Here is a 72,089-nt window from a genome sequence, read left to right as displayed (position 1 = left end):
GGGAGGAGCAGCTGGGAGGCAGGGCCAGCCAGTGGGCAGTCGGGGGCGGGGCCGCAGCGGCGGGGGCGGTGATGGACACTGAAGGGAACAGAAGGCAAAAGGGCACAAAAAACGAGGAAAAACAAGTGTCACAGAAGGCATGAGGGCACAGAAATACAGGGGAAAAAAAGTGGCACAGAAGGCAAAAAGGGCACAAGAATATAGGGGCAGCTGAGAAACAGAAGGCAAAAACGGGCAGAGAGGTACGGGGGCAGTGAGGGGAACAGAAGGGAAAACCGGGCTGAGAGACACGGGGGCAGCGAGGCGTACAGAAGGAAAAACCGGGCAGAGACACTGGGGCAGCAGAGGGTACAGAAGGAAAACCGGGCTGAGAGACACGGGGACAGCGAGGGGAACAGAGGGAGGAAAACGGGCACGGACCACGAACAGGCAGCGGGGGAAGACAGAACAACAGCAGTCACAGACACAACAATGAAATACAGGCAATACAATAAAATAATAAAGTGGAAGATGAACAAACCTACGGCCTATCACTGGCCAAAAGGGATGAGGCGCAGGTGGTAGCCTGCTGGTGGTGAAGAGCCTCGAACTTCCTCAGCAGCGGCAGTGGCAGCTGGGGCAGGGACACACAGGCGGTGCTGTGCGAAGGGGGAGCGATCTACCTGGTGGGGTCAAGGGTCGCTCTCCTCACCGTGCAGCGGCTGGCCTATATGGGGAGGTAAGAGGGAGGAGCAGCTGGGAGGCGGGAGGCAGGGGCAGCAAATGGGCTGTGGGCAGTCAGGGGGGCGGGCCGCAGAGGACGCAGCGGTGGGGGCTGTGAGGGACGATGAAAGGGGCAGGAGGCAAAAGGGCACAAAAAATGAGGAAAGCGAGTGGCACAGAGGCAGAAAGGGCACAAGATCAAGGGAAAAGGAGTGTCACAGAAGGCAAGGGGGCACAGAAATACAGGGAAAAAACGAGTGGCACAGAAGGCAAAATGGGCACAGAAATACAGGAAAAACGAGTGTCACAGAAGGCAAGAAGGGCACAGAAATACAGGAAAAACGAGTGTCACAGAAGGCAAAAAGGGCACAGAAATACAGGAAAAACAAGTGTCACAGAAGGCAAGACGGCACAGAAATACAGAGAAAAAACGAGTGGCACAGAAGGCAAAAAGGGCACAGAAATACAGGAAAAACTGTGTCACAGAAGGCAAGAGGGCACAGAAATACAGGGAAAAAACGAGTGTCACAGAAGGCAAGAAGGGCACAGAAATACAGGAAAAACGAGTGTCACAGAATGCAAGAGGGTACAGAAATACAGGGAAAAAACGAGTGGCATAGAAGGAAAAAAGGGAACAAGAACACAGGGGTGTAGTGTAGCTCCTATTTTCCCAATAGGCTCTGCGCATTGGAATAGTACCTACAGCAGTAAAGGCCTAGGCCAGACGTTAACTAGGTCTACTACTGTCGAAACTAGACTTAATTTTTGGGTTTGCCAGCTAAGCTCAGAGTTCGCTAGAAACTTTCTCGAATGTTCAAGGAAGGATTAACTCCCCTGATTAGACAAGAAGGGATTTAGTTTCTGACAACCATAGAACATGACAACTTTGCTCTCCCCTAATCAAGAGTCAATCTCAAGAGTCGTGTGAGCACAAGGCAATTATTTTACTCAGTCAGTACGTGCATTCTTAGTCTCACCAGAATGTAGAGAAAAGGAAGAGACGGGCGTGTTCAATAAAAGATGTTATTTATTGATCAGTCTCTTTTCTCGTACAAGAGAAATGGATCGATATTATTAAAAATACTTATAGTTAAGTAAAGTGCATACATTAAAAGCAATAGTATAAAATAATACTGTAAAAACATTGATATGGTTTCTGAGCCATATGATGTTTAAAATGATTAAAATATATTTACATACACATATACATTTGACTAAACGTACTCAACTGGTGTTTCTAAATACGCCTACCCCGTGTACCTGACCTAAGTCTAATGCGTGGGCGGGAATAGAAAGTTACAGTTTAAGTTAAGTTTGTTTTTGCCAAGTGAATAACTAAGGAATTCTCTAGGAGGGGTTATTCAGTTCTGTACCTGGAATTTAGGATGAATGCGGAATGGTATCTCTTTCTCTGCTCTCGATATTCCAGGCTGCCTGCGAGGGCTGCCCAGAAGCGCCGGTGCTGGGTCTCTCGGCTTGAGATAGCAGCGCGTCTCTCAGCGCGTCAGGAAGGCGGGGCTGCTGCCTGCGGGGTCTGCTTCTGCTCTCGGCTTCGGCAAGTATGGCTGCTCCGTCTTGTCACCACGCGTGTGTTTGCATAGGGCAAGGTCGGTAATATTTATACCTTAAAGGTGCCGAGATTGACGTAAGGATGGACATAGGTACGTCAATAAAGATGTCATACGACTTGCTCGTTAGCACATTCTTTTGCAAAAGTTCTCTGTGAAATCAAAACAATGGCCGCACGGATTTTCCAGGTTGTCATAGGTTTGATTTGTTATGAGAACGTCGTATGCCTTATCAGGGGCTGGAGGAATGTCGCTTGTCTAATTAGATCTCAAGCGTTATGACCTAATCAGATAACACGTTCCTGTGCCGTAGTGTGACTGCGTCAGATAACGGTATCTGCATCATGGGGGATTTCTTGCCTCATGGGCTGACTGTTAGTTAACTAGCTAGGTAGTTTAACCAGAATAGGGTCAGGAATAGGGGGATCGATTCAGAACCTATAGAAATACACGACACCCACTCCACGCTAACTATGGTCATATCTACTAATCTATGCATAGTATAACATAGTACAACATACTATAGAGTATAGTGTATACCTTACCACCCCAAAATACATAAATGCATTTCGAAATTTTCAAATATACTGAAAAATTGCAGTCATATATATTGTATGCACTTTAAGCCATGAATTAAATGCAAAAGTAAACACGCATTGTAATGCATTATTGCTTTTTGGTATATGAGAAATACACATGAAATGGCTCTTAATATAGCTATACAGAAAGGAAGGTCGAGACCATTTCATCACATAATAAAATATTTGTGAACATACCAGCGGGCAGCTAAAGTCTCTATAAAGTATCTAAAATAGAAATCTTAGTTCTCTAGGAATAGTTTCTTACTTTAAGCAGAAGATCAGTGTCCCGGGGAAAAAATATATAGAAAAATATTTTAAGGGCTTGCTGAAAAAAGTTGCTGTCCGTGAACTGGATTGTAATTGTTCATGTGACTTTTATTTTAAAGGTTGAAGGCCGAATTCAGGGAACGCCGTGTGCGAGTTTACTCAAAAGTCTCTATTTCTGTTCCGGAGAGAACATCATATCATTCAGGCTTTCGAAAAAACTGTCAACAGCTTCATGGGAAAGTTCCACTAAGTCGGAAATAGGGGTAACCATGCATTCGTGCGCATGATTGTCTCCATTGACATTCTGATTTGCATTGCTGACAGAAGGTCGTACCTGTTCGATGCTGCTTTCATCTTGAACTTCACTACTCTTCAATCGTAATGGTGAAGATTCCAGGAATGCCGTCATCAGAATTGGCAGCCTTTGAGGGCAGCACAGTGCGTGAACCTTGGTAGGAACCAACAGTGTATCTGCATCCACCGGCGCATCCGATTGTAGCGTCAGACAGGTGTCTAACACGCATTCTTCTCCGCATAGCAGACACCTTAGTACAGGTAAAACACACCTTTGCCACATTGGTCGAAATGATAGAAACCAAGTCATATTTAGGTCTCTAAGCCGGGAGAGTCCCAGGATTTTTGATATCCGGTCCCGGTATCCAATGGCTAGGATCGTATCTTCCATTGTCGCGAGAGTTTGATCTGTGACATGGGTTGCCATAACGAAAAATAAGGACTAGGAATAGGATTCCTGCAATTAGTCCCAGGATCAGGGGAAGTCCGCCAAAAATCGAATGGACGAAATCTGGAAAAATACCCAGTATGGCTTTGAATGGTGTTAATGCCATCGAAAATACTGTCTTAAATACCTTTGAGACCCCAGTGGTATCAGAAATATTTAAGATTTCGCTCAGGATTTCTGCGAAATGTACGGGGGAATTAGTTGATAATAATGTATGTATCTCTGCAGTCGTCCTTGCGACTTGTAGATCATACGTTTCTTTAGATGACGTGAGCCTTGTAGGCGTCTGAAGAAGCACTGTTTTCATTCTGCTTAAAGTGTCTATTCGAATAGAAGTAATTTTCAAACCGGGCCATGCCCTTGCCTCCCTGTCTGGTAAGGAGCTGGGGAACAAAGAACGTCCACAGCACTTGACCTTCGCCGTCGTGGTGACGAGATAAGGAGTCCCGGGCATAAGACTACAACATCTGCGGTCTACAATAAGAATGTAACTCCCATTATAGAGTCTTTGAAAGAATGGTTCTATTTCAGTTGCAGGTGCGCCTTGCTGGTGACATGAAAGGTTGTATGAATTCCCTTCACAGGCTCCGTGCAAACTAATACCGTTACACAGAAGCGTGCCGCTTAGTGACATAGCACAATTGTTGCCACTAAGAAACACTTTCTGTCCTTTGTTACTGACACATGCATGTGAATAGGGCAGGTTCCAAGTTGTTTTAAGGTACCCCTTTCCCAATTTCTCGTACATGCCAGCCTGTATATATTTTTGGCAGTATTGAAACCTGAAGGTTGAGATTGGAATATTTATGATTCCGTGGATTATCCATTCACTGACAGGTCGTTCTGACATTGTCATTGGTAATCTTTCTAGTTTTTCAATGCTCAAGATTGTATAATCAGCACCCTTCTGCGCCATACCGATTTTTCTATCAGTAAGGTTAAAGATTTGGAATAGTGACGTTGTGTTGATTAAACGCCAAGGCACATAGCCTGAACGCAGATTTTGTAACGTCCAGCCAAGCTGTACAATAGAACGCAATTGCGACTGACCATGTTGTAATAACAGTAAGTCTTGCGATAATATGTCGATTGCTGAAGACACAATGCTGTCCAATGAAAATATTCTGGAGGACAGAGTCATTAACCCATTGTCCACTACAGAAAGTGATTTTTCCAAATTAATACGATCAATTTCACGTATTCTCTCTGCTGTTTCAATTTGAGTAACCTTCCAGGCCTCATTGTATGCTGCATATACAGAGGCTGCTATGAAACGCTTTTGACGCTGTTTGCGTGGTCCCAGTATGAAATCACGCAAGTCAGCACCATCAGTAAGTAAAGTTAGGTGTTGCTTAATTTCAGGCAGTGTGGAAGTTTGTAGCCATTGAAGGCATAATTTGCCCACACTGTAGGTTGTTATTATCCCTGGGTGATGTCTTTGAGGATATCTAGGGTCTGGCCTGGTCATTTTGAAACCCTGTGTTTTATTCAGGAATCTATCTTGACAGTTATTTGTATCTGTGGGCCAGATCAACCATTGTTTCCAATCAGGATGTGTTCTGTTTTGGTTAAGTATATGGCTTATGTCTATTTCTTCATCTGTATCAGAGTTATTGCTGAACATTGTTGGCTTTGGAATAGACAGGTTATTTAAATCTTTGATTTTGGCTAAGCCAAGACAGGTGGTTTGTTGAACAGTGTCATTTAAAAATATCATTTGTTCTGGGATCATGCAGGCTCTAAACAAAGCTTCTATACCCTGTACTTGCCATTCTTTTGTACCCCAAACACTTTTCAAATCAACATTTTTGTCCCAATAATCAAATCCAAAAGTATTCATTTTTTCAAAGAATGAATCTGAATATATCAATTTCGTGTTGGTTATCATGGTTTTCATCCCTGTCTTGTTTGACAATTTGTAATAAAATGTTTCAGCATTAGTTATGTTAAAACCTGAAAAATATGAATATTTGTCATAAACGGTTCTAGAGCTCCCTTTTGGAGGTGTAGCACAATGTTCCCATTGATTATAATTTAAAACATTTCTAGGTTGTGCAGATTTATGCAAGAAATGGTTACCATAATGGTTATAGCAATACATACTATCATAATTTGTAGAACCTTGCAAATAATCATGTTTTGTAAATTTAGCAGACATTACTAAGTCAGACATCATATTGTTTATACTTTCAAAGTCCCAATCATCAGCAAATGAGTTTGGTTTTGCAAAGTCACTCAAGGAGATCTTGATTTGGTGTGGATATTTCAGGATCTCGACCGGACCATAAATTTCATAGTCAGTGTTGTCCCAGGCTACCCCACCAGGTATTGGAATTGCTGTGAAGTTGGCTGAAGAAAGTTCTGAAGAGAGTTCTCGTTTCTCGACGTGTGAAGATGTGTGTGGTTTGAGGACCAAGTTGATGTTCTGACTTGCTGTGTCCATTTTAGCATATTTTCCCTCAATGAAGCGTCCCAAGGTAAATACCATGATGAGCCAAAGTATGAGGATAAATGCACCAAAACCCACCCAAAATTCAATCCATGGAGTAACCAGATATGTTTCTTTCAGTTGTTTCAAAAGTTCCTTAGCTTTGTCTTTAAAGGATTTTGATGATGGCTGTGTCTTTTGTTCGCTGAAACCTTCAGAGGAATCATCGAAGTTGATGAAGTAACCAGATGCAGTTCTGTCAATTGTTCCAATTGGTTCAGGATTTTTGTTTCTTGCATTTTCACTTGGAACTTCATTGTAGATTGGTGTGTCTCTGCTAAATGTCTTTATTTGGGTTTTCAGAGGTCTGAGTTCTATTGCATTGTTGCATAGTCCTTGTTGTTCTTCTTTAGGCGTTTCAAATGTGATGAGCCTCTTTGTTAGGACCTCTGTACTGGTAGCAAACCTTGGTGTTCTGCTACTTATTGGGAGTCCACTTGGCCTACTGTTTGTTATAGGCCACATGTTGTGGTTTTACCAGGTCGATGGATACAACTCGGTTCTCCTTTTTACCAGCAAGTGGCGGTAGTACAACTGATCTTGTCCCGTTGACAGACAAGACAGGAACTGCTTTTCTGTAAGAAGGCCCAAATTCCTTCTTTACCGCGATCTTTTCCCTGACTAGATCCCCGACTTTTGGAATCCAGACAGGTCTTGCTGGGACAGGTGGTGATTCTTCAGTGGTTGTTGGCTGTTGTTTCAACTGTATGTTGCTCAGGTCTTTTCTTGTTTTGTTTAAGTCCTGCAAAATAGCCAAACGGTCTTTGACATCAAAGGTTTTTTCTATTACCACTGAAGTCTGACTATCAAGGTCAGAGATCAACATCCTAGTTCCGAATAATAATTCGTACGGACTGAATCCCTTCAGAGAATTTCTTGGCAAGTTATTTAGACTACGTTGGACACTTATTAGATGTTTGACCCACCCAGCTCCCGAACCTAATGTCCTTTCCATTATAGATTGCTTTCTGCCTTGGTTTTTTCTTTACACCATCCCATACCCTCAGGAAGGAAGTGAGAAGATTCCCGCTGGGCTGTGCTCATTTGGCCATTCTTTCCCCCCCCAGGCTGGTTTGTCTGAGTGAAAAAAAAATGGTCGAACGTAGCATGCTCTTAGCGTATATGCCATTTAGACTCGCAAATCTTGTATAACAGTCCGGACGTCAGCCGAGTGCTGTGGATCTACATTATAAGTGGAACTAGCCTGTGTATGTTAATCGCAAGCCATTCTTTTTGTTGGTAATATTATCTGCCTTGATACGACGAGGTATTAAACTGCTTCTCTCCCCACTGCGATCTCTGTTGCAGTTTGGGCAGTTTTTTACAAACATGGTGTAGTGCAGGCTCATGCCTGGCCACCAGTACCGTGATTGTAATTCTTCCAGAGAATCTTTTAATTTAAGGTGTCTGAGACCCTCGCCCATGTGTGCGTCTGCGATTAACAAGTTTCTCCTGTCCATGTTTGGAATCACTCTATCCCCCACTCCAGGGATTCGAGCAAAAGGGACGGAGTTTGCATCGATTATGTATGTATAATTGAGTGGATAATTGATCGGTAACGCTGAGCAGTCGCCTTTTGATGACGTTTTCACCGCCAGCAATGTTTCGCCGTCAATGTATTTTAATGTACGCTTTTTTCGATCTACGGGAGCCGGTTTACTGGCTGCCGCTGCGGCTGTTTCAGCCAATGAATTCCCTACAACGTGAACGCCATCACGCTGGTGACTCAGTGAGTGTGTCACGTGAGTCTTTGGTAGTTCTTTTTTCAAAAGAGCTACTTGTTCCCAGAGCAGTCTCTGCTTTATTGGTGCATCTGTGTCATCTTTGTAACCGTTCTGAATCCATGTCTGCAAATCCTTGTTATATGCTTTGACGCAGAAATATGAATCTGACACTATAAGTGTCGGGAATTCGCGATCCGCATTATCTAGCGCCATTTTCAAAGCTATTATTTCAGTTTGTAGTTCTGAATTAGTTTCTACTGAGTGTGATTTTGTTAATAGAGTTCTTAGTTTACCTCCGCGCCACACTTCTTTTGTAATCTCACATGTGGGATTGTATGCATGTTCTCCCCAAACGGATGGTTGAGCATGTCCGTCTGTATAGATTACACAGGCGTAATGTCGTAGAGGCAGAATGTCGATTGGCAGAGGATACGTCTTTTCGTATTTTAGATTTTTTAATTCTTCTAGTTCTGGATCAAAGTAGTAGTATACTTTGTCCGTTGTGATTGAATTCACCCATTGTATCCATTCTGGATCCAATGTTGTTGATGGTAAATTACACGGTGTTGTTAATGCCTCAAAGGCTGATTCAGCTGTTCTGACTGTGATATGTCTACCGTCAGCTATGTCTTTTTCTCTAGCTATTGCGGTTTGAACTGCTTGAACAATTTTTCCTTTGTTGCTGAATCTCTGTTCAGCTTTTGTGTACAAGTGTGATTTGAATGCAATTGGTACCTTTTCTCCCTCATTAGAGGTCAGGTATGTGAATCCGCATCTCCCTGGGATGACTTGGATCACAAGATTGCGTGTGTTATCACGTGTTTCTAATTTTGTTTTAATTAGCATGTCTGTTTGTAAGGATCTCAAAATTTCTGTGTGTGTTTGAGTCCAACTGGATCTTTTAAAGTCTGGTTTAATTAGATCGTAAAGGGGTTTCACCCTTTCTGCGTAATTTGCAATGTATGTTCTTCCGGAATTTAGGAAACCTAAAATTGACTGTAGGTTTTTTAGTGTTTTAGGAGCTTGGATAACGGCACATTTCTCTAGGAAATTGTCTGCCAGTCTTTTACCTTCACTTGATAGCTCATATCCTAAGAATAGGACTGTCAGATGGGCAATTCTGGACTTTTTGAAGTTGAATTTGTAACCCTCTGCAGCGAAACCAAGTATTATGGTGTTCACTCTTTTCAAGTGAGTCTCCAAGTCATCATCTGTTAAGTAAATGTCATCGACATAAGATAATGCTTCATCATCATATAGTTGTAGTAATTTTGTTACTCTCGCTGAGAATACCCCCGGGCTGTTCTTGTACCCCTGGGCTAACCGACAGAATTGTTTTTGAGTGCCATTTACTGAGAAAGCTGTTAAATATCTGCTCTCTGGTGCTATGTTTTGACAAAAGAATCCGTTGGAGATGTCCAAGGTTGTTTTGTATTTTTTGCGCACTATGTTATTCATTAGTGCAGCACTGTGTGAGTTTTGCACTGCAAAAGTTTTGCAACATGTGTTAAGGTGTCGGTAATCCAAAACTAGGCGATATGAATTGTCTGGTTTGGAGACCGGAAACAAAGGATTGTTCATTTGTGAGGTGCAAGTTTCAATCACCCCCTGGTATTCTAGCTGATCTAGTATTTCATTTACTTGTTTTTTAGCTTCTTGCTTAATTGGGTACTGCCTTTGTGCAGTTGGTTGTGATTTTAACTGGATTTTGTGAGGAGGAGAATCCTCATCCCATCCTACATGATTTTTATATAAAGCAGGTGCTAAGGCCACTGCCCACTTTCTAGCAAGTGTATATTTTTTATGAATCGGGATTTGATTCGAGAAGGCAGGCATAATTACTTCTTCGCCATGAGGGCACTCCCTGACAAACTCTGGTGGCCAGTCTTTTTCAGCTAGATGTCATAACCCTTGGAGAGGTTATCCCAAAATAGTCCCCTTATTTTCCTATTCTTATCTCCCTCTATACGTAATGTTATCTCGTATATCTTGTGGGGCTTGCTAATTCTCGTATCTGCAGTTTCCACTTGAAGGTATTCATTCGTGTCCACTGTCTCCAGATGATTCATAAGGACTTTGCGAGCTATGCTCACCTCTGCTGCGCTGTCTAGCATTGTCTGAGCCCACTCTCCGTTTTTCAGTTGTGTCCTCAGTATTCTCGGCATTGTTAACTACCTTGATACTGGCTACCTTCTTTTTTGGAAATTGTAATTTCTTTTTCAGTTGAGCAGGTTCCTTGTCTTTGGACTTGGCGTGCTCTTCTGATCGTCCTCTTCTTTCCGATTTCTGCGAGGAATTCTGAAAAGATTGAGAGGGACGTGTATCAATGTCTTGATATCTATCAGGTTTTTTAATATTATCCCTATTTCTAAGGTTATATCTATTCCCAGAGGGGTCACCCTGGGGTGACCTTTGTCTCGGGTTTGGAGATTTCTCTCTTCGCCTAGGAGACCTTCCTCTGGACTGGAATTTCTTTTCTTTGGGATTGGATTGTTTGTTTCCATCCCAGTTCTTTTTCGGTGAATTATTATTATTAAAAAATATTTTTTCTGGACTTGTAGTCAGTTGCGGTTTTACTGGTATTCCACCTAGACTATCTCTGCCTAGTTCTTCATAGGATTTTTCTATGATTCTGGCAATTTCAGCTGGTTGGTCTGCTATATCTGTCTCTTTTAACCTCTGGCGGATCGCCACGTTTGCTGCTTCACCTTTTATGTTGGCTAATAATATAGCCGAGACCTGCTTGAAGTCTTTCAGTAATTTCATACCAAGAGTTAAAGCAGGTTCTGGACCGTATTCATCTTGAATTTGTTTTAGCACATCTGGTATTACCGAAATGGATGGAACACCGTGCGTTTTTGTGTAGATGGAAGCAAAGACTGTACCCCAAGTGTCACAGTCCTCAATGTGTGGTGCGATTCCCATTGGGAGACATATAGTCAGAATCCTGTGTTTTTCTAATGGGGTGGTGTCAGGAAACACCGCCTCTATTTGGGTAATTTTCTGTGCCAACCAGAATGGTATTTGTTCCCGTTTAGCTAGAACTTTACCTAGGCAGGATTGGATGTTCTGTGGTGTAATTTTATTTGTGTTCCCCTGGTGAGGGGTCAGCTGTGGAAGTTTAATCGCTGGCTGAATTGTTGAAGTCCGCATTACATACTGAACTAATTGTCTGTGAATTTTTAGTAGTTGTTTTAGCTGTATTAACAGCTCTGCTGCAGGCATTCTTTCGATGTCTGGATGTGGTGTGTATCCGGCTAGGACCGGCCTCGTTGCTCCTGGTCTTCCTAAAGGACCGAGCCTTGTAATGTGATTGTTATGTTTTAGGGCGCCATCAAATAAGAGCAAATGCTCTTGGAATTTGAGTGGTACTTCCACCTCCTCGAAAGGAGTGTACTCATTAGGAGGTTCCTCTACTTTGTAATAGTGGAAGTACTTTGTTACAGCATTTGCTGCTGGAAAATGTATCCATGAATAGTATACCTCTGTCTGCCGATATTCGTGTGCCTCAATTACGAATATGACTGTGCCACCTCTAGGTGTCAGTCCATTTTCTATAAGTTTTAAGGTTATAGATCTCCTTTTGGCGACCTGGATGAGTATTATATCCGGGTCTGCTGTTTGCATGGTAGCATCAGCATCTGCTATTTCAGTAGCTAATCTAATTGCCTCTCTTTCATCATCACTCTCTGCCATTTTACAGACAGGATGGTATTATGTTTGTTTGCAGATCAGGTTTCTTATGGAAACAGAGATTAGATGCACAATATTCTGGAACAGTTTTATCCTTCAACGTTGACTAGACCAAGAACCATACATAGGAGTTCCCTCCTGCGAGGTTTTGGAGGATATAATAACCTTTCACCCACTCCAGACGTCTTTGGAGTATTTGGGAAAAGGGGTCTGAGTGAGAAAGCACGACTGAGTTACTCTAAATGTCTTACGTTAGTTTTATCGCCCTTTCCAAACGTGTTGGGCGCCATGTAGTGTAGCTCCTATTTTCCCAATAGGCTCTGCGCATTGGAATAGTACCTACAGCAGTAAAGGCCTAGGCCAGACGTTAACTAGGTCTACTACTGTCGAAACTAGACTTAATTTTTGGGTTTGCCAGCTAAGCTCAGAGTTCGCTAGAAACTTTCTCGAATGTTCAAGGAAGGATTAACTCCCCTGATTAGACAAGAAGGGATTTAGTTTCTGACAACCATAGAACATGACAACTTTGCTCTCCCCTAATCAAGAGTCAATCTCAAGAGTCGTGTGAGCACAAGGCAATTATTTTACTCAGTCAGTACGTGCATTCTTAGTCTCACCAGAATGTAGAGAAAAGGAAGAGACGGGCGTGTTCAATAAAAGATGTTATTTATTGATGAGTCTCTTTTCTCGTACAAGAGAAATGGATCGATATTATTGCAATACTTATAGTTAAGTAAAGTGCATACATTAAAAGCAATAGTATAAAATAATACTGTAAAAACATTGATATGGTTTCTGAGCCATATGATGTTTAAAATGATTAAAATATATTTACATACACATGTACATTTGACTAAACGTACTCAACTGGTGTTTCTAAATACGCCTACCCCGTGTACCTGACCTAAGTCTAATGCGTGGGCGGGAATAGAAAGTTACAGTTTAAGTTAAGTTTGTTTTTGCCAAGTGAATAACTAAGGAATTCTCTAGGAGGGGTTATTCAGTTCTGTACCTGGAATTTAGGATGAATGAGGAATGGTATCTCTTTCTCTGCTCTCGATATTCCAGGCTGCCTGCGAGGGCTGCCCAGAAGCGCCGGTGCTGGGTCTCTCGGCTTGAGATAGCAGCGCGTCTCTCAGCGCGTCAGGAAGGCGGGGCTGCTGCCTGCGGGGTCTGCTTCTGCTCTCGGCTTCGGCAAGTATGGCTGCTCCGTCTTGTCACCACGCGTGTGTTTGCATAGGGCAAGGTCGGTAATATTTATACCTTAAAGGTGCCGAGATTGACGTAAGGATGGACATAGGTACGTCAATAAAGATGTCATACGACTTGCTCGTTAGCACATTCTTTTGCAAAAGTTCTCTGTGAAATCAAAACAATGGCCGCACGGATTTTCCAGGTTGTCATAGGTTTGATTTGTTATGAGAACGTCGTATGCCTTATCAGGGGCTGGAGGAATGTCGCTTGTCTAATTAGATCTCAAGCGTTATGACCTAATCAGATAACACGTTCCTGTGCCGTAGTGTGACTGCGTCAGATAACGGTATCTGCATCATGGGGGATTTCTTGCCTCATGGGCTGACTGTTAGTTAACTAGCTAGGTAGTTTAACCAGAATAGGGTCAGGAATAGGGGGATCGATTCAGAACCTATAGAAATACACGACAGGGGCAGCTGAGAAACAGAAGGCAAAAACGGGCAGAAAGGCACGGGGCAGTGGGGGGAACAGAAGGGAAAACCGGGCTGAGAGACACGGGGCAGCGAGGGGTACAGAAGGAAAAACCAGGCAGAGACACGGGGGCAGCAAGGGGTACAGAAGTTAAAACCGGGCTGAGAGACACGGGGACAGCGAGGGGAACAGAGGGAGGAAAACGGGCACGGACCACAAACAGGCAGCGGGGGAAGACAGAACAACAGCAGTCACAGACACAACAATGAAATACAGGCAATACAATAAAACAATAAAGTGGAAGATGAACAAACCTACCGCCTACCACTGGCCACCGTGGATGAGGCGCAGGTGGTAGCCTGCAGGTGGTGGAGGGCCTCGAACTTCCTCAGCAGCGGCAACTGGGGCAGGGACACACAGGCGGTGCTGTGCGGAGGGGGAGCGACCTACCTGGTGGGATCAAGTGCGAGTTCCATTCCATTGTTGGTAACTCTGTCACTTCATAGAGTAGAATCTTCAAACGTTATTAGTCTTTGTCTGAACTTCCTGTATGGTAGCGAGACCTAACGCAGTATAAGCCACATAGTGTGATTTAATCAGATCAATGGAGAGGAATCTTTTTTCTTGCTTTCCGGCAAAGGGCTGGAAGAAGTTCTGTTCTTGTTCCTACCACAGCCAAGGACGGGTACAGGCGCTATGTAAGATGGCCCACATTTTTTTTTGTCAACAATCTTTTCTCTGACCAGGTCCTCAATCTTTGGGACCCAGGCAGGTCTTGCCGTAATAGCTTTCGCTTCCCCAGTGGCAGTACATTGTACTTGGCCGTTGCGTTGTAATGCCCCGAATTCATTGAGTTCCTGTAAAACAGCCAAATGATCATTGATGTCAAATGCTTTTTTATCCACCATTGTGCTGCCACAATCGATGTTGGGTACCCACATTCTCGTCCCAAACTTATATCAAGTACTGCCTCCCAGGGAACTTCTTGTCATGCTATTAAGTGCTCTCTGGACCACATATAGGAGATTGACCCAACTGTCACCCAAGCCTAATACCCTTACTGTTAAGGATTGCTTTAAGTCCCGGTTTTTCCTTTCCACAATCAAATTTCCCTCTGGATAATACATAGAGGAGTACCGCATGATCACACCCAGACTTCCCATAGCTTCTTTCTAAGCCTGAGATCTAAACGCAGGGCCATGGTCAGAATGTTATGTACCAATTGAAGACGGGTAAATCCTTTATAAGAGTTCGAGCGTCAACCTAGTGCTGGGGCCAAACCCACAGGAATCTAGAGCATAAAACCACTGCCTCCAGGATGTAGTAGTAAGCTCCATCAGATATAGGAACGCAGTGGTCCAAATAGACACATGCAAGAGGTCTGTCTGATATAAGTAGTGGTGTTTGTGTCAGATGTGCTACAGTGGAATACTTCATCTGCTGACAGATGTCGCACTTAAGGACAAAGCCCTTGGTTTGCTTAGTAAGACCTGGCCACCAATAACGTTGTGTCAGTAGTGAAACTGTCGCAGTAATACCTGTGTGTGCTGAACCCAGACCCTCATGTGCAGCTAGTATTAAACCTAATCTGCGATCCATGTTTCGCATTACTATATTCCCCACTCCTGGAATTTGAGCATACAGAATGTTTGTGCATCTAACTTGTAGGAGTACTTTAGTTTAAAACATTTTGGTACGGCTGAGCTGTTATTACGTGTAGTGTTGACAGCTACCATTATCTGTCTGTCTATTTTCGTGCTAGAACGAGTGATTGTAGCAATTGCAGCAGTTCGGACTGTCGCCTTGGCGGTTTCATAAGCTAATGAATTCCCTTCAACGGGCACACCAACATGCTGATGACTCAACGTATGAATCAGCTGAGCCCATGGAAAGCCTTTTTTCAACTCTGCCACTTGTTCCCAAAGCAACTTGTGCTTTATTGTTCAACCTTTGGAATCTCTAAACCCTTTCTGGCCCCAGTAGTGAAGATATTCGTTATATGACTGGACACAGTAAAATGAATTGCACACAATCAGTGTGGGGAATTCCTGATCTGTATTTTTTAGTGTCAGTATCAAGACTTTTAGTTCTGTGAGCTGTGCCGTGCAATCTCCTAGAGACTGCATCTGTGTACTTCTAGGATGGAACTTGCCATCCTGCATATGTCCCTTTACAATTGCGCATGCGGTGCTGTATTGCTGTTTACTTCCCACGGCAGGCTGAGCAGATCCGTCAGTGTAAACTATGTATTCATACTGATCTAGAGGCATTATTTCATTCGGGAGAGGATAATCTTTTTGTACTGCAATAATGCTTGCATTTTCAATGTAGAATCAAATTTGTAGTCTACACCTGTTGCAGTGAGAAAATTAACCCATTGTATCCATCGTGGATGTAATGCTTTTGCATTTGGAATGCTTGCTCTTCTAACGGCCTCTAAGGTCAGTACTGGAGTCATGACAATTATTTGTTTGCCCTGAGCTAGTGCTCTTTCTCTCACTGTACTGCTGTCAGTATTTTTTCAGTTGGTGCAAAACGCATTTCAGCGTTTGTGTAGAAATGAGATTTGTATGCAATGTGTACACGTTTGCCTTCATTGAAGGTGTGGTACACGTACCTGGATTGACCCGCGATTACACGGATCACCAAATTTGTGGTGTTTACACATGTGTGTAAGTGTTTGGAAACTATCATGTCAGTTTGTAAAGAATAGAGAATTTCCCTGTGTTCCTGTGTCCAATGTCGAGTCACTTTCACCTCGGCTGAAATCCGTCATCAAGAGATGTAAGGAGCACCACCGCTCTAGGCACTGTTCCGCAGAGCTGGAGCCAGAGTCGACTTTATGCGTCCTTCCCTTTCCGGGAGCTTAAGTGACCTGTATAGGTGTGTGAGCGGATGTATGGGTGAATACGTGGGTGTGTGAGTAACTGTATGAGTGAAAAAGTGGGTGTGTGAGTAATTGTATGGGTGTGGGATTGGCTGTGTGGCTGGATTTATTGGTGAGTGAGTGGGTGTGTGAGTGGCTATATGGGTGAGTGAGGGGATGTGTAAGCGACTCTATGGATGTGTGAATAGGTGTGCAAGTGTCTGTATTGATGAGTGAATGGATGTATGATTATATGTTGGTGAGTGAGTGGCAGTATGAGTGACTGTATGTGTAAGTGGCTGTATTTGTTGTTTGAGTGGATGTTTGGTTAACACGCTAAGTGAGTGACTGTATTTGAGAGAGTGTCTGTGTGAGTGTCTGTATGGGTGAGAGTACAGGTATGAATGCTTGCATGACTGTGTGGGTGGGTATTTGAGTGGTTATATGGGTGAGTGAGTTGCTCTGTTGAGAGGCTATATGGATGAGTGACGAGGTGTGTGAGTGATTATATGGGTGAATATGTGGGTGTATGTGAGTGAGTAGCTGTGTGTCTGATTGTTTGGATGAGTGAGTGGCTATGTGAGTAGGTGTATGAGACGTGAGTGGCTGTGTGACTGGCTTTGTGGGTAATTGAGGGGAGGTGTGACTGGCTCTGTGGATCAGTGAGTGGGTGTGAGAGTGGCTGTATGGATGTGTAAGTGGATATATGGGTGGTTATGCAGGTGTGTGAGTGGATGTGTGAATGGTTCTGTGGATGATGTCATCAGTGATGTCACTTGAGATGTCATATGTGATGTCATGAGTGACGTCATTGACCAGGTCATGAGTGATATAATATGTAAGCTCATAAGCAATGCATTGCAGGGGCATAAGTTATAGTAAGCTCAGGTAAATATAACTGCTGGATTTCACTGGTTTGTATGAGTGAAATTGTCAGTCAATGCCCTGTTCTCTCATTACAGCTCTGTGTGCCTGATGTTCCGCCACTGCAAATCCTGTCTGCCCTGAACAGGTAGCTTGCTGCCTCATCTGCCTCCTCCCTACCCTCTGTTTTCCGAATCCATTTACCAGCCCCTCCCTCCTGCCCTGCATGGTCCACTGTGCTGCCACTGTCCTCCATTTAGCTTGAGGTCTCTGCCCATGCCTCCTTTGCTCCATTGCCCAATTCTATGCCCCATTGTTGCTCTTCTGCTCATCATTGCTCTCCTGCTGAGCCTGTGTGCTTAGCTTGCTGCCCCTACTTTCCTTCTCCCTGCCCTCCGATGTCTGTGTGCATGCACCTGCTACCTCCTTTTTAACCACAATGTTCCAAGGATTTGCCACTGCCCCTCCTATCTACTCTTGAGTGTTCTGTTTAGCTGACACTGCCCCTTCCACCTGCCTAGCATGGTCAGATGGCTGCTGCCTTTACCTTCTACCTCCAGCCTGCCTGTCAAAGTTCCATGCCCCTATCCCCTCCCTCCTGTCATCCATAGTCCTCAAGACGAGAGTCTAAAAATACATGGGAATTTGCACAAAGCCAAATCTGTGAATAAAGTTGTGGCCGTGCAACATGCACAACACAATTATCTCAAGAAATAGGATGCAGAAGATCAAAAGCATGAGTCCAAATTTCCCTGCAGTGAGAGTTGATGAATAAAAAGCATCAATCCATTCCTACACTAGCGCTAAAATGACATCCCTACTTAAGTATCTTCAGGGAAAGAAATAAAAGGTGTCAGCATGTGGAATCTGTTTAAAAAGTCTCTCCACCATCGATGGGTCGGATAGCATAATGCAATCAAGACAGAGATTTTTCTAAGATGCTCTCTCTCTGAAGTCAGAGAAGAAGTAGGGTTCTTTCTCTACCTGCAACGTTCAATATTACAGGTATCTTCCCAAGAATCCTTGTGGGTCACGCCAACCTCCTACCACAATCTCATAGATGCTTTTCCACAGGTCAGCAATGTTCCTGAACTGCAACATGTTGACCTTGATTCCCAGGCCATCTCCAGTCGGAAAACACAATAATTTTCCTTATCGCTCGCAATGTATCTCCTTCTCTCCTTGCCGTACTAAAAAACAAAGACATTATTTTGGCTAACAAGGGCACTTCTTCTACTTGCAACATAAATATGAGAAAGCGCAAAATCCACAGCACACATGAAATTCAAACTGTTAATTCTAAAGTGAGAGCTTCCAGGGAAATAAATTTCAGCCCTGCAAGATTCAACTAACATAAGAAAAAAATGGCATATGAGCTCCACGGAAATCCATAAGAAATTAAGACACGTTCACTTAATATTCCTATCTACATGGAAAATGACACATTAATAAACACACTTAATAAATGAATGATTGTCAGTTGCACAACACAAACTCTTCACATTAATGTTTTCTGCTCTACATGTGTGATTATAATGCGCCCCTACAAATAAAATGAATTTTCCCCTACATCATCTGTATCCAGTTCCTACCCCTCTCTTCTGCCCTCCATGGTCCTTTGTGCATTCCCCTGCCCCACATTTTGCCCACAATGGCCGTTGTGCTGCCACAGCCCCTCCCACCTGCCCTGTGTGGTCAGCTTGCTGCCCCTGACACCCTCCCACCTTCCCTTTGCTGTCTGTGTGTAAGTCATTATAGTCTCACTATTGCCCTCCATGGTGTGTTGTACTTCCAGTGCCCATCCTGCCTGTCGTTCATGGTCAACTTGCTACTCCTGCCCTGTCTCTTTGCTCTCTGCCCTCCATTTCCCATGTGCAGACCTCTATCCCTTCCCTCTTGCTTTTTCTGGCCCATTGTCATGCCCCTGCCCCCTCACTCCCACACTTCAATGTCCGTTATGCTACAACTGTCCTGCCTGACTGTCTGGTATGGTCAGCTTGCTGCCCTTGCCTCTTTCCCCTCTGCTCTCTGTTGTCCAGGTGCATGGCCCTGTCCCATCCCTTTTGCCGTCCATGGTTCGTTGTGCTGCGCCCCCATCCCGCTTGCCATGTGTGGTGTATTGTGCTGCTGCAACTCCTTGTGCCTGCCTTATAAGGTCAGTTTGTCGCCCCTGCCCATCTCCCTCTTGCCCTCTGTTATCCGAGTCCATGTCCTTTCCCCATTCCTCCTGCCCTCCGCGATTCAATGTATCTACTTGCCAACATTTTGAACTTGGTAAGGGGGGGATTTTGGAAAAAAAACGTGGGGAATTGATTTTCTACATTGATTTACATTGAAAAAGAGGAGCTTTTAGGCAGGAGACAGATAAAATACAGTGCTTTTGGGCTTAAAATCATTAGGAGTCTCCTGCCTGAATAGGGTCTGTTGGCATGTATAGTTGTACTGCCACTGCCTCGTGGTCTCAATGGTCTTTTATATTGCCACAGTCTCTCTTGCCTGTCCTGCATGGTTGGTTTGTTGCCCCTGACCACCTTTCCCCTGCCCTCCATGGTCCGTTGTGCTGTCACTGCCTGTCCCGCCTGCCCAGCGTGGTCAACTTGTTGTCTTTGTACCCTCTTCCATAAGAGGGTCTTGTTCCCAGAGAAATTATGTTTATTTATCTAAACACTTTTAGGCTAAATTTGGGCTTTTTTTGCCTCTGGTGGCCATATTGGTCTTATTTGTTATGAAATTACCTAATTTATTCATTTACTGCAGTATACTCAGTAGATAATGCTTTCATTTTTCCACTTTGATTCCATCAAGATGGCGGTCAGATGTGCCACACTTGGGGTATAAATTCAGAATCGTACCACTCTAGCTGCTCATTAAAACACTGTAGTAAACTATTGAACACAACTTTGCTGCTGGTGTTGAAAGTGCGTGTTTCAGTCTACATGTCTGAATGTTTTTATGACATAGAAGAGGAAGATATTTGAGAACTCACTTAATGTGTCCGAATTTTTCTTTCTACAGCACTAACCATAATTTCTAAAACCCCCTCATTTTGTTCCTTTCTAAATAAAATGTTTTAAGTTTTACCCGTTTGATATAATCAAGATGGCTTCTGGTGTGTCATACTTTTGTCATAAGTAAGGCTGTTCTTTGGATCACATATTGGAGGCATCAGTAGAACACAAAGGAATCAACAGACAGGCTGCTCCTGTTGGAAGTTTTACTGAGAATGTCAGACTTCATTCTCATATGGCTGAGAAAGGTAGTGTGAATTTACAGAAAATATGCTCTCCTTTTAGCTTCTGGAGCACTTTCTATAAATCATGAGAAAACTGTTTTCTCTCAAACATGATTCATGAAATCCCAGCAGAATGCATTTTCACAAGGTTAAATTACCTTAGCAACAAATGATTTATGATAGAACACACCAGAAATCCTAAAATTAGTATGGTACCATCAACCAATGATTGGCATTGTAACTAAAATATGTTATCACCCTTTATATGTTCTCCTTTTTGTGACCCCAAAACCCTGCCATTCACTACAATGCATTTCAATGGGTTCTATCATGTATATCGGTCCCAAGATGGCTGCCATCACTTTCTGGTTAAAGTGCTGACAGCCAATCTGATCTCTCCATGATTTCTGTGCTTAGGGTCCACCCAGATATACATATTTGGATTTCCTTTACTAGCTTGCAAACTACCGAACGAGTTTACACCAATAACAAAAAGCACAATCTGTGGACCAAAAGCTACCTTCCTGTCAAAACTAGTGGAATTCCGTCCAGTGGTTCGGGCTGCAGGCGTGTATAAGACTAAATGGGAATTAACATGGGAAGCACACTTTTTTTGACCCCCCCCCCCCCCTTTTTCTCCACCCCCGCTGGACAGATCATCCCAAAACTTTCTATGCACAACTAGAATCACCAGGGCACTTTTTTAAAAAAATGTTTGTGACGATTCGTCAAACGATGCCAAAGATATAGCCAATTCAAAACATGTTTTTCGTATGGATACCTGGTCCTAACTATAACTACCTACTGGAGACCACCAGTAGGTAATGTATAGGGCTGCCCACCATGTGCATGGTCATGCCTCCACTCCAAATAACAAGGCAGACAGTTGTTTGGCCCTCCCGGTTGGGCAGAAAGCCCATTAAACACCAGAAAGTATTGTAAAAAAACATATAGGGGTGGGAGCTGGCCAACATGGGCATGGTCATGCTCCCACCCCCAACCAAAATGTTGCTGAAAGTCTTCATGTGCCCCTAGGGAGGAGATGGAGGGGAGTCACTACCACAAATCTGTCCCGGGGGTAGAAAGCCTACAGGGATTTTCTTTTTTTTTTTAAACTATAGCGGTGGGGTCTTCCCACCACAAAAGCACTCAACAGTCTTTCTGTTCCCCCGTGAGGCAGATGAGGCAATTACCCACAGTGTGCTCCACCAGGGAGAAAAAAGCCTCACTAGACACCAAAGACTGCATTTGTACAGTATTTGTTTGGGTTGGGCATGGGCCCTTGCTCTTCCTCACCCCAGCCCAAAACACTTTCAGCCCTCCCGGGGGTAGATAGGAGTTCTCACCCTCAATCTGCTTTCCCCCTGGGGGGCAACAAGCCCACTGAGCACCCGGGGTTCAAACAGAGCTAAAACAAACAAAAGGAGGGGGCCGGCTACTAAGGCATCAAACCATACCGCCGTCCCAGAAGGGGCAACAGTGTCTTCCTGCTCCCCTGGGGACGCAAAGGAGGTTTGTTCCCAATGGGGATGTTTCACTCAACTTTGCCTCCCAGGTGGTAGAAAGTCTACTTGACACCAGGGATTTTGCATTTTGAGCAAAACAAAGTGGTGCAGGTGTTGAATTCTAGCATTGACCACACCCCCACCCCAAAAGGGACAAACTAGTCCCCCTTCCACAGAGGCAGACAGGAGGTTTGCCCCCAGTTTGCACCTGAGGGGCAAAAAGCTCACTGTGTGGCGGGAATACATTTTCAAACAAAGAATTGAGGTGGGTATGGCCCATCCTAACTTCAGGCGGCACTCTCACCCCTACAGCATCAACAGTATTTCTGCTCCTCTGCACAGTAAAGAATCCCACCCTGATGGCAAGCGAGAGGACATTTGATTCTTTCCGGTGTTCTTTTACATATGAGCCAGGAGAGAGCGGCTAACTCCCAATATCGTCCCACTTGCAATGGTGTATTGCTGCACTTTTTGGGTAGGCTGCCGACTGGGGAAACCTACCAGACCCAGACAGTTCTGGAAATTAGACAGTCGGTGGAGTCCAGGGTGGTGTTGTTTGCATGGATCCCACAACCTTTCCTTACCCACAATGTCCTGGAAACCCTAAAACGTTGACTAAAACACACACATTCCTGTGAGTAAAACTTTTTGAGTGTGCAGAGAGCAACATTTTTTCTACCATACAGCATTCCTCTAAGTCTTCTAATAAAAATAGTACCCCATTTGTGATGCTTGGGGTTTGAGATATGCTCCCTGAGCACTAATGCAGTGAAAGTAAAAGAAGTCCATCAACTCATTTTATTTTCACTTTACTGTAATGACGTCAGCACACCCTGCTTGGATGCAGCAGTGCTCAGTAACACACAACAATTTGAAGCATCCTGCAATTTTGTTCAGCATTGACTGCCTCTTCCAAACAACTGGCTTGATCACACCAATTAAAGTTGCTTGCACGTTCCACACTGCTTTCCTTGTGGAACATGCACAGCCTCTTACTAATGATTAGATTACTTAAACCAGCTACAGTCAACACTATTTCCTTGATGTATTCCTTGGATCTGACTCTGAAATCTTATATGTAACCTTTAAATGTCTGTTGTGGCCTGTTCTGAAGAGACCCATGGATGATTTGCCAATGTTGGTTCAAATGTCAACAGTAGGATTAATTTACATGTAACTTGAACATCCTACTGGAGTGGACTCTTTCAACTGACTTCACATTCAGCCTGCTGTCCACTCATGATGCACTTTTAACCCTGTGCAGTTTTTTCACGTTGCACTGCACTATTGAATATGTCTGCATAATATATGTAGCATGTAAGTCTAAATATAAACAGCAAAGTAAAACATTTTATTTTAGGGCTCCCCGGTTGAAACATGTTTGAATTTATTACTCATATTTTGCTTTTTTTGGTAAGTCAAGCACTAGTGATGCCAAACTATATTGAATTAAACATTAAACTTTCAGACACAAGTGCCGAAAGCTCAAACTCATTGGTGTCTGCCACCCAGATAGCCTTTAACACATAAGCAGAGAGGTGAAGGGTAGGCCACCGTTTGTTCCCCCAAACTATCAATGTAATCACAAACATGAATACGGCAGTGCAAGGAATGAAACAACAAAGATAGAAGGTTTACTGTTTCTTAATCTTACAGAAACAATTGAAAGTCCAAAATGTGAATGTTCCAGGACGTCTGCCAAGCTTATGAGGAAAAGTCATCCTTTTTGGAAGAGGAAACCTCACACACATAATAGTGTCATGCTTTGTAGTGTGGGCTGGGCCTTGTTGCGCACATTGTTAGGTTAGCATAGGCTTATTAGAAGGTTAAACACCATTTTACCATTTTGCCGCTTTTGCACATGACACTGCATATAATTGTTGTTGTAAGTTAGGCTGCGTGAAATGCTTCACATGAGAAGGGCTTGTTTTCAGCTTCCCTAGACTTACATCGTGACTCTAGTCTGCACACTAAGTTCTAAAGCCTACAAGGTCATCATAACAAAGTAGCTGTTGTTTGAGCTGATCAGCTCACGTTCTAGCCATAACATATATGCAGGTGCATGCCAACGTGATTCTGGCGCCTTTAATATCGCACTATAAGCATGATTACAGAAGCCCGTTTTTCCAGACAGACAGAGAGCTTTTGCAGATCCTGATGTGATTCACACCTGCTGATCTTGGAGGTATGAGGTCCCCCACACAAGCCTAAGAGACCTTATATATTTTATAAAACATGGGGGCATATTATCAAGGACCGGTGATAAAATTATCGCCATTTTATCGGCAGGAAACTGCCGATAAAACGGCGATAATGGGCATGATAATACTCCCTTGTTAATTCCCATAGAAGCCCATGTTAACATCAGAACATGGGTTTCTATGGGAATTAACAAGAGCGTATTATCAAGCCCATTATTGCCGTTTTATCGGCAGTTTCCTGCCGATAAAACGGCGATAATTTTATCGCCGGTCCTTAATAATATGCCCCATAGTTCTTAGCTAGGGAGGGTGATTCACTTGGCGCTATAGGACATATTTTCACCATCATTGTTTTTTTATTTTTGTTAAAACAATTTTTATTGCAGAGTCAGCTTTACGCAAACATTTGAACTATCCCATCAGTTTTCGCTCATTGCTGGTTGACAGTCACAAACACTAATGTACACAGCCGTTAAGCCCACATCCCGAAGGTAGGGCGGCCATATCTAACAATCCACCCAAAAACCAGGTGACAATATCCCAGCATGATTATACTTTTGACATCAATTTGAGCAGGTTTGGTAGGAAGATCCGCTTTTGTATCCCTACCCATCTAACCCCTAACCCCAACAATGAACTCTGTTCCCCCGATTATAAGCAGGAGCAAGGAAGCGGATCTATAGCTGCCTCCCCACCCACCGGGATCCAGCCTGCGATCCCACCACTCTATCACTAACTCTTGACCCATTCTGCTGTCAATGACATTCTGCCGGCAGCATTCATCCGTCACCCCCCTCCCCTCCCGCTCCCTAAGGTTTTCGCCGGTGTGAGCCAAACGCAGGAGTCAAATTTGCCAATCAGGATCCGATAAAACAACAGTCATACATACGTGCATCACCCGGATTCCCCCCTTAGTTCTCATCTTCACGGTTCACCTCCTGTGACCGGTATTCCTGCAGAGCCACCACTAAGCCTTCCCATGCCCTTGCTGCCTCTAGACCCTTCTCATCATCCTTGCGGGTCGCCTGTCGGAGCCGGACCATACTTTCACTTCTAGCCCATTTTTCTAATTCTGTCGCCCAACGTCTACTGGATGGGCCCTCCGAAGACTTCCAGTGCCAGGTGATCTCTCTCTGAGCTAAGATAAGTCCTAGGTCTATGAACTTACTGGTGATCTTCGTTTTCTTTGTGTGTGGGAACCACAGCAGTAGGCAGACAGCCTTATCAAAAGTCAATTGTCTATCCGTCACCCCTGTCAGTAGGTCTCCCACTTCTGTCCAATACAGGCCCAGCCTTGGGCAATCCCACATCATATGATCCAGTTCCGCCCCTGCTAAGAAGCACCTCGGGCATACCGCCCCCCGCACATGAAAATGCCTCTGTAGTTTGCCAGGTGTTAAATAGGCCCTATGTATAACAAAGTAGTGTATCTGCTGGAAGCGGGCATTCCTACAACCTCTCCACGTCCTTCTCAGGATTTGTACCCATGTGGCGTCAGGTATGGGCTTCCCTACGCTTTCCTCCCATTTCTTTTTTAACAACGTCAGGGGGGTCATGCCTTCATGAAGCAGTCGGGAGTGCAAACATGTCACCGCCTTGACCGTTCCCGCCGACATCACCACATATTGGCACGCCATCGAGGTCTCTGGTTCAGAGATCCCCACCCTCCAATGTTTTTTGATCGCCGCGGTCACTGCCATATGCAATAGGAAACTCCCAGCCGGGATTCCAAACTGGTCCTGTATCACCCGGAATGGAAGCAACTCGCCATCAGCGTACAGGTCGCCCACCATGTGGAGCCCCAGCTCTTCCCACTCCATGAGGAGCGACCAGTCCCCTCCATGTGGCAGAGCCGTCAACATGCCCAGAGGTATTTCCGGGGCATAAGGGTGACCCACTCCCGCTCGCTTTTGACTCCTATTCCAGCACAACCTCAACGTCTTTTCCTCTAACGTCAGGCCTTCAACATCAAGGTGTTGTTGCAGGACAATATAGGACAATATATGCCTCTGTATCCCAGTTCCCCTGCGCAGATCAGGGCCCCAAACTCCCTAGCGACGTTTTGCGTGAGGGTCTGCAGCTGAGCCGCCAAATAATACAGTTCAAAATCTGGCACTGCCATTCCCCCATCATCTTTCGGCCGATACAGGGTGTCCAACGCCACCCTTCTCCTCCCGGTCCCCCAGATGAACCCTATAATAAGGGTACGTAGGTCCTTAAAGAGCCGGGGCGGGAACCCATATCGGTAATGTCCTAAAATAATACAAAAGGCGCGGCAAGGCCACCATCTTGAGCAGCGCTACTCTGCCTACCACCGATAACGGGAGCGTGGCCCAAAAAGCCACCGAGCCCGTCAGCACTCTAATACTGCGTCCGACGTTGCCCTCCAGTAAGTCTTCAGCTCTATGATATATCCTCACTCCCAAATACGTAAAGCAGGATCCTTCCCAAACCAGAGCCTCAGGCAGAGGTGGTCGTGGCGTGTCCGCCCGCAGCGGGAAAACACAGGTTTTACGCCAGTTCACCCTGAGACCCGACATGGATCCGAATGTATCCAGCAGAGCCACTGCAATCTTCAATGCCCCCTCCATGTCTTCCAGGTACAGCAAGAGATCGTCCGCATAAAGCGATATATAATGATGGTCACCCCAGCAAGCGAGCCCCCCATATATCGCACCCGTCCGGGCCCGGGTCGCTAAAGGCTCGATCGCCAGCGCGAACAACAGCGGCGACAGGGAACAACCCTGGCGCGTGCCCCGCCGAACCGGGTACGCTGTTGATATCACTGCCCCCAGTCGTACCCTTGCCGTGGCCGAGGCATATAGAACTTTCGTCCAGCGCCGAAACTCGGCGCCCACGCCGAACCTCTCCAGGACTACATCCAGATAGGTCCACTCCAGGCTATCAAACGCCTTCTCTATATCAACCGACAATACCGCTGGTCCGTCATATTTTCACCATCATTGTAATATGATTTCTCCCTTTGTGTTTTATGGAATTGTAACAATGCTGATTATATTATTTATAATCATATGTCTGCTTATGTTAGCAAAGATACTGCATCTTAGAGCACGTCGTTAAAATTAATATTTTAACCTTTCCGTGTCTCTTTTTTACTCCTGTTGTGGACTTGTATGAGAGTATAACGAAACAGTGTTCTTGCTTTCCACCATTCCTGAGTATAACCTAAGACGCATGTTCTGGGTTGTCTAATCATTGGTTGCTTTGTTATAGGACGAAGAGCTAATGTGACACTGATGCTAGCTGGTTAGGGTTTCTAGGCACTAAGGTGAGTTTTTTGGTACAATAAATACTAAGGGAGGCACATAGTCAAGTGAAGTGTGTGCTGTTATGAAATCAAGTTATGTGGAAATGAAATTACACTAGGCTGAAAAAACTCCCATCAGCCCACCATTGTGGCGGATAAATCGTCATGTGGGATACGAATGGTGTATTCCAAATCTCACCCAACCCATCTATTGATCTTGCAGAGACAGGAAGACCGTGATGACCTTCTAGCCCCAGTGTATTTCAGAGTGGTGCTGATGTATGTGCAGTGCTCGGTGAAAGGATGTGTGAAAAAGTATTAAAAATAGCTACCAGAACAGAAAATATGTTTATTGGGCACTATTCTGGTGTTATGATTAAAACAGGCGCTATAAAGTCTGAAATTATAACTATAATACAGCGCAGTGCAGTGTGGTCAACATGTTTCAGCTGTCAAGGATATTAGCCAGCTTTCGTCAGGACCGTGGTAACAAAAAGCAACTGCAAGAATATGAAATGGCAATTCCAACAACAAAAAGTACTCCTACCAAGAACTTGGAGCCCCAATGTTAACTGGAGGAAACTTTAGATGAATCGTCCTTTTCCCAGCATTATGTGGGAAGTAACCTCACCTCACCCGGCACTCGCTCTGGAAAAATGAGGCCCCGCTCTGTCCGTCGGTACCTCTGGCCAGATTCTGAGTGGGGTTGTGAGGTATTATGGTCAATAAACCAACCCACTTAGACCCCCCAACTTTTTTGTATTTTGGGAGTTTTTTGGTACACCATAATTCACTGAGGTCCTGGGTCTTTGTGCACAGTTCTGTGTAGGAGCAGAATCCCAGCGACAGCTTCATCATTGGCATCCTCTCCCCACCCTGGTAGGTCAGTGCCACCAGGGTGGACTCAACGTCTTCTAAGGAAACTGTAAGGAAAGAGGAAGTTATTAGATAAAAACTACTGGACAAGGCAGGATTTAGACTAACTGAAAATACCTTGGGGTTCCTCTGTATTTCACCTTTATTGGTGAGGACCCCTGGTTCACATCTAAAAACAAGGACGAGCGGGTAAACAGAGGACAATGACTCAGACCCATCTCTTATCTGCCAACATCTTTCAGCCCTCAAATTACAGCCTAACAGGTCTGGGGCATTCTTCAGGATTTATGGAGCCCTTAACTAGTCTCAGTCTCTCTTATAGCCACATATAGAATTATTGCAATTATGTATAGGCTACCAATATCCCAGGTGAATCCTACTTGATACTGGATCTATACAAGTACATTACCCTATTCAAAAGGGTTTGGCAAAAGATATATAAGATTAGAATTCTTTTTTTTTAAGGAACAGTTATTCTACATTAGCATATACTTAGTACTTATAACGTGTGCATGCAAGTGCACTGTCACTGCAAACTACTGCAAACTACCACACATGATGAGTGGGAGTGGTATGACTGGGGAAGGGCTGCTACCATTGAGGGAACTGCAACGGAAGTGGGAATTGGACCTGGACAAGGAGATTCCTGAGAAACTATGGGCCCAGATTGTTAAAAGGGCTTGGAAAAGCACAAGGAACGCCCATTTCCAACTGGTCCACTTCTTTATATTACATACAGCATATCTTACTCCTGCCAGGATTAATACATATTTTAATACTGATACTAAAATAGGTAGTTATTTTGAGTAAAATTCACCTTTCCTCCGGAACCTTTATGGCTTCCTTTCCCATTCATATTATCTAGATGTGATTGTTGTGCTCGGGTAGCTTCGAACAGCAATAAATGTGATGTTGTATTTCCTCTCTCCATTGAGTCTTCATCTGCAGTATGTGTATCCTGCGAGGTGCCAACGCTGTAATTTAGAAGGGGCAGAGTTTAAGCACATTTATTTTATTTATTGGAAGAGTTTTATATAGCGCTGGCTAGACCCGTAGGTATCAGAGCTCTTTACATAAAGTCAGCAAAGTTACAACAATAATAACAATTACAGCTGGGTCTGGTGGCTCAGTGGACTAATGCGTCCATTGCAGGGGCCTGTGTGTGACCTCATGGTCACAGGTTCAAATCCTGGCGGGTCCACTCAGCCTTTCATCCATCTGTGGTCGATAAAATGAGTATCATTGAGTTGAGAAACAATAAACATCTGTTATTCAGCGCCAAGACACCTACGGGTAATAGTTCGCTTTACAAATACACATGTTATGTTATATTATCTTACATCAAATATTTGAGACACATTAATGGGAGAGAAGGAGAGACCAGTGGAGAGGGAAGGGGGAGAGGTGGAGTGAGAAGGGAGAGGACGAGGGGGAAGACGGAATAAGAGACAGAGGTAAAGTCAGCCCAAAGACCGAATGGGTAGGTGGCGGCCAGGGAGGTAGTCCAAGGCCAGTCTCCCCTATAGTTCTCAAGGAAGCTTCAACGGGTATGGGTTAGACAGGTTGATAGAAAGGAGACAAGGTAAAAGCAGAACGGCAGAAATACGATGAGGGGGAGGGTGGGAGAGAAGGGGAGAAACTGTGCCTAAGGTCCGGCTGCGCAGGTGACGGTCAGGGGTGAACTAAGTCCGATCTCCTCATTAGCTGAACAGAGCATTTCACCGGACGTCGGACATAATGTTCGTACTCCGCTGTCAGGAAAGAGGTCATGTGTACTCAGGGAGTGTCAGAGTAGTGCGGGGGGCATGGCCCGAAAGAATTCTAGAAGTCCTCTTGAGGTCAGGCACAGTCCTGGAAGGGTTGAGTAAGTAAAAGTTCAGCAAGGGGGAAGAAGTCACCATTGTCGGCCATGTTGGGGTCAGGCATCCTGTGACCATTTTCCAAACCAAGAGTGTGCCAAGTACAACAGAGCTTTGTAGGGAGGGAAGGGTCAGACTCCTACATGATGTGGGACTGTCCACACTTAGGGACATACTGGGAGGATGTGGTAGCACTGTTATGCCCAGTCAAAAAATGGCAGATAACAACTGACATGGGCACTAGTTTACTTCACTGGTTCCCCATACGCCCAAAATGAGAGTAACATGCAAATTTCTGAATTTGGGGTTATTGTTGGCCAAGCGGGATATTACAGCGCATTGGGAGGCAGTACGGGGCCCCAGTGTTCTGAGATAGAAAATGGAATTGATCAAATGAGCCACGAGTGAAAGCACACTCAGATTCCAGCTAGCTAGGCGAGCACAGGGAGATAAAGCCATGGAGACCGCGAGGGCCTGGGAAGCACTAGTAGTTTCATTGCAAGCACCGGAGATGGATTCGGGTGATAACTCGACGGCGGGCACAACAATGGTTTCACCTTAAGGTGCGGTGAATATTGCTTGTTTGATTGGGAGTATTGTGATATCATAGTGTCCTTGACTGAGGGAATGCTGATCTTCACAGGCTTTAATACGCTACTGTTCTACAATGCTGAGCCATGTGTTGCACAGATATTTTTTCTCTTTCTTTTGCAGTGCTGTAGTCCGAGACACACCGGGGACATGGGTGGGTTGGGAGAGTGGGTGGGAGGAGGGGTTTGCATTTTTCTTTGTTGGATGCTTAAGTGTTGCAGAGGCGCTTTCTGGACATGAATATGTGCCAAAACACCCTTCATTTGCATATCCCATGTATTGAACATGTATGTTGATGTATCATATAGGGGATTTGTATACATGCTCCTTTTAGTTGAAGGGACGAAAGTAGACGGAGCAACACTTCGTGGCCACTGATGTTCAAGAGGCTACTGTGACTCATTGATATCGGTCTTAAATGATGTTTTGTTGGAAAAATGTAATAAAAAAAGATATTTTTTTAAATGATGAGTGGGAGTGCCTGAAACCCTCGTAGGTGCACATACGCAATTGAAATATGGTATCAATAATATCTTTTTGAGCAAATAATTGTATTCAAATAACTAGACTCAGACTCATCCTTACCCTAGACATTTTTAAACTCAAGTTGGAAGCAGCAGACTTTCTGCGAAAAGTTAGACTGAGGGTTGGTTTCCTGGATCAACCCCATAATGACCAAAAAGTACACACATTCCACATTCACTCCACCAACCTCCACAATGCCTCCAGAGGTGCTGGACTTTGAGAAGGCTGTGAATAGAGGCATTGACACCATGGGGTAGAATCACCATGGCAAATTTTGTAACATGAGCAAAGTGGAAATGAGGGCCTTAGAATCACTGGCAGCAAATGAATCCATTGTAATCAAACCTGCTGACACCGGGGGAGCGATAGTGATTCTCCCAAGAGAAATGTATGGGACTAGGCGTACAAAACTACTCAACGAGATGCGCCATTACAAACGGCTGACAAAGGATCCCTCAAAGGAGGTACAGGAAGAGGTTTCCTACATGGTTAATATGGGTATGGAGAATGGATGGATCACAAAACATAAAGCCGATTTTCGAATCCAGAGACAACCCTGAGTACCCTACCTCTACACCATACTGAAATTACACAAGAACAAGCACCCCCAGGAAACTGATTATCTTAGGGATTGGGTCCAGTCTGGAACCCCTGTCTCAGTTCTGTGAGGTCTTCCATTGGCCATTGGTGAAGAAAATGCCAGCTTTTTTTACAGGACATGAAAGACATGTTAAACCTGATCAAGGACTTACCTTTTGTCAGAAACAACAAACTCCTCATCAGTTTGGTTGTGGAGTCCCTATATACAAACATTCCCTACCTCCAGGGTAGCCTCCTGTGGGATGAGATTCTCACTGAAATCAAATGGGACTCTATTATTCCACCAGAGTTTGTTTTAGACCATGCACATTTGGCGCTTGCACAAAAGAATTTCGAGTTAGAGGGTGAGTACTATCTTCAGGTGAATGGAATATCAACGGGGAGCACTTTTGCTCCCAGCCTAGCCTGTCTCTATGTGAATTCATTTGAATCAGAATTTGTCCTTGATGATCTCAATGCCTTCCAGAATAAGATAAAAATGTGGAAACGGTATATAGATGATGTGCTGCTAATCTGGACTGGGACCGGGGAGAGGCACTTGAACTTGGGAGTTGGCTACATGCACTCAACCTGTTGTTGCGGTGCTCTATCACCATAGGCAGAAGTGAACTCCCTTTCCATGACCTCCTGATAAAAGAGAAAAATTGCAAGATGGAGAGTGAGGTCCTTTATAAACCCACAGACCATAACAACTTTCTACAGTTCAAAAGTTTTCACCCCCAAGGATTGTGGGAAAATCTGCCAGTTGGGCAGTTTTTGCACCTGCAACACAACTGTTCAGATGTGAGGGACGACAGATCGCATGCTAGAAAACTGTGTGAGAAGCTATCTGGAAAAAATCCTCCCCCCACGAATAGTCAAGAAAGCAAACAAAAGGGTGAGCCATCATGGTGGATGCTTCCTAGGCGAGCTCCAGTCCACCAAGCCTCCTAATCTGGCAACATCCCTCAACTCCTTTCTCTGAGCGGGCTAGGCAATATCTGGACTGGCGTGGGTTCAACCGGAGGTCGAGCTGGTGTTAGCTGAGCAGTGTGGACCAGCAGGTGGGCGTCTGACACCAGAAGGAGTCCGCTTCGGTCCAGACTCCGTGGCCGCAGGGCCCTGACATCCCGCCCACAACACTGCTGGGGGCCAGGGCATGGTGACGGCCTTGTTCTGCATGACCTGTGGGGGGCTCCGACAAGGTTGCCAGTCGAGCCCCCACCCCAGGGAGCACAGCGGGTTTGAGCCGCGGCACAGTGTGGCTGGTGTCTGGGAATCCAGCCTTGTGCTGCAGTTGCAGATAGTTGACTCCATGAAGGCCCAGGAGGGCCCTGAAAGAGTTTGCCAACTGCACAGGGGCCAGCCTGTCAGCTGTGCTGCCTGTTGTGTGATGATATCCCCTGGGGCCCATGTGAGTGGCTCTGCAAATGGTTGTGGCCCTCCACCTACAAAAGCAGTGATCGGACAAGCCTGTAAGGTATGCCCGCAGAGCAGGACTAGAGTGTTGTGCAGCTCAGGGTGGGAGGGGCTCTGTAAGCCTTCTCACCGTCTTTACGCTTCAGACCAGATCAGAATCCCTACCATGTGGGGTTGTAGTCTGGTCACAGGGCAGAGGGCCACATTGGTGGTGCCTGGTCCGGGGCGGCCTGGCCCTTGATGTATACCGGCTGGAGTGTGGCCCAGGGGGCTAGACCAAGTGGTCATGGCGTGGGCTGGATGCTCTGGTTCCAGCGGGTGATATTCCCTTAAGGGGTCCGCTCTGTGGTTGGTCCTTCGGTGGCAGAAACAGCCGAGCTAGGCCTGGTGCGGCATGCAACCCGGAGCCGACCGATTCCGTGAGGCCCTGTTGCTGTGTCTCACCCAGATCCCTGCTGAGGGGAAGGCAGAGTGGCCAGCGGCAGTAGAGAAGAGGCTATATTTGCGGAGAGACACTGAGTAGAGGCTGTGCCCAGTCTCTGTGGCCTCCTCCACGTCATTATGACAAAAGACAAATCCTCAGTTCCCCCTACGAAGCCGAGTACATTTGACTATTACACCGCATCTACCGTTGAAGCGACAAGTGGAGCAGAGGATTGGTCTCCGTCTCGGACAATGCCACTCTGCTTGCCGCAATCACACAATTCCGTGAGATGCTGGACGCCAAAATCGGTACAGTTGGTTTAGGGGTCACATTCTTCAGACAAGATCTTAAAAAGGCGGTGGACCGCATCACAGAGGCTGGAACCAGGGTGTCGTCTGTGAAGGACACAGTCATGTCGCTCCAACAAAAAGTCAACAAACTGACAGTAGTGACGAAAGAACAAGGTAATTGGGAGGAAAACCAGAAAGCTGCGCAAGGGGGAATAACCGACACCTCGTGGGATACCCAGAGGGATGTGAAGGTGTCACAAGGGTAGGGTTCCCAATGCAGTGGCTGTGATCTCGCTTACTTGAGGACTTGCTCTCCCCTTGTTTTTTAGTAGAGTGAGCCCATAGAGCTCTTACGAGGAAACTCCCCCGGTGCAGCCGCCCGACCCGTCATCGCTAAATTGTTGAACTATATGGATAGAGATGTTATCCTCCAATTTGCCTGGGGCGACAGAGACAAGCTCATCTATAATAATAATAATCCACATTTGTAAAGCGCACAATCACCCATAAGGGTGTCTAGGCGCTGGGGGCCGTCAGGAAGATTAAGCAAGCTATTGCCCAGAGTCACATGGTGCTGGGCTAATCTGCCGCCGGTGCCGGGGATCGAACCGTGATCCCCAGGTTCCAGCGTCAGTCGCCCTGGCCGCGGCGCCACACCTCTTCCATCTATAGCTCACAGAGAATCATGATTTTTCCCATTTATACCCAGCTCATTCAGCAACAATGCTAATCATTTGCGGCGGCCAAGCACAGACTCTGGGAATTCAACATTCAATATGTTGCACCGATTAGAGTTATATATAAGACACAGTCCCTATTTTTCGACACCCCACAGGTGATCTTCACCTGTCCGATGAGACTGTACACCCCAGGCCGCATACACTGCCTCCACTGGAGTCCGATTCCTCTCAACAGAAGGAACTGGCCAAAGAAATCCACATCAACATGATGACATAGCTCTTGTTCCAATTGGCGCTCCCAGACACAGGGTGAAGACTCATAATTAAAAGGCAGAGATGCCTCAGGAGCGGCCACTGGATCCTGTTCTGGCTACCAACGGATGTTATCTGCCTGGTCCGCTCTAGCACAGACACTAGGCTTGGTGGACCCCAACGAGTTTGACCTGCACGCCCTAAAGAACCATGGTTGAAGGTATTGTGAGGTTGGGGAACCATTGGCGGGGGGCCCTTCCAGACTCCCATTGGATTTTGGGGGCTATCCCCGCCACAACAGATACTTCATGTCTGCTGAGGTATTGGGGCGGGGGCGTTGTATCCAGTTTTCAAATGTTCATTGCTGTTCAGACACGGAGGTACCACAATCCTCGCACACCTAATGCATATATGGCAACCACCTGGATATAGATGGCTATAAACGCATCCAGTGACACACCTGGTGGGATTAACAACATGACATGGAACATCCGAGGGGTCCTCAACAAAACTAAGCTGGGATGATCTTAAAGCAAGCAAAAAGGTTAGAGGTAGCTATACTACTAATGTAAGAGACTCGCATGATGGGTGCTAAGAAACCATGCCTAGCACGCTATGGGTTTGACCAGGTCTTCCATTCAGGGTTTATTTGCGGGTCACAGGGGACAGCAATTCTGATCAACTGTAGAGTCCCCTATAAACCCTCCAAGGTATGGAGAGACCCAGGTGGGAGGTACACCATTGTGGTGGGTACACTGCATGGGGAACTGCTGACTCTAGGAAGTTTTTACGCCCTGCCCCTGGGGCACATCTTCATGGACAGGGTATTGATCCTCTGGGGGAATTCCCAGACGGCTTATCGGTGATGGGGGGGTGACAGGAACGATACCATGGCACCTATTGATGGGTGGGGGGAGGTAGTCTTGGGACACCATATAGGAGAGTCTAAATTACACTGCCTGGCATTCTCCCTGGGGTGGTCAGATGCATGGAGAGACTATCATCCAGCAGAACCAGGTTTTTACCTTTTTTCCACCAGCTCATGGGTTCCTCTCCAGACTGGGCTACCTATTTCTACCACTCTTTCAAATTCATAGGGTCATTGCGGTCTCCATCCTGCCCCGGGCACAGTGGGACCACTCCCCAGTGACACTGAGACTACATATAGGATCCGAGTGTCTCCCTTTCGATGGCAAATGTCGCCTTGGCTTCTGAGCGATCCAGCCTACCAAATAGCCCTTCATTGGGTAGTCACGGAATACTTTGTATCCAATGTTGATACTGCCCCTTCGTCCACAACACTGTGGGAAGCCATGAAGCCCACTTTGCGGGGTGTCAACATTAGTTACTGTGCTGAAGAGAAACGTCACCGCATTACACAAGTAGTAGATCTGAAGACCCACCAGCTGGTTCTCGAGGCTGATATGAGAGGGTGGGGGAGACCCCGGCTAAATGCTGTGTTCTTCTCGCCCAACAGCATCTGGACCAGTTGCTCACGGACAAGGTCCAACAGTTATGACAAGCAGCCAATCCAGAGGATATCAGTGGGGTGATAAATCAAGCAGCATGCTACACCATTTGTGTCACATGGAGCAGTCACCAATCTCGGTGCCGGCATTGCAAAATGCGAATGGTGACCTATGTACTACCAAACAACAAACTTTAAACAGGGTCCAAGGGGAATCTGTATTTATAGACCAGCTTGTATCTTGTCCCCCAACTGAACAATCTTTTAACACCCAAAAGATATCAAGGGTCTATTATGAATACCACTGTCTCCGGTACCCGTTTGTGGTATCCACGAGTACCTATACCAACTGGTTATCTTGAAAACTTGTCTAGGAGAAGAAGGGTGAGAATAGAATTAAACAGAAAGTGAAAATACCCATCAGCCCACACATTGGCGGTACTTCATCATTTGAGTTGAAAAAGAGAAAAAACCAGACACCTCCTCAGGAGATTCCTTGAGAATAGCTAGTATGAGGTCATTTGATCGGACCGTCAACCAAAAGATGAAGAGTGTTGTAAAGCTGAAGGGCAAGTTGCAGTGCAAAGAAAATTGTGAAAATGGTGTAAACACAAATGTATATAGTCGTGGTTTAAAAATACCTGTATTGATGTCTAAAGAAAACTTTATTAGATACGACCATCAAAACGGCATGTTTAAAAGAACAGAGTGAGAATAGTGTGTAAAAAATTACTATTCACCATAGATGTAAACTGGTCAACATGTTTCAGCCCCTCCGGGCTTTCATCCGGACCTATGATATACACTACTGCAACACTTACCACATATCGTGATAAACAGTGAAGATTATAAAGACCTACCAATTGTGAAGTAGTCTTATATCTTGACTTCGAACCTCTCCTGTAAGACAAGGAAAAAGAGCATAGAACATGCACAAAACAAGCCAAATGTCCAAAGAACACCATATCTACAGTGTCTTTGTAAGAAGTGTCTCAATCATTTTTCTCTTGTACTTCTTTCTTTCTTTTTTCTTTTTTTCACTCACCCAGCAATGTAGGGAGGAACAGCCTCACCTCACCTGGCGTTCGCTCAGGGCAAATGAGGCCACGCACTAAAATAATGGAAACATAGAAAAGTCCATGTAACGTTGGTTATGGTGATACCATTATTTATATTGTAATGGTTCAAATGACATTGAAAATATTCGAAATTTGGAAAAATAGACTCAGGCAGACATGCAGAGGCTCTCGCTAAATGACTGGCAGACTCGGTTTTGACTAACAGATTCTTACATGTTTTGTATTGGAAGTAAAAAAACATTGTTCAACCACAAAATCATACAATCATTGCAAGAAGTTGTGGTTGAAAAGCACATTTTTAATAGATATGATGCATCTCATTTATGGAAGAGGCTTGATGATATGCAAAGCGATGATGTCGCTCTCCCATATTTTTTTTTTTTTTTGAAAACCTTTATTGTACAGAGAGAGCTCACAAATACGGGCCTACAACCCACCGGGCTGGCCACCACATAGCAAAAGTATCAGGAGCAATCTATAAAGTGTCACAGTATACAAAGGCTACGAAACAGGGGAAATAACAAGCATCGTAGAGCAGTCTCAGGAGCAAACAAATAGAAAGGTAGTTTTCTTTTTTAAAAAGGACGGGTTAGGGAGGTCAGGAGCATGGCGGGCCGCGAAACAAATCAGAGGGGCGGGGTCGCGGCGGGCAGCAATATAGCGATCTCAAAAAACACAGGAGAAACAAATACGAAATAGGTATACCAAGAAGCACCGGTCAAAACAACGGACATGAGGAAAGGCCACTGCGCACACTGTCCAATGCCCGCCCACCGCAGCCACCACCCGTCCCACCAATCAGCACAGAAAAGAACCCAAATACAAAAACAATACGAAACGCACCCCCAATAGAGAAGAAAACCCCACAAAAGGGGGAGGGGGAAGGGAAAGGGGAAAAAAGAAAAGGAAGGGACTCTCACCCAAACACTCGCCCCCAGGCGACAAACCAGGAAAAACAAAAATCCGGTACAAAATAGACAACAAAAATAAGAAGACACACATAGCAAATCACAATCATCGTAATACCGGAAAAGTACACCAGAAAGACACCTGGGGGACAAACAACGAGACAGAGCCCCGAATAAGGGGATACACAAGGGCCATAGAACCAAAAAGGGAGAAAAAGGGGAGGAAAAAGACCCCTCCAAAAACAACAACAGACCCCCCCACCCACCCCACAAGCCCACCCTGCACCCCTGCAGAAGGCTACGGCCTACCCCCCAGCAGCGTGCCTGTCGCCCTAAATAGAACCCGAAATATAGAAGAAGAGGAACAGGGTAGAAACAAAGACAAAAGGGAAGGGGTAGGGGAGGGAAAGATCAGCACACACGGGAGAGGGCGAAAAAACAGTATTATCTGCATCCATCCCGCCACCCGTAATAAGGGAGAGGTAGAGCCCACGGGAAGTTAACGATATTAGGATAAGTTTCAGGAGTCCCATGAAGTTATACAACAGCCCAACAGCACATGTCAGTCACAGATCAAAAAACGAGACTACCGCACATAGAAAGTCATTTCAGCCCTGTCCACTTTTGTCCAAAGTTATAACCATCCGAACAAACAAAGACCAAACGGCGAGGGACACAGGGCAGAGGAGAAAATCCCGCGGCAGTCCTGAGAAGAAACGTGAAAGAAAATACTGAAGATCCAGGAAAGTCATGGTACAACGTTCGCATCGCAGGCACAGTTCCAAGGACAGTTCCAACGAGGCAAGCCCAGCCGGGTCGGCACATGCGTCTCGGCCAAGGAGCCGACGCGATGAGAAACAGGAAGGATCATCGAGGTCAGGCCAGGATGCAAGCGGACCGCAGACCAGTGGCCGAGGCAACAAAGGAGGACGACGAGGGGCGTCGGAAACTCTCCGACCCAAGGATGCGGTCTCCGCCGGGGGCACAGAGTCCAGGAGCACACCAGCCGTAACCTGCAACGAGGAGGCCAAATCCGATGACGGGGGCCCGTCCAGTTCAAAATGAGGGTTCGCCTCCACAACGGAGACAGGTGCAGCCACGGTAGTCCGCCAGGAGTTCAGAGCATCCAGGACAACTTGAAGTGCAGGAAACTCTTTACAAGATCCGACATCCGGGCCATGTGGCGGGCCCCCAGTGCTCGCCCAGGCCCGGCAGAGACTCCCAGGGTCGGCCGCCATCTTAGGAGCCCAGCAAGTCCTCGGTCGTCGGGGGCCCCGGCGGGGCAACACCAAAGCAAAAGGAAGTCAGCCGAACTGCGGCAGGGCGCCCCAAGGCAGGAAGGAGACCCAACAGAAGAAGGATTTTCGTCGGCCCCCTCGTGCCGCCGGCCCCGTTCTCCGAGCCCGGGCGGAAATTCAAAATGGCCGGGCCGGGGAACAAAGGGGGGGACCAGGCCGGAGAAATGAGTAGGCTCTCCCGCGAGGGGCAGCGTCCGCACCCCAGGGCCCAGGCCAGTCGGGTCCGCCAACAGGCACAGCCGGACTATTCGCACATCAGCCTCCGCATCCAGATCCACAGCGCCAGCAAGGGCCGACCATCGTGTTCCGTCACGTCCCGGCGTCGCAAGGAGGTCCAGGCCAGTCCGCCCCGGAGGCTCCGAGCGGGATCGCTGCACAGGATCGACAGCACCCAGGATCACCGGAGCAACGGGTAAGTGTCCACAAAGTGACTTCAATACCAAAACACAGCAAGGAGGGCTTCCCGGGGCAGGAGTAATACAGGATAAACGAAGAAAACAGGCGGTAGAACGGAGCCGAGCTAAAACGCGGCCATCTCGGTCGCGAGCTAGCTCTCCCATATTTAATAGATGTGATGCAACACATTTGTGGAAGAGGCTTAATGATGTGCAGAGCGATGATGTCACCTTCCCCCAATTGTAGTTAAGAGAGTAAAAAAGAGCGAGTACGCCAAATAGAGCATGAGCTCCCAGCCAAAGCCACAGAAAGATCGAACATAGTGGCTTTTACAAGGACATGTAATGAGCCCTGAACCCCAGCTGGACACAGCCCCCGCTTACCTCTCCGTCGTTGCCTCGGTCTGGCATCTGAGCCGAGGGGGAGGTAGCGAGGCTGTTCTGCGCTGGCAAACATAAGGCTGCACGGCGGACCAGAGCGAAAGCTGGCCTGTTTAGGATAGCAAGCCGCCGATTGGCTCGGCGTTTGCTTTGCACAATATCGGAGACAAATACGTCACATAAACAATCAGCGTTCTGATTGACTCAGCCCATCGATGTATGGCCAATGAGGCCTGGACCTGAGGTTACGCTGACGTGCACGCTATTGGTGAATGCTTTCATCGGAAAGCGCCATAAGTGTTTCCTTTGTACGAAGTGCGGACCAGCATGGAGAGGTGAAGGTGTGTCCCGTGAATGGATTCTCATTGGTCACACCATGTGCCGGAAATGCACGGCGTTTCTCTGCCTGTGGCCGGTGTGTCTAGGGATGTGAATGGATTCTCATTGGTCACAGTTTGTGCCGGAAAAACGCTGCGTGTCTCAGCCTGAGGCTGGTGTGTCTAATGATGTAAACGAAATAAAACACAGATTACTGTTGTGTTTCCCTGGTTTGTCGCTATGGGAAATATACGCTTTTCATAGAGATCGGGGGCGCTTTATATATGCACCTTTCACCGTTTTTGACATCCCTCGTATTATGTGGATTCAATCTTAAATATCATGATTGGGTACTAGGATAGAAGTGAATCCGTGTCCAGATAAGTTTGAAAATAGGCAATTAGACGCGGCAATGTGAAAATTTTATTTGCGTTGAACGGATACCCTATCGAGGGTGTCACGGGTCGCCTTTGTATGTAAATCTAGGACATGAAAAAATGGTGAAATGACCTGGTGGTGTAACTGGATACCCTCATATTGTTTTTCAAGATCAGTGTCTGACATCGAGGTACATGGAGCAGTCGAAATGTTATTAAACTGCTAATCTTTCAGAAACACATGTAGCTTGACGGAGAAAAATCTCAAGTTCGAAAACGTTGTTTATAACAAGTGTATGACTGATGTAAAAATAAACCCATATCTCACTATATGTAGACTAAGATGGAAGGAGAAAATCTCCTATATAGGGAGGAAACATCATGTGACTGAGTTATACACTCATGTCATGTGACTGAGTTTCGACAGTTATTTTGCGATAGACTGAGATCGGGCTTTATATCTGTAGCCATGGTATATCGTCGTTCAGTCCCTCTATGTCACATTTAAGTTTAAAAATCCATTTTTGTTCTTTTCTAAACAAAAATTGGGTGATGTCACTCACATGTGGAGGTATAAAGGGCTGTTCTAAAACTAGCCATTCTAGTTCGTCTGCAGAATGTTTTTTGTTTACAAAGTGAGATGTTAGACGGGTCGCTTGTTTGTTGCGCCTGATGGTGCTTTTGTGCTCCTGTATTCTCAACTTGATCTTCCTCGTTGTCATGCCTATATAGCGAAGAGCACATGGACAGGTGATCTGATAAATTACTTTTTCGCTGTTGCAATTAGTATGTCTTTTTTAGCAACCAGGGGCGTGTTGTGCCAATGTCAACTGAAAGTGTTTTCTTGGTTTGTGGACACACTGAGCAATTGCCACATGGGTGATGTCCTTGGACCGGAGGAAGACGCCACAGTGTTGCTGAGGTTTCTTCAATGGTATGCCTTGGTCTCGTGTGAACCAGTTCGTCTCTGAGGTTTGCGCTCCTTTTGAATGAAAAAAGTGGCAGAGGGATAGTTAGACCTGTCTGGTTTTTTTTCGTAGTCCCTCCAATTATTATTTATTTTGTCCCCTTTTTGCCCCTCATACCCTTAATAATTTTTGTGTCTACTAGTTTTTATAGGTGTTGGCCAAGGGGATAGGTGTTCTTTTTCCTCTCATAGTCTTTCACCTCAGGCCCAGAGGCCTGTTTTGACAGGAAAAGTTGGAACCACAAAATGGTGGCTACCAACTGCCCTAACTGCCAAGCCTAGAACTTGTCCATAGACTAGTATAGGGTGTTCCAGAACCTTCTGGTCCATTCTGGACCACTGAGGGGGCAGCCTATATAAGGCGGAATGCTGGACAGCCATTTTGTCTGTCAGTGAGGAGCAGCTAGAGTGAAGGTTGAGGTCTGGCAGGGGTAGGATCCTGAAGGGTGGTTTCCTCTACAAGAGTAGCCCTCTGTCTAGGCTTTTCCACCCCCCCATTTCCTGTTGTCCTAGCCAAGTTAGCTCATCCTGCTGATCCTGGGCAGATAGGTGAAGGGGTTAATTCTAGTAGTCTTGGAAGCTGAGAAGAACCCTGCCCTGGGAGCTGAATTAAGAGTTCCCCTGTGCCCCTAGTCTGTCCAGTAAGGAGGGATAGGGGATTAGTGCTGAGGAAGAGCTCTGTGGATTTATTCTGAAGGAGCCTCCCCGTTTTTATCCCCCCTCCTCGCTATAGTGTGGAAAGGAAGTACTTCCACTGGACAATTTCAAGATTTCCTTACCACGGACTGGTCCTGTGACGTGTGGCAAGCCTCCCCGCCTGTTAAGTAGAAAGTGTGGGGTGAGGAACTTGTTCACTGCCTTCAACTGGGAGCAGGACCTCTGGGACACTGATTGCGCATTGTGCCAGCACCCTCGCGGGATCCACTGAGCCTGAGAAGCCTTGTGAGGCTTCCCTTCGTGAGCGGGACCCCGGGGGCGCCTACCGCGCTTTAGTCGCGTTGCCTGTAGCGACCTAGCTGAGAGGAAAGTGAAGGCGCCATTGCGCATGCCCCGTCTGATGCTGATGTCCCCGGAAGGAGGGGCAAAGAGGTGAGCAGGCCCAAGAGTGTAGCGTCCTTCCTTGGAGCGGGAGCAGTGGGAGGCGGCATCGGCACGAGCGCTACCGCGCATGCCCGCCGGAGGAGTGTCTTCGAAGACCAGCGCTGAGGAGAGGCGCCGGAGGCTTCTTCAGCTGGCCGAGTGATCGGCTCGTTTCCTCCTGCTCGAGCGCCGCGCTGAGGAGCCGGCCCGGGCAGGGAGGGAGAGATACAAGGCCCGGTAGGGGTCTGAGGGCATTGTGGTGTCTGCCTTTGTTGTCTCCTGCGTAAGTGCAGCGCGGAGGAGTCGGCCCGAGCTGGGGAGCACTGAGGAGTCTTCTGAGGCGAGAGAGCCTCTTCAGCCTTGGTTCCTCAGCCCCTCGCGTTTGTTATTCCTTTACCTCTGGCGCAGGACTATTCCATCAACAACACTAACAAGTAAGGAGGTAGTTACGTGGGGGAGTGACTTCCACAAGATTAACCGGTGATATAGATTGAGACTCTGTCTCTGGGAATACAGCGTCCATGAGGAATCCCTGACTGGGTTCTATTGGAAGCTGACTTAAGTGGTTCTTAACCAATTTATTTTTAACAAGATAAGAAGGAGAACTGTAATGTTATTCATGTAAAGGAAAGTGTTACCCTGATCTAATTTAAGTGCTGATCTTGCCAAACTTTAAAGTAATGCTGTAATGAGAGATGATATAAAGTAAGCAGAGTACAGTAAATGCCTAACTGAGCTATAAAAGTGTAAGAGTTACCTGCCAGTTTTGGTTAAGCGCTCTGTCTATACTATAAATGCTGGTTGTTAATATGATTTAGAACTTAAAAGTATTCTTGCTATATCCCAAACAAACTGAAGTGTAATTTTGTAGTGAACTCTGAAAGTAAAAGTGCAAAGATATTATTTTTATAAACCAGTACATATTTTTACAACAAATTGGTGTAGTGTCCTTTTTAAGTGATATTGTGTGGATTTACTGCTGGGTGGTCTGCAACCTTCACACTGTGCCTCTAGAATTGCATGCCATACCCCTAGGCCGGGCTACCCTAGGTAACCTGACATCCCAGGTTCTAACATTTGGTGCCTAGCGGTGGGATACTGACTTGGTTGCAGCTACTCATTAGTAATTCAACGCAATACACTGACCTACACCAAGAGTTTTCTCCTTGCGGCCCTCCTAATTTGAATTTTGTTTTTCCAAATTTATTTCTGGTGGTGGGTGGAGGTTAACCTCAGGTCACTTCTTGGTTTTCTCCTGTGTGTTAATTTTATTTTATAAGTGAAAGATGGAGTTGAATTTTAAAGAGCTAGAATCCAATACTGTGGCCCAACTCAGAGAATGGTGTCAGCAACAAGGGGTATTCTTTAACAAAGGTGCCAAGAAAGGCGAGTTGCTGACAAGCATAAGGGCATGGGTGGAAGCTCATTTAAGGGAAGAACCAGATACCGAAGAGAGTGACGGGGACACTGTCCTTGAGACTGCAATGTTGAACCAAGCTGGAAGGGGGAATCTGCTGACAGGTCCCAGGACACCTTCGAGGGAGGGCAGCAGCGTCTCAGACAGGGGTTTAACTGACGCCGAGCTAGAAGATAGGAGGGAGGAGAGGAGAATGAAGTTGGAATTAGCAAGGATGGATATGGAAAGGGAGGAAAGGAGGTTAGCCCATGAGCGAACCATCAAAGAGATGGACCTACAAGCCTTAATACAAAGGCCTCCCAATCCAGATAATGGTGGCAGCGAAACTAAGGTGAACACCAGGGAACCCAGACCCTATTTACCCAAAGATGTCCTCGCTAGTTACACCCCAGGCGATGACACTGCCAAATGGCTGGCCGCCTACGAAGTTTCTCTAAGGGCTCACGGGATCTTAGAAACTCACTGGGGAGGTGGGCTGTATAAATACATGCCCCCTGCTGGCAGGGACACCAAGTTGGCTCTGGAGCAGGATGAGCAAACCCACTACCCTACAATGAAGGTGGCACTGGTGAAGAAGTTTGGACTTACCCCTGAAAGATACAGACAGAAATTCAGGGGAAGTCACAAACTGAGTACCCAGAATTGGGTAGACTTTTTAGACTACGCCAAGAAAGCTTTGGAGGGTTGGGTCAAGGGCAGCGAGGTGAAAGATTATGAGGGGCTGTACAATCTATTTTTGAAAGAACACCTCCTCGAGAAATGTTTTCCCGAGTTGCGCCAACACCTGGTGGACAGCAAGCTGACCAATCCCCGGAAGCTTGCAGAGGAGGCGGACACTTGGGCAAGTACCCGGGTGTCCTCAAAGGGAACTGGAGGGGATTCTCAAAAAGCCGGACAGGGCGCCCCCCAGAGGAAGGAGGGGGGAGATAAAAAGAAGGAGTTCTCCAAAGGTCCCCAAAATAATTTCAAAGGTAAGGGAGCAGGTTTCACCCCTAGGGCAAACCCGCCCAGAAACCCTAATCCTGGCCAAAGCCAGCAGCCAAGGGTTCTCCACTGTTTTGAATGTGGTGGTGTTGGACATTATAAGGGAGATGTCAGATGCCCAAAGAGACCACCCCCTCCCACCGGAGGAAAGTCACCGGGAGTAGCTAGTGTAGCGCTCGGGGAGGAGTTGCCCTTAGATAAGGGGGTGAGTGGGCGGGTGTCACCTTAGTGTCCCTGGGAGAGCGGGAGATGGTTCCAAAGATCCAGGTGCCCCCAAATACTACAAAGTATGGGCAATGGGTTACCATCAATGGCCAAAGAGGGGAGGCTCTGAGAGATACAGGAGCCAGTATGACTATGGTGAGAAGTCAACTGGTGTCTCCAGAGCAGGTTGTTCCTAATGTACTCCACCCCGCCGCGATGGCTGACGGCAGAATGGGCCACTATCTAGTGGCTGAGGTTCCCTTTGAGTGGGAAGGGGTTGCAGGTTCACTTCGAGTTGCCGTAAGCCCTGCCGTGCCAGTTGATTGTCTGTTGGGGAATGACATGGAGCACAACACTTGGAGAGAGGTGGAATACCGGACGCATTCTGCGATGCTGGGTACACCTGACTGGGCCTGTGTAAGCACACGGTCTGCGACTGCCCGGAGAGGGAGTTCGCCTGGGTTGGAGCCTGGAACAATGGCCCAACCCGCTGCTAAAAAGGGACAGACCCGGAGACAGGGAGAGCCTGCTCCGGCTTCCACACCCCATGAGACAGATCGGCCACCTGCGGTGGTAGGCCAGGAGTCCATGGAGGGGGAAGTAGACTCTCTGGAGGATTTACCCATCCCTGCTGAGTGGGGTGTGGAGGGAGGACCTACCAGAGAGGAATTCTGTAAGGGGCAGAGGGAGTGCCCTACCCTTGAGGGACTGAGGTGTCAGGCTGAAGCCCAGGCAGCAGGTGATGCTACGGGACACCACCATATTTACTGGGAGGATGGACTCCTCTACAGTGAACCCAAGGTACCCCTACCTGGCTCATCAAGGGCCTTGGTGGTCCCGCAGCAATACCGAGCCTTTCTGCTGGAATTGGCTCATGCAATACCACTGGCAGGACACTTAGGCCAGGACAAGACCTTTGCACGGCTTGTCCTCCACTTTTACTGGCCTCAGATGAAAGTGGCGTCCAACACATACTGTCGGACATGTGTATCCTGCCAGGCCAGTGGGAAAACAGGGGTGAAGCTAAAGGCTCCCCTGGAACCACTTCCAGTCGTTAGCACCCCCTTTGAAAGGGTGGGCATCGACATTGTAGGGCCATTGGATCCACCAACAACAGCTGGTCACAGGTTTATCCTGGTTCTGGTGGATCATGCCACCCGGTACCCAGAGGCCATCCCTCTGAGGACTGTTACTGCACCTGTGGTGGCTAGGGCCCTGATGGGAATCTTTACTCGTGTAGGATTCCCCAAGGAAGTTGTGTCCGACAGGGGGACCAACTTCCTGTCAGCTTACATGCGGACAATGTGGAAGGAGTGTGGAGTGACCTACCGGTTCACCACTCCTTATCACCCCCAGTCAAATGGACTGGTTGAGAGGTTTAATAAGACCCTGAAGGGCATGATAAGAAGTCTGCCGGAGAGCTTACGGAGGAAATGGGACGTCCTCCTGCCTTGCTTGCTGTTCTCTTACAGAGAGGTGCCGCAGAAGGGAGTGGGCTTCAGCCCTTTTGAATTGTTGTATGGGCACCCTGTGCGTGGGCCTCTCAGCCTGGTGAAGGATGGATGGGAAAAGTCTCCCAGAAAACCTCCTCAGGCTGTGGTGAGCTACATGCTGGCCTGCAGAAGCCAGATGGCCAAGTTGTGGAAGCAGGCTTCTGACAACTTGGAGGCCAGCCAGGCAGTAATGAAGGAATGGTATGACCAAAATGCTCACCCGGTGGAGTTGGAGCCTGGCCAAAAAGTATGGGTGATGGAACCTGGAGAGCTAAGTGCCCTTCAAGATCGTTGGACAGGCCCATTTGAGGTGTTGGAAAAGAAGGGTAAGGCCACTTACTTGGTGGATCTTAAGACCCCGCGACAGCCCCTACGGGTGCTGCATGCCAATCGCCTCAAACCCCACCATGAGAGGCCAGAGGTCATCCTGATGTTGGTGACCGATGGTGCCGAGGAAGCAGAAAGCGAGCCTCTCCCGGATCTCTTTTCATGCCAAGAGAAGGATGGGTCGGTGGATGGAGTGATTCTCTCCCCATCCCTAACTCCTGAGCAACGAGAGGATTGCCGCCAGGTATTGGAGCAGTACTCTTCTCTGTTCTCCCTTGTCCCGGGAAGAACCCACCTGTGTACCCATGATGTGGACACAGGAGACAGCCCCCCAGTGAAGTCAAAGACCTACAGGCTGTCAGACAAGGTGAAGGCTAGCATCCATGGAGAGGTTGCCAAGATGCTAGAGCTAGGAGTGATAGAACCTTCCAACAGCCCTTGGTCCAGTCCGGTGGTGCTAGTGCCAAAAGCCGCCCCACCAGGCACCACACCAGAACTGAGGTTCTGTGTGATTACCGAGGACTGAACTCAGTTACAAAGACTGATGCTCATCCGATCCCTAGGGTGGATGAGTTAATTGACCGGCTAGGAGCTGCCCAATACCTAAGTACCTTTGACCTCACTTCAGGGTACTGGCAGATCTCCTTGACAGATGGAGCAAAGGAAAGGTCAGCCTTCTCCACGCCTGAGGGACACTTCCAGTTTTGTGTGATGCCCTTTGGGCTCAAGAACGCCCCTGCCACATTTCAGCGGCTGGTGAACCAGGTCCTCTCTGGAATGGAGAGTTTCTCTGCTGCCTACCTGGATGACATTGCTGTCTTCAGTAGCAGTTGGGAGGACCATTTGCAACATTTGCAAGCAGTTCTCCAGGCCCTGAAAAAGGCTGGATTGACAATCAAGGCCAGCAAATGCCAGATTGGGCAGGGGTCGGTTGTGTACCTTGGACACTTGGTGGGTAGGGGGTCAGTGCAGCCCCTGCAGGCGAAGATTGAGGCAATCATGGCCTGGGAACCCCCCAAGACACAGACTGAGGTCCAAGCTTTCCTGGGCCTCACAGGTTACTACCGTCGCTTTGTGAAGGGGTATGGCACTATTGTAGCGCCCCTCACAGAGCTCACCTCCAAGAAACAACCTCGACGGGTAGTTTGGACAAAGGCTTGTCAGCAAGCCTTTGAAAAGTTGAAGCAGGCAATGTGTGTAGCACCGGTCCCGAGGGCCCCAGACTTCTCCAAGGAGTTCATTGTCCAAACAGATGCATCAGAACATGGCATTGGGGCAGTGTTATCGCAACTAAATGAAGAGGGCCTGGATCAGCCTGTAGTCTTCTTATCCAGGAGACTGCTTCCCCGGGAACAGAAGTGGAGTGCAATTGAGCGGGAAGCTTTTGCGGTGGTGTGGGCTCTGAAGAAGCTGCGGCCATACCCCTTTGGCTCGCACTTCCTGGTTCAGACTGACCACCGACCCCTTCGTTGGCTGATGCAAATGAAGGGGGAAAATCCCAAGCTGTTGAGGTGGTCTATCTCCCTACAGGGAATGGACTTCCGGGTGGAACATCGGCCTGGAGTGGACCATGCCAATGCAGACGGTCTCTCCAGGTATTTCCGCCTTAGTGATGAGGACTCCCAAGGGGTTGGGTAGTTCTCCCCACTTTCAGCTGGGGGGGACGCGTGTTAGACCTGTCTGGTTTTTTTTCGTAGTCCCTCCAATTATTATTTATTTTGTCCCCTTTTTGCCCCTCATACCCTTAATAATTTTTGTGTCTACTAGTTTTTATAGGTGTTGGCCAAGGGGATAGGTGTTCTTTTTCCTCTCATAGTCTTTCACCTCAGGCCCAGAGGCCTGTTTTGACAGGAAAAGTTGGAACCACAAAATGGTGGCTACCAACTGCCCTAACTGCCAAGCCTAGAACTTGTCCATAGACTAGTATAGGGCGTTCCAGAACCTTCTGGTCCATTCTGGACCACTGAGGGGGCAGCCTATATAAGGCGGAATGCTGGACAGCCATTTTGTCTGTCAGTGAGGAGCAGCTAGAGTGAAGGTTGAGGTCTGGCAGGGGTAGGATCCTGAAGGGTGGTTTCCTCTACAAGAGTAGCCCTCTGTCTAGGCTTTTCCACCCCCCCATTTCCTGTTGTCCTAGCCAAGTTAGCTCATCCTGCTGATCCTGGGCAGATAGGTGAAGGGGTTAATTCTAGTAGTCTTGGAAGCTGAGAAGAACCCTGCCCTGGGAGCTGAATTAAGAGTTCCCCTGTGCCCCTAGTCTGTCCAGTAAGGAGGGATAGGGGATTAGTGCTGAGGAAGAGCTCTGTGGATTTATTCTGAAGGAGCCTCCCCGTTTTTATCCCCCCTCCTCGCTATAGTGTGGAAAGGAAGTACTTCCACTGGACAATTTCAAGATTTCCTTACCACGGACTGGTCCTGTGACGTGTGGCAAGCCTCCCCGCCTGTTAAGTAGAAAGTGTGGGGTGAGGAACTTGTTCACTGCCTTCAACTGGGAGCAGGACCTCTGTGACACTGATTGCGCATTGTGCCAGCACCCTCGCGGGATCCACTGAGCCTGAGAAGCCTTGTGAGGCTTCCCTTCGTGAGCGGGACCCCGGGGGCGCCTACCGCGCTTTAGTCGCGTTGCCTGTAGCGACCTAGCTGAGAGGAAAGTGAAGGCGCCATTGCGCATGCCCCGTCTGATGCTGATGTCCCCGGAAGGAGGGGCAAAGAGGTGAGCAGGCCCAAGAGTGTAGCGTCCTTCCTTGGAGCGGGAGCAGTGGGAGGCGGCATCGGCACGAGCGCTACCGCGCATGCCCGCCGGAGGAGTGTCTTCGAAGACCAGCGCTGAGGAGAGGCGCCGGAGGCTTCTTCAGCTGGCCGAGTGATCGGCTCGTTTCCTCCTGCTCGAGCGCCACGCTGAGGAGCCGGCCCGGGCAGGGAGGGAGAGATACAAGGCCCGGTAGGGGTCTGAGGGCATTGTGGTGTCTGCCTTTGTTGTCTCCTGCGTAAGTGCAGCGCGGAGGAGTCGGCCCGAGCTGGGGAGCACTGAGGAGTCTTCTGAGGCGAGAGAGCCTCTTCAGCCTTGGTTCCTCAGCCCCTCGCGTTTGTTATTCCTTTACCTCTGGCGCAGGACTATTCCATCAACAACACTAACAAGTAAGGAGGTAGTTACGTGGGGGAGTGACTTCCACAAGATTAACCGGTGATATAGATTGAGACTCTGTCTCTGGGAATACAGCGTCCATGAGGAATCCCTGACTGGGTTCTATTGGAAGCTGATTTAAGTGGTTCTTAACCAATTTCTTTTTAACAAGATAAGAAGGAGAACTGTAATGTTATTCATGTAAAGGAAAGTGTTACCCTGATCTAATTTAAGTGCTGATCTTGCCAAACTTTAAAGTAATGCTGTAATGAGAGATGATATAAAGTAAGCAGAGTACAGTAAATGCCTAACTGAGCTATAAAAGTGTAAGAGTTACCTGCCAGTTTTGGTTAAGCGATCTGTCTATACTATAAATGCTGGTTGTTAATATGATTTAGAACTTAAAAGTATTCTTGCTATATCCCAAACAAACTGAAGTGTAATTTTGTAGTGAACTCTGAAAGTAAAAGTGCAAAGATATTATTTTTATAAACCAGTACATATTTTTACAACAAATTGGTGTAGTGTCCTTTTTAAGTGATATTGTGTGGATTTACTGCTGGGTGGTCTGCAACCTTCACACTGTGCCTCTAGAATTGCATGCCATACCCCTAGGCCGGGCTACCCTAGGTAACCTGACATCCCAGGTTCTAACAGGGATGTTATCACCTGTACTATTTAGGATGCGCCATTTTCGTCTAATGATCTTTTGGATACTCGACGATGCTGTGCTGAAAGTGGTCACGCACGCTAGTTTGTTGAGAGGGGGTTTCTCAACGGGTGGTGATAGGAGTGCCTCTCGGTTATTGTTCGAAGCCCTTTTACAAGATTTTCTTATCAGTGAGCTTGGATAGAGGCGTTGTATGAGTTTGCTTGACAGGTCTTTGGCTTGCGACTGGAAATCAGCTTTCTCTGAGCAATTCCTCCGGACCCTGAGAAATTGCCCAAAGGGTAAATTTTCTCTATGGGAGCGGGGATGATGGCTATCGAACCTGAGTAGTGAGTTACGAGCCATTGGTTTACGGTACAGGCTGCTCGTAAGATGTCCTTCTTTGGGGATGATCAGCAGATCCAGGAATGGGAGTTCCGTTCTGCTATGTTCTATGGTGAACCTTAAGAATGGATTCTGTGAGTTAAGCCAGGTTAGAAATGTCGCAAGTGACTGGCTGTCTCCACGCCACACCACCAAGACGTCATCAATGTACCTCTTCCACAACACCGTCTGATGGAAATACGGATTGTTGTGGTTGAGGACACGATGAGTCTCAAAATGGTGGACATACAGATTGGCCAGGCTGGGCGCAAATTTACTGCCCATCGATGTCCCGGATATTTGTAGGTATAGAGATTCCTCAAACCTAAAGAAATTCTCTGTCATGGCAATTCTCGCAAACTCCATGATGAAATGTATGGGTGTGATGCTTTCATGGGAAGTGGTCTCTAAAAGTTCTTGCACAGTCTGTAGGGTTTCAACTTGTGGAATACAAGTATATAATGATTCCACATCGAAACTGACAAGAATGTCAGATTCGGTATTGAACTCAACTTCAGGTAATAGACGCAAGACATCTTTAGTGTCCTGAAGATAGGTTGGCATCGTCTTGACCAAAGGACCTAGGAAAACATCTACAAACGATGACAAGGGTTCCAAAAGAGACCCAATGCCCGAGATGATTGGACGTCCTGGAGGAGGCCTTGCCGTTTTGTGTATTTTCGGCAGGGTGTAGAAGTACGGAGTGACTGGATGAGATGTTACTAGGAATTTAGCCTCTTGTGGTGTTATCCAGCCCTCCGCACTTGCTTCCTCGACCAGATGTTTGATTTCATTAAGAAGTCTTGGAGTTGGATCTTCGTCGAGAAGTGTGTAGGAGTTGGTGTTACCTAACTGCCTCAGACATTCTGTCCGATAGGCGGTGGTGTCCTGTATGACTATCGCACCCCCCTTGTCAGCTGGTTTGATCGTGATTTTTGTGTCGTTGGACAGCATATCTAATGCCTGCCTCTCAATCTTGGAAAGGTTTTGATAACTATTGTGTCCCGAGAGATTTAGGGAATTCATCTCATGTAACACAGCGGTTTCGAAAGTGCCAACTCTCGATGGCACTTGTTGAAGAAGGGGCATGAAGGTTGATTTAGTTTTCAATCCTGTGTTCATGTCCGCACTCAATTGTGTGTTATCCTTGTTGTTCTCTTTAAAGAAAAAATGCAATCTTACTGTCCGGAATTTTTTTTCAATTTCGGTGCGTAATTGGAAAGCGTCTCCACTATTAGAGGGGACGAAACCAAGGCCCTTGTTAAGCACCTGATGCTCTAAGGGGGACAGGTTCCGAGTGCTAAGATTGACCACCAGATCTTCATTGGGTTTAGATATATTATCTACTGGCCTCGCTTGCTGCGAGTAATCTGTGGCTCTTGTTCGTCTGCCCACTGCACTTGATTCTGACCTCTCCGTCTCCCTCGGTTCCAGCCACGGCCCTGTCCTAAAAAAGCCTGACTGTCGTAGTATTGAGGCTGCATTGGATAGTGAGGCATGGGTGGCGGGAACTGTGGATACCCCCATGGAGCAGGAGGCCACCATGGTCCTTGTTGGTACATATTGCCTCGTCCACCCCGTCTGCGGTTAGAACGGTTGTTGCGACCTTTACCCCTCCACTGAGATGTGTTGCTACTGTCTGAGTCAGAAGACTCAGGATCAGAAGAGGTTGCATAATTAGATCCATATGTATTCCCTTGTTTGTTGGAATCAACAGAGATATAGTTGTCACTAATATATGGATAAATCTTCTCATGAGAGAATTTTGCTAAATCCTTTTTGAATTTGTCAATTTTAGCAAAGAATATCGGATCTTTATATTCTTTGTTGGCTTTGTTGGAGTCTTCTTGCTGTTTCTCAAACCGTTTGGTTGTCAATGTGGTTTTAATTTGGCCTTCTAGAATCTGTATCTCTACTAATATAGCATCTGCCATCCTTTTTGCAGTTGTGATGATAAGGATAAGCCAGTCACGTGTGCAGCGCCAGGCTATAAGTGCCCAATCTTTGACTGTTAGAAATAGTCTGGGTGCATTCGTGACAATAAGGCCTGTGGGGGCACATTTACCATGTAGGTATTCGGCCATGATCTGTCCGTGTACTATCGTGCGTGAGTGACTTTTCTTAAGGTTAAGAACTGTGTCCCAATCGCCTACAGGTGTAGTAATTTTCGTAGGTACCAAATCCAGCATACTGGGATTCTCATTAAGAATGGAGGAAAGAGTCTCGTCATCAAAACCGAGGCCTGCAAACTCTGCCATGTTGTCATGTGAACCAAAATCGAATTGAAAATGACCTCGCCTGTTCGACTAGCCTTTTAGTGACCGGACCCGCAGCCGTGGCTGCACTCAGAATATCAAACAACAAACTTTAAACAGGGTCCAAGGGGAATCTGTATTTATAGACCAGCTTGTATCTTGTCCCCCAACTGAACAATCTTTTAACACACAAAAGATATCAAGGGTCTATTATGAATACCACTGTCTCCGGTACCCGTTTGTGGTATCCGCGAGTACCTATACCAACTCGTTATCTTGAAAACTTGTCTAGGAGAAGAAGGGTGAGAATAGAAATAAACAGAAAGTGAAAATACCCATCAGCCCACACATTGGCGGTACTTCATCATCTGGGTTGAAAAAGAGAAAAAACCAGACACCTCCTCAGGAGATTCCTTGAGGATAGCTAGTATGAGGTCATTCGATCGGACCGTCAACCAAAAGATGAAGAGTGTTGTAAAGCTGAAGGGCAAGTTGCAGTGCAAAGAAAATTGTGAAAATGGTGTAAACACAAATGTATATAGTCGTGGTTTAAAAATACCTGTATTGATGTCTAAAGAAAGCTTTATTAGATACGACCATCAAAACGGCATGTTTAAAAGAACAGAGTGAGAATAGTGTGTAAAAAATTATGTCAAGATACCTCTCCGCCGGTTCTACTTCCGTCCCGGCTGTAACGTCAGACGTATCCGAATAAATAGTTGTGTAAAGCAGTGACTGGTAAGTACCAATGTGGAGCACTAATACAGCTCTCGGCCACGCGGTGTATGAGTGAATCCGCATGACATTATATCCATCTGTCCAATATCCCTGAAGAAGTCTTGGGCTTCACCCTGACGAAACACGTGTTGGCTGGGCACCTGGAAAATTAATAAACCTGACAAAGGAGAAAAACGTCATCTGGATCATATATTTTGTGATCGTGTTATTGTTGCAATACTCTCAGTATTAATACTGTAAATTCAAAATTACGTGTGCACAGGTCTTCTGTATTTATGTTTTGAGGACTGTGGTCCGATTTGGAGGTTGTGGGTTATCCTCTTACCTGTAGCACCGTTGAAAACTTGTGTTGGACTATATTAACGTTGGAATCAGAGGCGCCATCACTTGCCACATCACTATCAACGCAGTTATTAGTATTAAACTGGCTACATGCTGCATATATCTAGGCTTCATAATATTAGACATGTCCACAATGCCTTTGCAAAGGCACCGGAACTCAGCACACCGCAGCTCTTTTATTAGCCGATATTGATAAAGCATTTGATTCACTTAGCTGGGATTATTTATTCCTTCTCCTACAAGCTCCTAACATTGGTCCGAGGTTCCTGTCATACATTTGCCTCCTTTACACAAGCCTCTCTGCTTCGGTACGCGTGGCTGGGGCACGATCTGACCAATGCCCAATCCATTGGGGTACGAGGCAAGGGTGCTTGCTATCCCCCCAATTATTCGCACTAGCGATCAAGTCACTTGCCAAATGGGTGAGGCGGGACCCCCTGGTGCGTGGGTTCGAATGGTCTGCGGAGACATCTGAAAGGATTGCATTATACGGGGAAGGTGCATTATTTTTCCTTACAGACCCAGGTTTCACTAGTTCGCGAATCATGCAAATGCTTCACGTATTTTGAGAAACCTCCGGACTATGCACTAACCCGGCGAAATCAGTACTATTCCCAGTTTGTGGAGACCAAGGAAGGGACATGTGTGTGACCCACCTGACCCATGCCATGGGGGGGTTCCAGTACCTGGGCGTATATATTTTACCTTGTCCGACTCTCTCCTGGTCACTCAATATCCATCCCCAATTACCATGTCTTCCAAGAGGAGGTGAAGGCATAATCTCCTCTACCCCTATCTTTATTTTGGCGGTCTGCCCTCTTCAAAATGGTCTCCCTGCCGCGTTTACTGTATCGGCTCCAAACCTTCCCTTACGCTATTCCACAGCTGTGGTTCCAGCAGATTAACGCCATCCTTAATCGTTTCCTATGTGGGGGTGGGGCTGTCAGAGTCGCTCTCCGGACCTGTCCGCAGTCCATTTATTGTGAGGGAATCGACGCGGCTGATCTATACGCCTACTACTTTGCTTCTCACCTACTCAATATAAACAAATGGTGGTACAGTGCACAGACGGACCTGCATTCGTAGTTCAGAGACGTGTGATGGGTAATCAAACTTTATTAGACCTTCTCTACAATTGGACAAATATTGATCACCTACCCTCAGCGTCTAAAGTGGCAATTCAATTATGGCGACACATGGTCAGGAGAAAGGGATGGGAGGAGCGGCTAACACAGGCGACCCCACTTTGGCATGGAACCTACCTTTGGCAGGTTGCTGCACTACCTGGGTTCCATGCATAGGACCTTATCGGGCTTTCTACACTATGGTAAATAATGAAAGGGACAGTGCACACGTCCTTTCAACAGCTACAAGCTGAATATCGTCTTCACTGCAGCAGTTTTACAGGTATTTACAGCTCAGACATGCACTGACACTGCACATCCGGTCCCTAACAGACCTGCCCGAGTTTCCCTCACATGAAGGGTGACTGTAGATGGAAGACATGGATGCCCATAAGATCAGGCAAATCTACTAAACATTAGTCACACATAATAAAACCACACTTGGGCGCTGCGGGTGGCGTTGGAGGGTGACATTGCAGACCTCTCTGACGATGACTGGACAGAGGCTCTGGTCAGCCCCAGTGGCGCCAGCATCGCAACATGGTACCACCTAATCCTGTTTTAATGCATGCAATGAGTGTATTACACGAGGTCCTGCCTCTGGCGTATGGGTCTGATATTGTCCCCCACATGTCTCAGATGTGACGAGGAGGAAGGGACATTACTCCACACAGTATGAAGTTACAGGGCCCTCCAGCTCTTTTTGGCGTAGTGTGACCTCCTGTCTAGAACAAGTACTGTCTTGACGCCTCCCCTTTGAACCTAAACTATTTCTCCTACATTGTACAGATGGGATTGGTGGAAACAGATACAAGCAACAACTCTTGTTCCTGGGGCTCACGCTGGCCAAGAGAGACATAGCCCAACACTGGAAGGGGATGTCTCCACCATCAGTGGGTGGGTGTAAACATGCCATGGATAAATGCATGGGAATGGAATTAGCAGTGTTCTGGGCCCAGGGCTGCCCACAGAAACATAAGAAAATCTGGACACCTTGGGCTGAATACAGGGACATAGACCTGCCTTCCACACGACCCCCAGAATCCCTCATCGAGCAACAAATACATCTATGTGAACACAAACATACTCATAGCTTGTAGACCTCATCATTCAAGTGCTGTTGATAGATATTCTGGGCGGGGTGGTACCTGGTCTGTGCCAAGTTTTTCTCCTTAGTTTCCGTTTATTCCTTTGTTGATGTTTTGAATTATAGGTACTATTCCAGCAATGTATTACAACTCAATGTTTATGTATGGCCTTTCTGGCTACGCTGTACTGCCAAAAACGTCAATAAAATGTGTTATAAAAAAAAGAAAGCAAACAAAAGAGCCCTGAATAATAATGAGGGACACGCTAATGATGACATACAAAAGGCAAGGCAGCGACAAGTTGAAATGTGTTTCTACTTACAGTACCATGTCAAATGTTTTCCAAAGAGTAATCAACAACACCTTGGGTTTTCGACTATCTGGGGTGTTTAGGTTTGAAAAGCCAATGTTCTCATTCAGGAAAGCAACTAATATTAAAGATCTAGTGGTACATACCCAGCCAAGAAAGCCTACGGACCAGAACAATCATCCCACCCTTTGGAATCTCCCACTTCCTTTTGGTCACTCACCATGTGGTAAATGCATCGTATGCCCTCTGACTAAGTGAGCAAAGGAGTTGGACTTGGGGCTGTGGACCCCTTGGAAATTGAAGAATCAGACTATATTGTAACACCATGAATGTGGTGTATGTAATAAAGTGTCCATGCAATCTCATGTATGTGGAAATGATGATCAGAAAGTTATGCACAGTACTATTCGGTGTAGGAGAAATGCTACAAAACGTACACAATATTATATAGAGGAGATAGAATGGTATATGTTAGAGAGACTAAACGGGGGCTTATGGTGGCACTGTGAAGTAGCTGGTCTAAAGACCAATATATCCTTTGGGGGTGTCCGGAATCAGTCTAGACACCAGTCCCTTAGTTTATGTTGTCTAAACATGCAGATCCTATGTATTTTTAGGAACTACACAACACTGGGGAAAATACATTATCCTGTTAATTTTTTTCTTTTTAGTCTTTCACTTTCCTCTTTTAACCCTTTTACTGCGGCGGAAATTCCGCCACGGTGCGGCACCTTTGATGTGTGGGCGGGGTCGCGTCGGTCAACGGACGTGCGCAGCACTACGGAGGTAGTGCGTGCGACGGCCGTTGGCTGACAGAAGCACGCAATGAGTTAAAATGTTGGCATGCAAGTAATTGCTTTTGTGAATTGATGAGTGGGCGTGGTCGCGTCGGCCAACGGACGTGCGCAGCACTACGGAGGTAGTGCGCACAACGGCCGTTGGTCGACAGAAGCACGCAACGAGTTAAAATGTTGGCATGTAAGTAATTGCTTTTGTGAATCTACCCCAAGGTGTTTGTACCACTTCACATGGGAAACACCCACCATGAGATTTACTTTTTTGCAGGATTAAAACAGAAATCCCTTTGGCTAAAGTACTTATTATCTGATTTCCATGCTGCGCTATGAGATAGCATTCCTCATCACGCTCTTATGGTTTTTTCTTAAGCTGATTGAAAAACGCACAAAAATACATCAGCAGCCAGGCAGAGCTCCAGAGCATTGTGCCATAAGGTATACACAGGGCTGGCCCTAGGCATGGGCAGTGTGGGCAGCTGCCCAGGGTCCCGTTCTCAGCCCACGAACATGGGGGCCCGCACCAGTGTGTCACAGCCAGGCCACGGCATACTGGTCCTGTCCTGACCCCTGCTCATATAATTTGAGAGCAAGGTGTCTCCCTGCAATTGTGCCCACATGAGGGGTCACCGCCCCTGGACCACGCAAGCATGGTTTAGTGAGGCAAGACCTACCGGCGAGGGGCCTTCCCATGGGCCCAGTTGTAAGGAGACACAATCTGCAGGTTTGCCCTGCAATCAGGCCTCCTACCCTACTGCCCATTCACAGGCACCATGAGATGGCCACGTTCTAGAGAAGTCGTAACCCTTTCAGATAAAAAACAGCTCTCTTCCATTTAGCCCTTCATGAGCTGCTAAGACGTGCTTGTAGGTGGCTGAGAGGGGGGCCTGCAGCCCAGGAGGGGCCTGCACAAAGCAGCTTTAGGGGCATCTGATGAGATCCATGAAGCCCTGAATGTGTCAAGTTGTATGCAAATTAGAGGGACCTCTCACATTCCCTTTCTGCCCAGGGCCCCCAAAATTGTAGAACCGTCCCTGGGCGTACAATATCAACTGAAGAGAAAAGTCATGCGAGGGGAGTGGTGTCCAAGACAGCAGTGCTTAATTTGAGCCAGTGATTTCTGGTGCCTGATACCGGGCACCCTGAACGTGCATCTGCTTGTCTCATTTGCAGATGAGCACACGGGGAACTAGAATAGTCTGAATTGTCACACTTGACGGTTAGTAGTTGTGTTGGTACTATCACTGGTCTCCTGGCATGGGCAATGGGAGTTGTAAGCTGTAGTAGCCTCCTGACAAGACCCTGGCACTAAATGTTTTACAAATTAAGCACTGCAAGAGAGTCTGCTCATTGGTTTGTTTTCCGTCGATTTTCCGTCCTGTGCCTCCTACCATGATGTGTTTTCCACATGCAAGGTATCTGAAAAGTTCAGAAATATAACTAAAAAAACTCACTCAAAAAACACAAACACGCTGGGCCCATCACAATACTGCCACAGATCTCAAGACTTTCTGAAAAGTCCCTCAACAATGCAGCCTTACAAAGAAAGGCCACGCCAGGGTTAGCGGAGTTCCTTCTCTTCATCCTGTTTACTGCTGCAGGATATACACAACGCCCAGTGATCTCAAAATGATTTCATTATAAATGCTTTTCTTGGAAGCATGAGACTCCAGGGCTCCCAGATGATATATTTTATTAACTGAATAATAGTTTGTGATTTACAGAGAACAACGAGTTCAATATGTTCTGGAAAGGTCGTGTGCATGAATTCACTCGACACGTTATTTTGTTAATTACATGGAACCGCAAGTACAAAAAGCCCTGGGAAGGGTGTGGCATTTTTCAACAAATGAACACCTTAAAACCGAATGACTGAGCAAGAAGGTACAAACCACTCCCTGGATTAACAATAACATAGCTCCTTGTGTACAAACGCTCTGCTGTGCTGTCAAGCGAGCCAATCATTGGGAAACCTGCATTTACCTACGACTGGATTGGCATTTTTGTGCATGTAAGGACTAGGAACAAAACGAGGGTACATATGACCCAGTCTGCCTCTGTTTAAATAGCAATGACGTGGCAACAGTCCATCAGCGCTCCTCGACCATTCTAAACCCAAAATGTGGAATTTTATAAATATCAAAATACAAGTGTGGGCCACCCAGGGTTACTACCTGGCCATTGTATTACCAGCATGGCTAGAATTAGATGGTCCAGGCCAGTACAAAACGTAGGAAATCCCCCTAGAGCCGGTATTTTTTACTATTATCTGACATACTTGAAATAGTAAATACAAGCAGAAAGTGTGCCCTGGGGCTGCATAATGACCCATAACCGATAGCCATAGTAAACAAAGACAGCAAAGCCAAGTTGAAAACAAGCAGTGACAATACCAATATTTCTGGCTTATGAATGAAAGCGCCTTCGGTTTAATGATGGGTTTGGGCACTTAATAAGTCATTATAGAAGCACTTGTATTTGTTTGTTGTTGTGCAGGAAGGTGTTCCTTCCTGCACAAAAACAATCACACCTACAACGCAGACATCCTTGCACCATGGCGCAAGGGTGCTTGCGTTGGTGCATGGCAGCCCATTGTGTGCCAGCGCAGGGGAAAAGGACATAAATGCGTTGTATTTCATAGATATGGCGTATTCCTGCCCTTTTCTCTTGACTCAAGGCAGTGCCACAAGATTCCTAGTGACACTGCCCTGCATCGAAATCTCGTAAATGAGGCTCTAAGTGCCAAAATGTTGGCCATCATTGAACTGTAAAACAATGCTACACTATGGACAACAACATTCCGTAATGGTCTCCCAAACGTGATGTGGCGTACTGCAGATAAAATGAGAAGCAAGGAAGTGACCCATTAGCACTGCCTTGAGATCTGTAGTATTGTCTTAAAAAATATTAAAGTAACAGATTAGAAGCAGAGAAATGTAAGTGGAACTATAAAAGAAGAAATCTGAAACCTAAAGGCCTGGCCAACCAGCTCTGACACTGAGGCATACCCATTTTCAGGTGAATGTACTTATGTGATCAGAAAATGCCATCATGCACAGGTCAAGAGACCCAATGACTTATGCAGACTAAACCATTAACCCATACAGTATGCTATTATGGATGGATGCAGAGGTACATGACGCTCAAACAGACCAATTACAGAACAGAGCTGAACCAAAGTCCCTCTAAATACCTTTGTAGATATATATTTATAATTGTGGATGTATGTATTATTTAATGATTTATTTTCTTTGTGACAACATCCTTGCAGACAGCTAAAACGAGATTGTAGCAAGAAGTATTACATTGCAAATCTTCTCCCCCTAGAGTTTGTCAGGAGTGGAATCAACACCAAAAAATCCTTCCCTAAAAAGGTAATCTGTGACATTTCATTTAACAAAATCCCTATCTGTAGACTTGAAAGCATAGGAAAAATCCACACTTATATGTCTCTTGACTTTAACATGTGCTGTTTATAATCAATATCAGGCTTCCTGCGTTTATCATACCTTTTCATAATGAACAGAGCAGACCTATGGCATTGGAAATATTTTTCATAGTGAATCAATCAGGCCTCTAGCTGTGATCACTGGTTGGTCACCATAATCAACCAAAACGTACTATGTTGGTTATAACTCATTCCACAAGGTAACCGTTAAGTTTAACCATAGTAAATTTACAAATATGTACACAATGCAGTGGTCAAAACAATATAAAACCCCTGCTAACAGAGCCTCATAAGGATTCACATATTGCAAATTGCAAATCCCCATGGCATGTTAGGGTGGGTCGCCAACACCGAAACCCTTGCCTTCTAAGGTAATCTGCAAGATTCCATGTAACAAAATACCTGCCAACATAATATCAAGTGCTCCCGCGTAGTCGTAGGTCGAAGCACGCACCGCCCCGTAGAGGGACAGGAAGACTCCTGTGATGAAGCATGACACTATAGGATTCGTAGTGTGTGAGGGGTATTTTAAAAACAAATAGTGCTTTTTCCTGGACTTTTGATGGGAATAAGCTAAAGTCACACATCACGAGCAAATATTAAAACCTAAAAAGTAAGAAAAAGGATAGAATCCCGTTGTTTATACATAGTCTCACTGGAGGTAGGTTCTATCCGTTACCTTCATACTCCCCCTCTTTGTTAATACCTGCCTCCAGGCTTTAGCACAGTGTCATAACAAGCGATAATGCAAATTTTGTGTAGTCATACTTACTTTTCATTCTTCCTACCCCACAATTGGACCATTGTTCAATTTTACATTTAAGCCCTGATGAAGTTCAATGTTAATTGAACGAAATGCGTTGGCTGGAGCTTGCCTTTCGATACCATTTGAATAAAGGAGAAATAAATATAAAGGAACATTTGTCCGTATATCATATCTTTGAGAAAAAAGAAAACCCAGTGTGCACCTTTCCAAAATAATCAATTTCTCGATCTGCAGTGCAGTTTGCACCCAACAACGGCTGGTGCAGGATTTTTGTGCACACTTCCATAGATTACTGTGACATTTTTATACATGGAACGTAGCAGTGAAGTTCAGCTTTCATAGTCTGCCGTTGTTCTGTCCTTTTGAGGTAAACAATTACAGTCAGGTTAAAAATATATACTGTTGTATATTCTTACTTGGAGTCTGTAGTCCTTTCTTAGTGTTCCTACCTTCTCTATCTCCCATAGTACCTAAGTGTGTTCTATCTGGTGTGTGGGGATTCTACCCTTGGTAGTTGGTCTGGTCAGCTGTGGGGTTTTACTGCTCTGCTGTCTTATCTTGTCTAACTTAATAAACCTATCTTAATTACCTGAAGACGTGTCCTGCTGCCTACTTAATTTATTTACAACATTTTGGCGACATCTGAAGCTGGCCAGACCAGAGGAGAAGACCAGGTAGACCAGCGCAGCATGAGCAAGACCTCACCAAAAAGAACCCATCTAACTGCGGCTTGCAACAAGTTGAAAATAATTCAAAAACCTGTGTACGCAAAAAGACTGAAGAAAGCAGCCGCAAATTACAAGATAAATCAAGCAAAGAAGTGTGAGATTAATAGGCCGCAACCTAGCCTTGTGAAACACGCGAAATGAAGTAGCTACAAGTAACAGAGAAACCCTAACAAGACTTCGCCGCATTTCAGCATTAATTGAGGTAACTTTATTGTATTTGCTAAGAAAATCTCCGTCAAGGAAAGGGACCGTTAACTCATTTAACATTTGACAACAAGTCTTCCTCAGATGTTACCTCAATAAGTTGAACGGTAGAGACTACGATAAAGCAATTGCCAGCCTTTATTCTTCTGCTAGAATTGGAAAGTTTAGAAAAAATGAGGAATTTGTAACTTACGTTTTTTAACAAACTGCTACTGTCATTCATTTGCCTAGCATTGTAGACGTTTCTTATCACAGTTGCTGCCGAAAACGGATGATTTACGGACAGGGATATGAGAGGGGGAAGAGGAGATCAGTCATGTTTGAGCCCAGCAGTCAGCTGTTGATTGTAGGTGACCGATCGTTCTTCGAATCGACTGCCACCAGTCTTGCCGTTTATCTGCAAGAAGATCCTCCTACTGAGTTGTCATCTTCGTTATGATGACGTATGAGAATTTTCATGGAGTCCTAGTGAAAAGACTGTCTAGTGTCAACATCACCGCATCGAGGGAGTTGTAGGTACGTAAAGGTTGTGATGGAGGGCAACGTATGACGTTATGACGCCACACAGGTCAGCCATTTTACAGTTTGGTTTCCACAGTAACACGGAGATTGCAACGCTGCTGACAGCCCATCTTCAACACGGAGTCCATGGTGCATCATTCCGGTCTGATGCTTGGTGTTCGGTAGGTGATTTGACAGACTATTGTGTAGTAAAAGAAGCGCTAGCAGTTATCGCAATGAGGTTATGCCACTGATGTATAAGATTTACGACATGATTTGTGCCTGAACTTCATAACTCGAGGCAGACAAGATTTTCATGCAAAATAAGTGAAAGTAATCACAGCGTGTCTTTTCTGTTATGCATCTGTATGCTGGTTATGTGCTCAGAGAAGAAGAACAGTATTGCATTCTATGTCAGGACAGGAGGCTCCGATTATGCTTTCTCATTTCTTTTAATGAAATGCTCAGCAGCCAATAAAAGTAACCAAAAACTACATTTCCCATGAACACTAGGGAATGACCATAGAGACTACAGTATAAAAGGTCCCAACACTAGTCCTTCTTCCTCTTTCTTTGCTGCTCCGCAGCCAGTTAAGTGTTTCTTTATATTCATGCTTACTTGTTTGCTAAATGCTTGCTGTACTTTGGTGTTTTCAGACTTGTGTTTGGCAAATTGCTGCAGCGCGCTGTGTTCGCGCTCCGTTCCGCTCAGGCTTCTGCTGTTTTGCGTGTGAGCTTCCGTTTTTCGTCCGTTCGGCATTTTGATAGTTGGGAGCGTGTGTACACCTCCGTTTTCAGTCTGAGCGCTTGTTGCTGCTTACGGACTTTGTGGAGCGGGAGCAGGGGTTCCGACTCGCGCAGGGAGCGCGAGCGCTCTCGAGTCGGGTTTCTGGTGTCAGGCGGCGGTCGCGCATGCGCGCTGCTTCTTTCCGGCGTCTGGACATTCTCCTCAGCGCCGGTTGAGTGACGGAGCCGTTTTTCAACGCCCATGCCCACAGCCTGTATCAGATTAACCCCGTGTGACACTGGAGTCTAGGGAAGGCTCCGGTTGTGAACTATTTGCATAGGCTCTGCCTAGAGTGTATTAGTCTGCGCAGGCTTTTGCTCCCTCCACGCTTGAATTCCTTTTGAGTCAGGTTTGTACCTGCTCTTTCATAAGCCTGCTGTGGGGTCTTTACACTCCCCCTTGACTGGTGTTTTGTGACACTCCATATTCCTGTGGTCATTTTGTGGGCTTTTGATACTACTTTTGAGGTAGAATGGCGGATTATTATGACGCAGATGATGACTACTATTATGGGGATGAGGATGACGGCTCTATGGAGCATAATTTGGTGGAGGAATTGGACAAAGGAGTCCAATTCTCGGTTAATAAAGCACTGGTACGTGCAATTAATCCTCTCAAGCGTCATTTAACTATGTATGCGCAGCAACAAGGCTGGCTGCCTCCATCTAAAAAATCTACGAAGTCACCTGTTAATCCCCACAAATCTGACTTCCAGAGACTGGCCAAAACTTTGGCGGCTGCGCCTTCAAGTGCATCTGCTCCTCAGGATACTGATTCAGACAATGCTCATTCCTCCACGTCTTCGGATCATGCTTCTCCCCCGCCGAAAAAGTGTGTCCGTAAAGAGCATTTTGTGGACGCTCCGGAACGTCCTTCGGTACTCACTTTTGAGCCAGCGGATATCGTACATCCGAATTCATCTTCCTGGTTGCCTTCACCTGCTGTTGCTGCCTACATTCAAGCACATATTCGACAACCTTTTGAGGCTTCGGTCCGTGCTAGACTCCGTTCAGAATGTCCAAGGCCTGACCTCGCTGACCATTTAGCTGAGACGCCGGAGGTCGACCCTATGATGGTCACCTATTTAAAGAAATATGCTAAGGACCCGAAAAAGGGCCTTGACCGGTCTTGGCGGTCTTGTCAAGACAAGATGTTAGACATGCTTGGGCCTCTTACCAGGATTCTTGACCTTGGTTTTCAAGCTAAAGAGGCATCAGCCCTTGTGGACCCAGACGAGTTGATTGAATGGGCACAAAGGGCGATCTGCCAATTGGGTAATGCCAATTGCGCGGTGTCTGCTGAACGGCACAGGTCAATTCTTTTAAAACTGGATCCAAAACTGTCTGAGTTGGCGACTTCGGAATCTGGTCCTGATGCGCAAGGTCTCTTATTTGGACAGCCTTTCTTAAAAGAGCTTACTAAGTTTGTTTCCACATTCAGTGGCATTGACAAGGCACAGGCATCCTTGCGCCGGGCTATGCGTCCGGTTTTTGTCAAAGCCGGACGTGGTCGTGGACGCTCGTTCGGCCGTGGCTCCAACCAACAGTCCCACCGGGGTAATCCCTCCCATCGTGGTGGAGCGCACGACACAGGATACTCCACCAGAGCAACCTTCTATCCCTCCCGCAAGGGGAAAGGGCAGTACGGAAAAGGGCAGTACGGAAAAGGCTGTCCCGGAGGACAACAAGGACACTACCAGGACTCCAACTCTGCAGGTGAGCCTGATTCATGCTTGCGATGTGATGTTGGGGGGTCGAATACAGTTTTTTCTCGAAAACTGGCGTATGATCTCCAACGATGCATGGGTGCTAGAAACAGTACAAGGGTACAAAATAGAGTTCTATCACCCTGTGCATCAGACCCGTCCTCCCCCTTGTTTAAGTTTTTCCCTTCAAGATCAAAATTGCCTCTCCGAGGAAATACGTGTACTTCTCCAAAAAGGAGCAATTCTCCCAACCGTCCGTCATCCGACAGGGTTTGCCAGCTCAGTCTTTCTGGTCGAGAAGAAAGGAGGCGGATCTCGCCTAGTTCTCAACCTGAAAGACTTCAACGGTGGGGTGGTTTACCAGCACTTCAAAATGGAGGGCATCCATCTCTTGCGGGATCTCCTGCGCGAGGGGGACTGGATGGTACGCTTGGATCTCAAAGACGCGTATCTGTCAATTCCGATCTTCAGGCCCCATCGTCGGTTTCTCCAGTTTCAGTGGCAAGGAGTTTGGTACGAATATCAGGTTCTACCGTTCGGCCTTTCGTCAGCACCATGGTGCTTCACGAAACTGCTGAGACCAGTTGTGGAACATCTGCGAGCTCGGGGTGTCAGACTGATTATTTATTTGGACGATATTCTCCTTATGGCGGATTGTCCGATCCGGCTTCTGCAACATCTGGAGTGGTCCATCGGTCTTTTGCAATCTCTCAGGTTTCTGATCAATATTCCGAAATCAGTTTTGACTCCCACTCAAACTATAGATTTTCTGGGTTTCAAGATAGACTCCGTTGCCTGCCAGCTCCTCTTGCCCAGACAAAAGATTTGTTGCATCAAGAGGGAACTGACATCTATTATTTCCAAACAGACTGTGTCATTGAGATCGTTGGCACGGGTGGTCGGTCTGTTTGCGTCTTCAATTCAGGCGATCTTTCCAGGTCCTCTACATTACCGAGCAATGCAGCGTCTGAAGATCCGGCATTTCCGGAAGGGTCTCGGGTACTCGGATCAGATTCCTCTGACGGAGGAAGTGAAGTGGGAGATGCAGTGGTGGCTAGACCACATGGAGGCCTGGAATGGTCGAGCCCTATTCGGTGCGTCGCCGGAACTAGTAGTAGAATCCGATGCCAGTCGATGGGGTTGGGGAGCCCGTTGCGGACCTGTCTCGACGGGGGGTCGTTGGTCTCCTCAGGAGTTGTCGCTCCACATCAATTGTCTGGAACTCCTGGCGGGTTCTTTTGCGATCAAATGTTTCTCCCCGCGTCAAACCAGTTGCTGCATTCTTCTCCGGATGGACAACGTGTCCGCAGTCCGTTATGTCAACAAGCTGGGCGGGACTCGCTCCAAAGTGTTGGCGGAGATAGCCAAGGATTTTTGGCATTTTTGTCTGCAGCAGAGGATCACTGTTATTGCGGAGTATCTTCCGGGCCGCAGCAATCAAGTTGCGGATTGGCACTCCAGACATCTTCGGGATTTCAGCGACTGGAGACTTCATCCTCGAGTGTTCCGTGCACTTCTTCGGCGTTGGGGTCAGTGTCGCATAGACCTGTTTGCCTCTCGCCTCAACACGCAATTACCGATGTTTTACAGTTGGCGACCGGATCCGCTGGCTCTAGCCACGGATGCTTTTCTTCAGCATTGGCCGTCGACTCTGTGCTATGCGTTTCCCCCGTTCATGATGCTACCCAGAGTTCTGGCTTACACCAAACGGTTTCGAGCGGATCTGATTCTGATTGCTCCGCTCTGGAGAGCTCAAGCGTGGTTCCCGGTTCTCCTGGAGATGTGTTGCGAGCCTCCTCTCCTTCTTCCCCAGAAGTGGAATCTGTTGTTGGATCCTCTCGAAGATCCGCATCCCCTGATTCTATCCGGCTCTCTCCAACTTCTGGCGTGGCGAATCTCGGGGATCGTTGGACGATCCCAGGCATTTCTAGCGACGCTTCCAAATTCATTAGTGAGGCATGGGCTCCCAATACTCACAAGCGATACAAAGGAGCTTGGAAGCGGTGGTGTGATTGGTGTGTTCAACGGGAAGTTGATCCCGTTTCAGCGGATGTCTGTTTGATCATTAATTTTTTGGCATCTTTGGCCTCTTCAGGCCTGGCTTATAGGACGGTCAATAATTTTTGTTCAGCTATTTCGGCTGGCCACGTCCAAATTGATGGCAAGCCAGCGGGGGAACACCCATTCATTTCAAAATTGCTTAAAGGTATTCGTCTCTCGAAACCTCCCACTTCTAAGTATGTCTCTCTATGGGATGTTTCCATTGTCCTGCGGTTCTTGGAGGCCTGGCCTTCCAACCTGTTTTTGTCACGGAAACAGTTGTCAGCTAAGTTGACCATGTTACTGTGTCTTCTGTCTTGTAAACGTGTATCAGATGTCCGCGCTTTGGATCTTGCGGGTCGCAGTTTCACGCCTGAAGGTGTTTCTTTTCGCCTTTCCAGACGGACTAAGTGTGATACTTCTCTCATTACTTATCCGTCTTTTCCCGCACATCCCAACCTTTGTGTTGTGCAATGCCTGAAAGATTATGAGGTGAGTACTGCTTCTTTGCGTTTAGACATGCAAGGTCAATTGTTAATTGCCTTACAGAAGCCATTTCGCCCTGTCACTCCAGCTACTCTGGCGCGCTGGGTGCGTTGGCTTATGTCCGAGGCGGGCATTGATGTATCTGTGTTTGGTGCACACTCTGCCCGTGGAGCAATGGCTTCTAAAGCCTTTTCCATGGGTGTTACTCTTTTTGACATTATGAAGGCCGCAGATTGGTCTTCTGATTCAGTTTTCAAAACATTCTATTACAAGCCAATTGATAGTGTTGCTTCTGTGGTGGTGAAACAGCTTTAAACAAGCATAATCGGAGCCTCCTGTCCTGACATAGAATTCAAAATTTGCAAACATACGTGACAAGAATTTTCAATTCTATTAAGGACAAGGAGGCGAGGATTATCCCACCCATTGTATTTGATTTGCATTGTTATATTCTGCAATCTATTTTGATGTTATTGCAAATCTTTTATTCCTTGTTCTTTTCCCCCCCCTGGATTAATTTTGAATCTATTACATTATTTGGATGTTACGGCTCTATATCTCTTTCAGGTTCAGACCCGAAGTAGAGTTTGCCGACATCCTCCTGACGTTCATCATTCTCCTGGTTCACGGACCCAGACTTCTTCTACGGCCTGCTTCCAGATCCTTTGGATTTCTGCGGCGTGTTTGGAGTTGTTATTGTTATTCTACATTGGATTTTATTTTGACCTTGAACTGTTTCCACAACAAAGAAAGAGGAAGAAGGACTAGTGTTGGGACCTTTTATACTGTAGTCTCTATGGTCATTCCCTAGTGTTCATGGGAAATGTAGTTTTTGGTTACTTTTATTGGCTGCTGAGCATTTCATTACAAGAAATGAGAAAGCATAATCCTCGCCTCCTTGACCTTAATAGAATTGAAAATTCTTGTCACGTATGTTTGCAAATTTTGAATTCAACAGTATTAAATCCGAGGCTTCGACTAATGGACACAGTTACTTGGTTTATCTTTAACAACATTGCCACCTTGTGGATTTTTGATATAATTTGTGTGGCTCATTTTTTATAAGTGAAAATTCGTCATCACAATTTTAGTTCTCATTTGCAATCCTGATTAATTAAAGGTTTGGGAATAAAAGTGATGATAAGGTATAATCTCGGAACAAGGAGCACAAAATTCAGTGTTGGCACAGACCAAATAAAAGACTAGTAGCGCAACTGGAAATATAGAAAGTGGCACAGCTGGAAATATAGAGAGTGGTTCAGAACAAGTCAAAGACACACGATGCAACTGGAAATTTAAAAAAAACAAAAGGGGTTTTTGACATTGACCTGGAAAAGTTTGGCAAGTGAGATACATATATAATGGGACTCAAACTCAAATTCAGTGAAGCTGAAAGACTGGTTAGTACTGAGAGTGGCTAAAGCTAATCTAAGGAACTGCAGAACCAAAACAGGGACAAGGGTACCAGAACCAGGAGGGGACAAAGGTCCCGGAAGTGGTCTCAAGTGGAAGTGGGCGTATACCCCAGAGCCACGACAGTATGTCTCGAGACCTAGACGTAGTCTCCTGTGGTCTAAGGTGACAAAGGTTCTTAAAAGCAGACAAAGTTCTAAGAGAGGAAAGAGAACAAAGGAGAAACAACAAAGAAAATTCCAGGACTGGCAAAACCAAGAAATGGAGTGGACAGAAGAATGTCCCAGGAATGGAAAGGGACAAAGGTCCCAGAATCTAACCAGGAGAGGACAAAGGACGTCCCAGGACCGGAAGGGAACAAAAGTTCCAGATTTAGAACCGGGAGAGGACATAGACGTCCCAGGACCGGGGAGGACAAAAGTCCCGTAATCAGGAGCGGGAGTGTTCATGAGCGAGATTCTTGACGGACAATAGTTCCAGTACCACGACAGAAAGTTGTGACGAGGTGGTTCTTTGAACCGGGATAAGTGAGCCCACAGTACTGAGACAGTTTGTCCACAAGAGTAATGTAATTCAAAGGCATTTCAGAGTCCTGAACAACAACAAGAGACTCACAACCCGAGGAAAAGATACAGAACCTAGATACCTGGTTCAGAACTAGATTTTGGACTGGGGAGCATTCTTCCAGAACTGTTCTATCTTCAAAATTGGCGAGAATCCGCGACGGACAATTATTGTTTGGAGAAAGTGAACTCTCTATTTCCGTTTTTGATGGCCACAATGATGGATTGTAGAGAGTGGATTGGCTCTTCATTATTGTCAATCGAAGGGGAGAAGGTGGTCATTGTGATCTTCATCATCTTTCTCATCTTGATCCTGATTCTCTTTCTTCGTGTTCTGGAAGTTCATGAGGTCCTTGACCTCCTAAGTGTTATTTGTTTCTTTCTTAGTGTTTCTCCATGCTTTAACTCTTACTATGTGTTTGAGTTTTTCATTTGTGTTTCGTTTGTAAGGGGAGAAGATGTGTTGTATATTCTTACTTGGAGTCTGTAGTCCTTTCTTAGTGTTCCTACCTTTTCTATCTCCCATAGTACCTAAGTGTGTTCTATCTGGTGTGTGGGGATTCTACCCTTGGCAGTTGGTCTGGTCTGCTGTGGAGTTTTACTGCTCTGCTGTCTTATCTTGTCTAACTTAATAAACCTATCTTAATTACCTGAAGACGTGTCCTGCTGCCTACTTAATCTATTTACAACATATACCCACTAGATCTAACAAGAATCATAACAGAGAAATTCTTCTCCCTCGATTTGTCAGAGTGGGTGACCAAAAGAAAAAACATTGAATTCTATGGTATATGGTTACATGAAACATAATATCTTCTGAGGCATGTAGCATATTGTGTCTACAATTAGAGGCCTATTGGTAGGCTATCTGTAAAGACGAGAGGGTGACGAAATAATATAAAATAAATCTATTTATTTAGTGCTGAATAAGGACCCACTAGTTTGCACGAAACACTTCCAAGCTCGACCGATCAGCAACCGTTTCTCCCACTAAAACCCTTACAAAGAATCCTATGCACATCATAACATTCTAAGAATACCAAGAATAAAAATACATTCCAACATCATACAATGGAAATAAAA

General features: G+C 46.3%; 1 long non-coding RNA gene across 1 annotated transcript; it reads right to left on the bottom strand.

Annotated features, from left to right (window-relative positions):
* Positions 1-24,406: 24,406 nt before the first annotated feature.
* Positions 24,407-64,467, bottom strand: LOC144818139 (uncharacterized). Its single transcript, XR_013607051.1, has 5 exons — positions 63,705-64,467; positions 37,375-37,440; positions 37,190-37,229; positions 29,060-29,216; positions 24,407-28,289 (listed from the first exon to the last, which is right to left on the bottom strand). It is a non-coding gene; the product is annotated as an uncharacterized LOC144818139 (long non-coding RNA).
* Between the last annotated feature and the right edge of the window lie 7,622 nt (positions 64,468-72,089).

The sequence above is a fragment of the Lissotriton helveticus genome, chromosome 2_1 (genome assembly GCF_964261635.1).
Source record: "Lissotriton helveticus chromosome 2_1, aLisHel1.1, whole genome shotgun sequence".
Classification (NCBI taxonomy): Eukaryota; Metazoa; Chordata; class Amphibia; order Caudata; family Salamandridae; genus Lissotriton; species Lissotriton helveticus.
The sequence above is the reverse complement of the archived record's forward strand: the minus strand, read 5'-3'. Positions and strand labels throughout refer to the sequence as shown.